Source organism: Dasypus novemcinctus, chromosome 4 (assembly GCF_030445035.2).
Source record: "Dasypus novemcinctus isolate mDasNov1 chromosome 4, mDasNov1.1.hap2, whole genome shotgun sequence".
Lineage (NCBI taxonomy): Eukaryota > Metazoa > Chordata > Mammalia > Cingulata > Dasypodidae > Dasypus > Dasypus novemcinctus.
The window spans coordinates 6,783,594-6,855,682 of NC_080676.1; the positions used below are offsets into that span (position 1 = coordinate 6,783,594).

At 42.5% G+C, this 72,089-nt stretch overlaps 1 long non-coding RNA gene and 1 pseudogene across 1 annotated transcript; both read right to left on the reverse strand.

The window, feature by feature from the left end:
- Positions 1-31,490: 31,490 nt before the first annotated feature.
- Positions 31,491-32,355, reverse strand: LOC101438532 (small ribosomal subunit protein eS4, X isoform-like; annotated as a pseudogene).
- Positions 32,356-52,051: 19,696 nt separating this feature from the next.
- LOC131278331 (uncharacterized) lies at positions 52,052-59,481 on the reverse strand. The gene is made up of 2 exons (XR_009185673.1): positions 59,287-59,481; positions 52,052-56,559 (listed from the first exon to the last, which is right to left on the reverse strand). It is a non-coding gene; the product is annotated as an uncharacterized lncRNA (long non-coding RNA).
- Between the last annotated feature and the right edge of the window lie 12,608 nt (positions 59,482-72,089).

The window sequence follows — 72,089 nt, forward strand, 5'->3', positions numbered from 1 at the left end:
TTACCTGGAGTATAATGTCAAATAGAAGAAGTGAGAGTGGGCATTTTCACCTTTTTCCTGATCTTAGTGTGGGATAATTCACTGTTCCACATAATGTTAAGCATGATATTAACTACACATTTTTTGCAGATACGCCTTATCAGGTTGAAGAAGTTCCCTTCTACTTCTAGTGCTGAGAGTTTTACTATAAATGGATGTTGAATTTTGTCATGCGATTTCTACCCTATTGTGAGGATCATATGATTTTTCTCATTTTTTCTGTTAATATTGTGAATTAAATCGATTGATTTTCTAATGTTAAACTTGTTGTTCTTGTAATAACTTTTACCTTAGTCATGTTGTATATATTTCTAAATATTACATACTTGATTTGATAATGTTTTCTTAATGATTTTTTAAAAATCTTTGTTCATGAAGGATATTAGCCTGCATTTTTTTTTCATAATATTTTTGTTTAATCCGGGTAACAAATTTATGCTGGCCTAAAAAAATGAGCTGGTAAGTGTTCCCTCATATTCTATTCTTTGAAAGAGCTTGCATGAATTCGTTTTTATTTATTTCTTAAACTTTGATAGAATCCCCCAGGCCTTCTGGGACCAGAATGTTGTTTGTTTGTTTGTTTGTTTTGGTAGGAAAGTTTTCCATTATAAAATCAATTTATTTAATAGCTAGAGATATTTAGAAATTTTATTTGTTCTTGAATCTGTTTCGATCATTTTTGTCTTTAAAGGCAATGTGTCCATTTCTAAGTTGCCAAATTTACTGGTTCAATGTTTTACATATTATTTCTTATGTTCCTTTAAATTTCTATAGGATTTGCAGTGATATCCTTTTTTTCATTCCTGATCTTAGAAATTTATTTCTTCTATTTCTTGTTCAAACTGACTAGACATTTATCAAAGTTATTGAACATTTCAAAAATCAGTTGATGCTTTCACAGACTTTCTTTAGTGTTTTTCTGTTATCTTTTTCATTGATTTCTCCTCTTATCTTCATTTTTCTTTTCTTCTACTTAATTGAGCTGAATTTGCTCTTCTTAGTCTTGCTTTGTAAAGTAGAAATTTGGATGCTTGATACTGGTCTTTTTTTCCTTTGTAATATAATTGACAAGGCCATAAATATAATTTTAAGCAATGTTATAGCAGCACTACCTAAACTTTTATAGGTTTCATTTTTGTTTGGTTGATTTTAGTTTTTTCATTTTAATATACTCTTAGAATTTTGATAGACAAGAGAGGTGACAATGGTCATTCAATTTACCAACTTCAACCTGGTAGTTTGACATAAATATATTTCAAAAACTAATCTAAGAGGCCTCCCAAAACAACTGTTCAATTAAAAGCAATTTATTTGATGTATTCAGACCTTTCCAGAAAATTCTTGCCTCTTGTTCCTTTTGAACTTAAGGCAGAAGATCAAATTGGATCTCATCTGATCAAAACAGTTAACAAATTCTTAAAAGAATACACTTAAAGAAGTTTATCTATATTTCCCACACTTTGGAGATCTTTAAGAACCTTCCAAAGGCAGAAAATTTGATTTAAACCTTCATTTTCATCACCTAAAACTCACCAAAATAGGAAGTCTCTTACTTTGTGTGAAGTTTCATGTTGCCCTTGATTTTTCACGCCACAAAAGATTACAGATAATACCATTAATTATGATATATAAAAGGAACCTCTCCTGAAAATAGTCTGTCACTGGTATTGTACTATATAAAGAGTTTGAGAAATAGCTTTGATAATTTATACTTATTAACAGGAGAATGCAGGAGATTAAAGGTAGCAGGGGTGAATAGCCTCTCATTTTTACAAAACTTGTGCAACCTTTTATTCACCTACTAAAGCCATTATTATGTAATAATAAAAAAAGGAGGTGTGCTGCGCCTATGAACTCAGAGAGGGAATAAAAACACAAGGAGCTATTTTCTCCCAAGAGAACCGTAGTGTCATAGATTAAAGGTGGAAAGGCAGTCGTCATTTAAAGACGCTCACATCTCCAAAGGATATTTATTCACAAATTGATTATGGAGTTGGAAATGAAAATGATTTAGTTGGTGGGAACATTACCGCCGCTCTTTAAAGTGTGATGGAAAAGATGAAAAAGAATCTCGCTTACCCTTTCCTCAGCCTGCAGACAGAGATCAAAAAGACCAATGTTCCATTGATAGCCCTGATGAGCCTGCTCTTCTGTTTAGCTCTTCAGTTATTTGCAGTGACTTGGGAGGCATGCTCTGTCTGAAAACCTTGACTACCGCATTGTTTGGAAGCAGCATCCTATTTGATGAATCTCTTTTTTGGGTGGTTTGATTGAGTTTTCCAAAACCGCAATGGAAATAAGTGACATCCACACAGGCAGAACCCTAGATCCCCTCCCAAAGGCTTGGTCCACCTCCATTGCTACCCATCCCAACCCTTAATGTCATCTGCTTCTTACCTTTTCTTCCACCTGCTGTCAAACCCTCCAGCAAATCCTATGGTCTCCGTTCTGAATGTGACCACTTCTCTCCCCTTCCACTTCTTCAACTCAAGTTAAACATATCCATTTTCCTTCCTATTACACTTTGCATCTCAATTAGGAGCTAAGAGCATCAAACCAGGTGGCAGTCCAATGAAAAGAATGAAGTCAGCTAACATGCAATTTGAGGGTCATTGAGCCTTTTAGTTTCTGAATGTAATTAAAAAGGGTAATAAATTCAGAAAACAGTCAATCCTAGGAAAAAATATCAAGACTCCTTTAATAATTTGAAAGTGCTGCTTCCAAAGCCTTTTTTTGTATTTTTTACATTTCATTGAGAAAATGGAAAGTATGATGACTCATTTTATTTATTTCAGATGCCAAGTTAATTTTTAGGGTACGATGGACAACAGCTTCTGCATATGAGGATGAATCATTAAAATTACCCTCTGGTGAGAAAGACAGAATTAGTTGGTCGACTCTCATGGAATTTTCCACACTCATATTTGCATTTCTGTGAGCTTTACGATTTCAACACATACAACATCATACATTATTTTATGTACCATTAAGAAAGAAAAAATGCCTATGATGGAGCATAACATTGGAACATGAAAGGGTTGTGTGCTCAATGCAGGAATAAACAAGAAATATACCCACTACACGAAAAGGAACAGTAGGGAAACTTGCCTTTGTCAATCTTGGCACTGGATGAAGAGAGGGGGAAAAAGATATGTGGGAATTTAAACCATAACCTTTATAAGCTTGGAATGGAGAAGATCTTTCTAACTATGACTCAAAATCCAGAAGCAATAAAATAGGTTTAATGATTAGAGTAGATAAAATATAACAATTATTCATACGTAAAGTGAAAAGACCCCTGACACACTGGAAGAAATATTTATAACTCATATGGCAGACAAAAAGCTAATCTAAATACATAAAGAAGTTCTAGAAAAATGAGAAGAAAAAGGTCAACAGTCCAATAAAAAAGCAGTCATGGAACTTGAACAGATGGTTTGCTGGAAAGGAAATATTAATGATCCTTAAGCATATGAAAGGAAGTTCAATCTCACTCAAGTTAAAGAAATGCAAATAAAGACCACATGGAGCTTCCAGCCTCAACCATCGCAGTGACACTGAGGGAAAAAGGAGTTTGAGAATGCACGTTGTTGTCCTCTCGTTCTTGACTGAGGGGGATCCATTGTCTGGGGTGGAGGTGGGGGAGGTGCAGGGCATCTGGCAAATCAGTCAAGATGCACAGATGCGTTTACATGAAACCATGCACCCCCACTTGTGGGATTCCATCCACGGATACACTTGCCCACATATGGAAGGACATAGGAACAAGATTATTTACTGAGATACTGCTGCTTGCTGCCAAATCCTGGAAACAATCCCAGGGCCCGCACGGCGCTCTGTCTACTCAGCAGCTGACCCTGGAGTTCGGAAGTGATGTGCACTCTCACTCATTGGTGAGAGCTGGCTCCAGCACACTACTGAGTATGAGTCTTGATAGGAATAAAACTAGGGAAGCGGTTGTGGCTCAACCGATAGAGTGTCCATCTACCATACGGAGGGTCCAGGGTTCAAATTCAGGGCCTCCTGACCCGTGTGGAGCTGGCCTATGTGCAGTGCTGCTGCTGTGCACAAGGAGTGCCGTACCACACAGGGGCATCCCCACATAGGGGTCCCCTACGGGTAAGGAGTGCGCCCCACAAGGAGAGCGGCCCTGCGTGAAAAAGGCACAACCCACCCATGAGTGGCACCTCCCACATGGAGAGCTGACACAGCAAGATCACACACACACACACAAAAAGAGACACAGGATAAGAATAAAACTACATAAATTTTGTTGGTGGACATAACCCAAGACTGAGCAAATGAAGATTCATACATGCTCCTGGATAGAAAGCCTTATATCATAAAAATATTAATTATTCCCAATTTATGTAAAAATTTCACCCCTATTTAATCTAATGCTTTTTTAGTAAACAAATGATTTTAAAGGTGATTTTAAAGAGTAAATGTAGAAAAAAGGGATGTGTGTAAAAATTGCCAAGAATATATATTTTTAGAGGATGAAAGGTGACATGTCCTATTAGATATTAAAAATGACTACAGGGAAGCAGATTTGATTCAATGGATAGAGCATCTGCCTACCACATGGAAGGTCCAGGGTTCAAACCCCGGGCCTCATTGACCCGTGTACAGCTGGCCCATGCGCAGTGCTGATGTGCGCAAGGAGTGCCATGCCACACAGGGGTGTCCCCATATAGGGGAGCCTCATGCACAAGTAGTGCACCCCATAAGGAGAGCCACCCAGTGTGAAAAAAGTGTAGCCTGCCCAGGAGTGGCGCCACACATACAGAGAGCTGACGCAGCAAGATGACACAACACAGATTCCCGGTGCTGCTGACAAGAATCCAAGCAGACACAGAAGAACACACAGCAATTGGACACAGAGAGCAGACAACTGGGAAGCATGGAGAGGAGAGAAATTTTTTTAAAAAATGACTACAGAGTTACTGAGGTTAAAATAGGATGGGATTGGGGAAGCGGACTTGGCCCAATGGATAGGGTGTCTGCCTACCACATGGGAGGACCACAGTTCAAACCCCGGGCCTCCTTGACCTGTGTGCAGCTGGCCCATGTGCAGTGTTGATGCGCACAAGGAGTGCCCTGCCATGCAGCGGTGTCCCCCTCATAGGGGAGCTCCACAGGGGTGTCCCCTGCGTAGGGGAACCCCATGCACAAGGAGTGTACTCAGTAAGGAGAGCCACCCAGAGCAAAAGAAAGTGCAGCGTGCCCAGGAATGGTGCCACACACACGGAGAGCTGACACACAAAATGACACAACAAAAAGAAACACAGATTCCCAATGCCGCTGATAAGGATAGAAGCGGTCACAGAAGAACACACAGTGAAAGGACATAGAGAGCAGACAATGGGGAGGAGGGTTGGGAGGGAAGGGGAGAGAAATAAAAATAAATCTTTAAAAAAAAACAGGATGGGATTATCACAGGATTAGATACCTAGGTCAGTGGACTGTAATAGAAATTTAGTGAAAAGATTTGATTATATACGAGCTCTTACTATTTTGTAAAGGTGGAGTTTCCGTGGGGGAAAGATGGTTTAACAAACGCTGTTGAGATCACCGGTTTTCCATTTACTGTTTCTTATTGTGAATTATATACACAGAACAGTGCATCAAACATGTGTGTGCAGATTAAGAAATAACTGAAGCGTGAGCAGATATTCAACTTCCACCTAGGGCAAGAAGCTGAACGTTGGTCTGCTTTCCACCCTCCCCTAAGTTTTTCTGGGACCACAGTCCTCTCCATCTCCCCCAGAGGTAACCTCTAGCCTGACTCATATGCTAATCAATATTTTTTGCTTTACTTTATCATTTTGCCACACGCATATGCATCACTACAGATTATGGAGCAGTTTTGAACTTTTAGTAAATGAAAGTATACTCCATATGCTTTTGCTTTTGTTTTTGTTTTGCTTCTTTCATTTAAAATTATGTTGTGACATTGGAGTTGTCCTGCATGACACTGCAGTGACAGAAACAGGCCAATGTATATTTTGTCATAACCTACAAAATTGTTCAGGACAAAGTATAAACCATAATGTGAACTGTAGTCCACGGTTGGTAGCAATGCTTCAATATGGGTTCATCAGTTGTAACAAATGCACCACACTGATGAGGGATGTTGTTGATGTGAGAAAACGTGGGAGGGGGAGAGGGTGGGGCATAAGGGAATCCCTTATATTTTTTCTGTAACATTTATGTAATCTAAAGCTTCTTTACAAATGAAAAAATAATTAATTTAAAAATGTTTTGTTCATAAGATAATCCATGATGTTATGTGGAGCTAAGTTTCATTCATATTTTTGTCAGGTTTATTGAGGTTTAATTTACATACAGTAAAACTCATCTCTTTTCTTGGTTGGGTCTTCTTTGTCTACTCAACCCTCTATACACATGCATCCAGTCACTCTCTAACATGGCCCTGTCTCCTTTTCTTATCACCACCAGGCGGAAAATTCACTTTTTAAAAGATATATAACTCTATGAGTTTTGACAAAAGTATGCCGTCATGTGGCTGGCACCACAGTCAAAATATGGAATATTTCCATCACTCCAACAAGTTCTCTCTTACCCATTTGTAGTAAAATCTCTCTCCCACCCTCAGTCCCTGGTAACCATTGACCTTTTCTCTGTCCTTATTGTTTTGCCCTATAAATAGAATTCATACAGTCCATCGGATTTTGTGTTCGATTTCTTTCATTTAGCATAATGCTTTTGAAATGCACCCAAGTTGTTGTTTCTATCACTGGTTTAACTTTTATTGCTTGTAGTGTTCCATTGCATGGGTATACCCAGTGTGTTTATCCATCCACCAGTTGATACATATTGGGGTTGTTTCCTGGTTTTAGTGGTTATGAATAAAGCTGCAATAAATGTCTGCATATAGGCTTTTGGTGTAGGCAGATGTTTTCATTTATCCTGAATAAATGCCCAGGAATGGGACAGCTGGGTCATATGAAAAGCATTTATTCAACTTTATAAGAAATTGCCAAACCCTTTCCCAAAGCAGCTGAGTGTTCCCACCATCAGAGTATGAGAATTCCAGCTGCTCAGACTCTTTCCCAACATTAGGTATTATCAGTTATTATTTTTTCATTTTAGTTTAGCCATTCTAATAAGTATCTGGAGGCATCTCATTGTGTGTTCTTAAAAGTATCCATTCTTTCATTTACATATAGTAAAAGTCACTCTTTGCTGTACAGTTCTTTGAGTTTGGAAGAATCTGTACATTCGTGTACCACCACAATAATCAAGATACAGAACAGTTCTGTCTCCCCCAAAATTCTCTGCATTTCCCCTTAGTAGTCAAACCCTCTTCCCTACCTCAGACCCTGATCTGTTTTCTGTTCCCATAATTTTGCCTTTTCCAGAATTTCATTGTGGATTTAAATAACACATAACTAATGAGTAATACTATTGAACTTCTTTTCAGGTACTATTTTCCATCTGCATTAGTCAGCCAACAGGGTGTTGATGCAAAGTACCAGAAATCTACTGGCTTTTACGAAGGGTATTTATTTGGGGTAAAAGGGCACCATGACAAGGTCCTGAAGAGTCCAACTCAAGGCTACTTTCCACCAAAGTCAGGTGCCACGAGTTGAAGCAAGATGGCCGGTGATCTCCGCCGGGCCCCTCCTCTCCCTCCAGGCTTCCAGTTGTCTCTCTCCTGGTTAGGACTGTCTCTCAGGGCTTCCTGTATCAGTCTGGGCTGTCTTCCCAAGGTCAGCTGTAAACTATCAGGCAAATGGTCCATCTCTCCCAGGGGCCGCATGATCAAGCATGACAGAGCTCTCTCCTCCGGTGTGTTTCCTTGAATGAGTGTCCATTTACATAGGCTCACCGAGGGGATGGGGATCCAGCCTGAGTCAGCCTTCCTGTCACGGTCGAATCAAAGCCCTAATTTTAAGGTAATTTAGTCAGGGGCCCCTCAGCTGGGTCCAATATAATCAAAGGCTCTCACACCCAGAATAGATAAGTTTACAAACATAATCTTTCTCTTTTGGGGATTCATAAATAATCACAAATATACTATGGGTGAGGTTTATGTTTTTGCATGTGAGTATCCAAGTTTTCCAGCACCATTTGTTGAAAAGCCTGTCCTTCCTCCATTGAATTACCTTGGCACTACTGTCAAAAAATCAATTGCAAATGTATGTGTGAGTGGTTTGCTCATTTTTCCTGCTCTATGGTTTTCCTATGTATTAAATTACAACAAAGTATTTATCCACTCAGTTATTTACAGTGTCAGGCTATTTTTATAAATTCTATAAACATTTGTCTACATGTCTCCTGTCACAAATGCCATCAGCTGAGTCATATATGATACATCTGTTCTTCCATCCAACTACATAGAAAATATCCCACACTGTCATTTTTCCAATAACTGTTTAGTCAAATATTTTCTGTCTCTAATAATATTTGATGACAAAGGAAGGTAATAGGTTTAGTTTGTTACCATATCATACTAAGTTGTTTTTTTCTTAACCATGGCAGGAGGATTAAGTGCTTTCCCAATAGGATTTGGCTTTTTGTTTTCATCTTAAATAAGAAATTTATACAGGCCTCTAACCACTTTTATTATTAAATTTAATCATCATTTTTAAGTGGTGAATCGAATATTGCAAAACTTTAAACATTGTTGAAAAATTCTTTAAACATCTTTTTTTTTTTAATTGTGGAGGTTTGTCCTTAGTCTAAATGTCTGGATTTTATGTCTTACTAATTTTAGTTCAGGTTAATATCTCAAGTTTAATGTATAACACGGCTAAAGGTTTTTTGTTAGTGAGAGTAGAAGTAATTTATATTTCTAATGGTCTTGATAATTTGGAACTTGTACTTGTCTCTCTTCCTTTCAGACTTGGTCAGATCTTTATTCTTTTTTCACCTCACATGCTGAGTGATGAAGCACTCATTCAAGGAAGCAGAAGTTTGGCTCGACCATTTCCTTCTTGTTCACGTATGCTTCTATTGTTAGCAAGATCTTCAACCAACATTTCTTATTTCATTAAAACCATATAATATTATCTTTGCATTTCCTTAACCAGGGATTCAAACGCTGCAGTGTTTTGCAATAGCCTGAAAGTGGTAAGGAGTGAGAGTTCGCTCTCTAATGCCCGCATTCCACCCTCTGGTCCCGTTGCAAATGACACATGACGGGACACTGGCCAAGTGAGGGCACCAGGGTCAACCCAACACAGTACACTTCTGTTATCGAAGACTTTTTAACAGAAGGCCACAAAATGGCCTTCCTAGGAGGATAAAAGCCCTAGGATATCATTTTCTAGTGCTTTATTTATTTTTTTGTTTGGTTATTTACTAGTGCTTTAAAGTGACGTTGTCCAGAGTGGGTGCTGCATGGAAACTTCCAGTCATTCATTTTGGATGAGCTTTTACTGTCATAGCATGGCTCTGTTTTCCCTTTTCAAATTCAAGCATGTAAAAGCCCAGACAATTTCTTTTAGGTAAAATAAAAAACAATGACCATAAACCCCTAAGATGATCAATAGACATGTTAGGCATAAATACATCAATGTCTATGCCCCTGCAGGGTCCCAGCTCCTCAGAGGCAGAAGGTGTCTTATTATCAGTGTCTTTAGATCCTGTGCCTCTAGAAATGGCATACAGTAATTCTTGAACAAAAATAATTAAACCACATAGCACTTGGTAAGAAATACGGACAAAGAGAGGGAGGGCTGACTCAGTCTACTTCCACCAGGGCACAAACAAAATATGAACAGTTCTACTGGGTGTTTTTAAATTTCTACTATAAAAATATCCAAATATCACAAAAGAAGAGTAGTGTATGCTTTACCCAGTTTCAAAAACAGCCAACATTTTGTCAATTTTGCTTCCTCTAACTCCACCCTACATAATTTCCTAGAATTTTAAAGCAAATCCTAGACATTCTAATGTTTCACCCATAAATACCATAGTGGGCATCTCTAAAAGATAAGGTTATTTTATTAAAGCCTGGCTTTTAGGGAAAAAATACAGAATTGAGAAAAAATTAGTCCAACACCTTAAGGTTGTTAATCTAAAAAGAACAATGAGGGAAATGGACTAGACTCAGTAGTTAGGGCGTCCGTCTACCACATGGGAGGTCCGCAGTTCAAACCCTGGGCCTCCTTGACCCGTGTGGAGCTGGCCCATGCGCAGTGCTGATGTGCGCAAGGAGTGCCCTGCCACCCAGGGGTGTCCCCCTTGTAGGGGAGCCCCACGCGCAAGGAGTGTGCCCCATAAGGAGAGCCGCCCAGCGCGAAAGTGCAGCCTGCCCAGGAATGGTGCCGCACACATGGAGAGCTGACACAACAAGATGACGCAACAAAAAGAAACACAGATTCCCGTGCCGCTGACAACAACAGAAGCGGACAAAGAACATGCAGCAAATAGACATAGAGAACAGACAACTGGGATGGGGGGGGGGGAAGGGGAGATAAATAAATAAATAAATCTTTTTTGAAAAATAAAAAGAACAATGAAGTTTTGTAGCAGTTCCAATCAAGTAGGCAACAAGGCTGAGTGTGTCTGATTAAAGAAAGCTAGAAAAACAGACTCAATGGGCTTCTTGGGGTGATTTGACCAAATTCTTAGGTCTTCTCCTGAATTCTTTATTCCCCAAAAGCTTGATTCTGTTTACATCTATAAGACACCCCAGTCTTTCAAGGGCAGATATCTCAACCAAGGATATGAAGCTAATCTACAAAGGTAGAGGACCAATTTATTGTCATAGCCAGAAATACCCACTGCCCAAAATGGAAGGCTTATTTTGTTATGAAGAGTATATCCTCTCTCTAGAGCAGGGGTTCTTAACCTTTTTTCTTCCACGGACCCCTTTGCCAGTCAGAAAACCACGGACCCCCTTTTCAGAATGTAGCAGCCGATAGTTTTATGACACGCCACTAGTGTCAAGTCTAAGTATGGTAATTTCCAAGTATGGGTGAGCGTAAGCGATTTTTCAAGATATGTGACAACTGTAATGTGATATGAAATGAATACTACTGTAATTTATTGCAAACATTCATAAGTGAAGGAAATGCTAGATTTCAGTTAGAGGTCAGAGAAAATAAAGATAATAAGTTGATTTTTTTCAATTTCAAACTCACATGCCCCCTGAAATCTTGGCCATGGACCCGTGGTTTAAACCCCTGCTCTAGAGGTAGGCCTTAATGGGAGACCACGTCATAATCAGAAGCTGCTTTGAGTAGTAAAGAATCAGAACAAGCTGATATATAGACAGATCAAATTATCTCTTGCTCATCAAGCACCAAAGACCCTTTGAGCTAGTTACACTAAAGAGAGGGATTAACCATAAAGAATTAAGGTACCCCTAAGGAAGAGAGCACAACTTGGCTTCATTAGAGACCAGAAAGCCTCAGCATCCCAAGCCATGCCTCGCCTTGTCTCTCTCTCCCCACTTCCTCTATCTTCTTCTCTATCCTCTTCTCATCTCTTTTCTCCTTCTCTCTACTCACTTGTTTTCACTGTTTAAGCATGCTGATGGCCAAAAATGATCATCTCAAGACTACTGAATTTTATGTTCTCAATTCAAGGGGTCAGTAGAGATCAAGAACCATAATCCAAATTTGCAAATCCAAACAGTTGAGCTCAAGCCAGAAGCCCTACCCTCGCCCATCAACTCTGGCCAAGCCAACCTTTGTGGCTGGATGACATAGTTCTCAGAAGATAATTTGGGACATGCAACTATTTTAAAAAGTGACTTTTACAAATGGCCCTCGCTAATGTATCCCCATGCAGTCACTTCACAGTAGGAATTGTCTCTTCCATCATTTACTGTAATTCTCTTTCCCATGGATGGCACTGGAATGAAAATACCAATATTTGTCTCTGTGGTTTTCCTTTCGTTCCACCTCTGAAGGTGACACATTTGTTCATCATTAATCGGTTGATGAACGCACTAATTCGGGATCTAGTTAGTTTTGCTGGCCTCAGAGCCTTCTCCTCTCCATGTTTCCTTTGCATATACTTGTTCTTATTCTACATGTGTTGACTTTACAATTCAGTTCTCAGAGAATAATATTATTTCCCTCACTTTCAAGTCTTGTGGAAAACCAGTAACAGCAGCCAAGTGCTGTCCCAAATTAGTTTGTTGGCATATGAATCTTCAGGTGGGGTCAAAGAAATCAAGGCAAGAAAATGCCATGAAAGGGTTAAGAAATAGGAATACTGCTCATCTGAAAATTTCAGAACAGTTGTTAGATACGTAAACCATGTCATCTCTCGAAGGCGAAATACTAAGCAGAAAAAGAATGGAAATGGAAAATGTACTTTTTTTTTTAAAGATCTATTTATTTATTTCCCTTCCCCCCCCACCCCCCCCCCCCTTGTCTGTTCTCTGTGTCTATTTGCTGTGTCTTCTTTGTCTGCTTCTGTTGTTGTCAGCAGCACGGGAATCTGTGTTTCTTTTTGTTATGTCATCTTGTTGTGTCAGCTCTCCATGTGTGCGGCACCATTCCTGGGCAGGCTGCACTTTCGCGCTGGGCGGCTCTCCTTATGGGGCACACTCCTTGCGCGTGGGGCTCCCCTACATGGGGGACACCCCTGGGTGGCAGGGCACTCCTTGCGCACATCAGCACTGCGCATGGGCCAGCTCCACACGGGTCAAGGAGGCCCGGGGTTTGAACCGTGGACCTCCCATGTGGTAGACGGACACCCTGACCACTGGGCCAAGTCCACTTCAGAAAATGCACTTTAAGTAATTATGATAACCTATATACTACCTATGCTCAGCATTAATGTATGTAAAATATAGAAATAGCTATGGAAATTATGAATTATGTTTAAGCTGGAGGTAGAGATGGATGTAGACAGAATAAAATTTCAGGGGGAGTAGGTGTACCTCAAGTGGTTGAGCACCTGCTTCCCACATACAAAGTCCTGGGTTCAATTTTTTTTTTTCAGAAAGAGTAGGAACAGCTGTGTATGGGTTCCTTACAGGGGTTAAGGGGTCTGTGAGCTTGAATTGAAATTTAAAAAAACATTATTCTTGTGGGAACATGTTGGTGTGGGTGTGATGTATTTATTAAATAATACACAGTAAAGTGCGGACTTAGTAAGGGGTCCATGGTTTTCACCTGACTGGCAAAGGGGCCTGTGGAACAGAAAAGGTTTAGAACCCCTGCTTCAGAATATCTGAACTTTCCATTCAGAATAACCTGATAACCACAACAGCTAGATTTTGTCCATGGCAGAATCTAGAAAAAAATCTAGAAAATCTAGAAAAAGCTGAAACCGCAACAACTCCTGCCTTGGTTTTCCACCGTAATATGTCAGAGCCAACAGACTCCTGTCCTTCAAGTGAAAGAGAAAAGTTGTTTTACCCCACTGTCAGATAGTTAAATGGTAAATAAAAGTGTTTAACTCTACTTCAGTCTAAAACATGGGGGGTTGGGGTTGGAAAACAACTATTTCGTCTATAGACAAATGGGAAAGATGGGGAGAGACTTCAAGATTTTGGAGCCTTAAAAGTGATGCAAAGCCCATTTAATGGACACCTCGAGCTTTTTTTTTTTCAAGCATCTCAATTGATTGCTGCAAGATTATGATGCCATTAAAATTCACTCTACCCATAAACTAATGCCACGGAAAATGCTGACGTTTATAGCAGTTCCTACAAGGGACATATTTCAGTGTGAAACTAAGTCCTAATGTGAGAACTTTATCTCGGTAAAGCAACACCTAGGAAGGGGGGAAGGAGGAGAGGAGCAGAGGCCGTCCGGGAGTGTTGTGAGTTTTATTTCTCTCAATAATGGGTGTATGGATTCTAAATTTCAAAGACTTTTTAAAATAAATCTATTGGCCTTTGACAAAATCAATCCAAACCCCATAAACCAAGAAGTCATCCACTTGATATTAATGAGCCCACATTTGCATTTATTTGTCTCTTACACTAGACAAACCATTAATTTCGTGTTTATGCATTCTTTGAAGTCTGAATGCTCATAGATAGATGGCCTCATCGAATTTCCTGCTGCTACATTAATATTTCGCTATAAATGATAAATTTTATCATTTTCCACAACACCCCTTTTTACTTTAAGAAAGCTATGAAAATACAAGCAATAAGTCTTAAGGCCTGAAAGCACTGCTTTTTTTTTTTTAATACTCTTCAGCAGGGATCATTAAAATAGTGATGTCTTTACCATCGAGATTCCTTGATGGCCTCTAGCACTTGGAAACCAAGTGATGTATATCTCATCAACAAATCAACCTTTCTCGGGTAAAAGATGGCTCATTTAGCTAGAGCTGACACACAAGTCCATTCTTAACCAACACTCAATGCCTAAAGTTTTTTCATAATTTATCTGATGGTATATTGGGTTCAAATGTGAGCTTAATTCATTGTTTCTTAAAGGAAGAGAATTTTGAAAGTTTTGAGGTAGAAATGTTTACTATTAATGGGGCATTCTGACTTGATCAGCCATAGGATTGGAAAAGAACCATGCAGCAGGGCCAAGGGGTTCTACACTTAACAGACTAAAGCTAAATGTTACGCAACGCAGTATGTGATGGAGATAGTCTCAATTAGTTCAGTTATTCTGTTTGATAATAAAATGGTGACGATGATGATGATGATGGTGGTGGTGGTGACTACTTATTGCACCCTTCCAATGGGCTATGGCTCTACAGCCATCCTCTCAATAATCTGGGGAGGTAGTTGCTACTACCCATTTTACAGATGAGGAAACTGAGGCTCAAAGGGGTAAATGATTTGTCAAAGGTACACTGCTACGTAGAGTGGCAGGTCCACCGTCTTTTGCCACTGTGATGTTACTGTCAGAGCCACCAGGATCTTTCAGGGATGGTCCTACAAATGACTGAAACCTTTTATTTAGACCTATGCTGACGCTTTTTTAATTCTGCTCCCATAGTAGAGCAGGAAAGATTGAAGCCTGGAATTACCAGGTGATTAACTTTGGTGACATCTTCTATGATCACAGCCTGAATCAGATGCTTGGAAGAACTGGAATACCTCTAAACCTGCAGTCAGGACTTTTACTGGGAACATTTTCTCCCTTCTCCTGTCCTTCCAGCAGCCTCTTCTCCAACACTAACAAAGCTTCACTAACCTAGTCTCACCCACTAACGCCCACCCACCTCTCACAGATTTGTTCTTTCACGCTCCTTTACTCCCCACTCCTCAAATGTCCTCACTCTTTGCTTATATATAAAATCTTTGCTTTGCTTTGATGTTTCATTAAAATTAACAGTTTTTCTATACATCTTACAAATATGCATTCATATCCAGTTACTTTAGATTAATATTACACATTCCTTTTGAGGGGAAGAGGGGCAGGAATCCAATCTTTAGCCAGGGTCTCCGGGTTTGTGCAGTAAATAAACAAGTTGCATTCGTTAAAAAATCATCACTATAAGAATGTTTATCAATCATTATGACTCCAGATATTTGATTTGACTTTTTTTTTTACCTCTGAGCCAAATCTGTGCTTGAGAGCTGCAGTGAAATGTTTTACATGCAAACATAAGCTTTGTTATTAAAGTAATGCATGTTGAGAAATGAGAAAGTCAGCTTGTTAGCAACGTGGCTGAGAAATCCTCCTCTGTTTGGAAAAGGAAGTCACGGGAACAAGCAGCTCAGGTAGAAACATGCCTGGTAGACTAGAATTGTCCCTACAGCACCAGCCACCTGGCATGCAAGCAAGAAAATAAAAAGTCGCAGCCTGGGATGAAAGCAAAGGCTCAAGCAGTTCAGTGCCTGCTTCCCACATGGGAGGTCCCGGGTTTAGTTCCCAGTGCCTCCTTTAAAAAAAAAAAAAAAAAGGAAAGAAAGAAAGAAAACAAATGGAAAAACCAACTCAGGGAAATCAATGTGGCTCTGCAGTTGAGCACCAGCTTCCCACACACAAGGACCCAGGTTCAATCCCTGAAACCCAATACTTAAAAAAAAAAAAAAGTCCCAGCCAACCTTCCTGGCCATAGGGAAAGCTACAAGAGCCAAAGAGGCTGGGACTCTATGTAGCCAACAGGTGAGGTGTGTGAAGGAAAGCCACCAACAGCAACAAGACGCCTGACAAGATGGTCTAAGCGCTTTAGCTGCCCCTCTCACCTGCACTAGGTGCTGCAGTAACACATATGAAGACCCAGTAAAAGTCAGGCGTTCTTTTAGGGTTTCACATTTGACCCCACAACCTCCCTGAAGTAGGCACTATCATTATCCCATTCTACAGACAGAAAAAGTAAGACCCCAAGATGACAAGCAACTGGCCTGAGGTTATACAGCTACTAAGAGACGGAGCTGGAATTCAAACCCAAACAGCCTGGAATTCAAACCCAAACAGCCTCTTATCCACAACACTGTATTGATTCTTTAATAGTCACAGAAAAACACAGAAGCAAAGCCTGTTTCAATGTACTATATAAAATAGCTGTGATGAGCTGTTTTAACGATAACGGAGGAGGAAACCATGATAATCTCTCAGTTTATCATGGTTACAGCTAAAGCCAGTCTTTCTGGGCCTGGAGACCCAATTGCAATCTATCACGTAACTTCCCTACTTTACAATAAAGGATGAAATAACAGGCTCTTGAGTTCTGGGCATGCTATCTTCAACTTTAGAATGGTACCCAAAATGACCCAGGACTTGGAATGGAATTGGAGCAACTTATAACCCACTGAATGGACTGGGAGAGAGTATAAACTACAATATAAACTATAACCCATGCTTAGTGGCAATGCTCCAAAATGTACTCATCAAATGCAATGAATGTACCACCCTAACGAAAGAAGTTGTCAATGTGGGAGGAGTGTAGGGGAGTGGGGTACATTAATATTTTTTAATGTAACATTTTGTGTAATCCATGTATCTTTAAAAAAAAAAAAGATAATACAAAAATGGAAAAAAAAATTGTTTAGCTATCTCCCTTCTGAGCAGCTACCCTAGGACAAGTTGGCCTCTTTGGGAACAGAATTAATCAGAATGGATCTAGATGAGTTTTGTCAATACAGGTCTAAGGTTGTTGGTAAAAATGTCTTTGGGAGCAATAAGGAGGATGGGGAACTCTGGTACTGACTAAACAATTTAGTTTAATTGCTGTTTTTATTACCCCTCAATGGTTCTTTACTTTGGGAAATAAAGATTGCCAAATTATTACCTATGAGTAGAATTCTCAGGAAAAGGACAGCACAGCATAGGCTGGAGAAGTTAAAGAAGTTTCTTTAGAGAAGGAAGGATATAAACCAGGACTTGAAAAAATAGGAAGAAGACTCAAGGGAGTTAATTTTCTATTGAAACAACCCACTGGCTGACTTTAATAATGGCAGATAAAGCCATGGCAGGTAAATCCAGAAGAACCACAACGTTAGACTAGTGCCTGAGGACTTGTTGCAACGCTTGGCTCCAGGAGGAGGGGGTTTCTTGATGTTGCTAAGTGGTCATACATCAGTTGTGCCCGGGAGAGTAAGAACTACCTGGGAAAGTCAACAGCCAGAAAACACCAGATCCAACATGAAACAGGAAAGCTCTGCACGACTGCCTGACTGAACACAAACTAAAAGAAAGCAGACTGCAAGGGAGTAAAAAAATGTAACACACAAACATTAAAATTTGAAATGATAAATTTAAATAAACCTGATGGCGCTAGGTTTCCACAAATCCTACGCAGAGTGACCGTCTCCACGGCCGTGGAAGGCTTCTGGGAGGAGAGCACCGTCTCCAGGGCTTAGGTGCTCAACTCCCAGCAGAGCAATTCCTTCACTGGGTCCGCAGCCGGAGCCACCAACCACTCATCAGTGTTGAGCCAGAAGCAAGAGTCCTTCCTGGACGTCCCTCTTCCTGGCTCCACGCCTGAGGTGGCCTCCTCTCCTACATTCCTCCTACCCCGCTAAGAATGTAACTGAAGAGAGAGAATGGCTGAGGGCGGCTCTAATTCCGTACCTCCACCCACTCTCTTCTTTCCCTGGCCACCATTTCAAGGTCTCTCTGGGATTTCCTGATTCTGGAACCCAGGCTGAAACTCACTTTAGACCCTTCACTTTGGAGAGAGGAAGAAAGATAAAAGAATGGGAAAACGGAAGGTATTTTTTAAAAGAAAGAACGAAAAAGAAACGTTAACACGCACGCGCAGGAGACGAAAGTTCTCTCTCTGCTGAGACAATGGGGCGGCGCGCGGGGGCCGCGGCAGCGGGCAGGGGCGCGGCGCAGGGGTCAAGGGCGCGGCGCAGGGGTCAAGGGCGCGGCGCAGGGCCGCGCGGGGGACACCGGCGAGCGGCCTCGGCGCCCGGGCCTGTCCTGTGCCGGGAGCGCTGCCTCCCCCGCCTCGGCCCTGCCTTCCCAGCCGCGCGTCCTGGCTATCATGCCGACCTCGCCGGCTGCAGCCTCGTGCCCTGTCCTTCTGAAACAAAACCTATTGTGCTGTACCCGGAAAGCACGCACGGAGAGAGAAGGCGGCCTGGCCGACCAGCCTGAGAGCGGGGCCGGAGGCTGCATTTAAAGTTAAAAACCCCAGGAAAACAAAACACTTGTGATTAAAAGTGAGCTTTCATGCCTTTGTGTGCACACATGTGTGTGCCTGTCAGAACGGTTCTTCCGCGTGACAAAAGCAAGCGACCCGTCCTTGCTTTCAGGAGCCAAGAGGGGTGTCGCGGGACAAAAGGGACAGAAAGGAATGAATTCCCAGCTCGCCAGATAAAGCGAGTTCTAATTACTGGGCTTGAATGCGGAGCGCGGGCGCGAAGGGCGTCTGCTGAGGAGCGACCGGCAGGCGGGGAGCAGCGCCTTCCCGAGCGCGGGGCGCCCCGAGCGCTGGGGCGCAGCCTCCCGCCCCCCGCCGCGCCCCGCGGAGGAGAGGAGCGGCCACAGCGGGGGGGTTGCTTTCGCTGAGGGCATTTCAGCGCTCCCTTACGGCCCGGAGGGCGCGCCCAGTCCTCAGATGCCTTTAGAGCAGTCGTCTAACTTCCGAGAAGCCCGAGGTGCTTTGGAAACGGAACAAAATGTCGGCAAAGACCTGCTCGGCCTTCTCCTCAGGTCCAGAGCAACCCTGAGAGATTCCACAGGCTTCCCCTGGCCGCCGGCATCGCACATTCCACTCACACATCCCAGGCAGTCCAGACGGGTCCTCTTAGCAGAGCTGTCCCCGTCGCCCGCTCTGGTGCCACACTCCCCCCACTGCTGTGCCCCCGCCGCCCTCTCTGCCCGGACTCGCGTCCTGTCTTCACTGATCCAGCTCTTACTCTTCACAACTCAGTGTCGACTGCCACGCCCTCCAACTCCAGGGCTGGGTGAGGGGCCCCTTTCCACCCGGGGCCCTGCCTTAGAGCCTCCAAAGGATTCGCCAGGCGCTCTTGAAAGCCGTCTCCATTCCATTGGGAGTTCTTTGGCCTCATTTCTCCTCTAAAATCCTAACAATGTATCTAACCGCTTACACAAAGTCCATGTTTGGTCAACTCTGGAGGAGCGAATGACTGGACATGCTTGCGTACCCCTGTTCTAAATCTCTGTGCTCTCACTGACAGTTAAGTTAACCATTTCAAAGGGGTGTCCCTTTCCCAGAAGGCTGCAAATGGAGCAGATTCTGAAGATCACCTTTGGGTGGCCACGACCCAGGCTGGCCCATCAGAAGCAAGACCCGAGTGGAGTGTACATGAAGAGCCCCCCGGACCAGGGAAAGGCCACTTTCTAATCACACGAGCAAAGCCAGGAGTTGCTCATCCTTTAGGCAGAGAGCGCACAATTCCAGAAAGAATCACTGTGACTAGATCCAGAGATCTGAGTGCTCTAAGCCGACGTCATAGCAGAGCCAAGAACTTGGGGGCCCGTCTAACGGTGTGGAGGCTCTATTTTCATCAGGCAGGGGTGGACAGCAACATGGCAAACTCTGTTGTCTGAGCACAAGAAGACCAGTATCTTGGCTCGAGGATACCATAAGGCTGGATAGAGAGCTGGGGGATTAGGCAGGAATACCCACAAAAGTTAGAGAAGTGTGAGCCAGGATGGACCATGATAACATAATCCCACTTCATCATGTTCTTTCCAAGACAGTCACACACATGCAAGCTCTTAGGGATTCACGATGCCCAATTACATGTCTTTCCTAACCATAGAGCACATACAGAAGGGACACTGGCTGGACTCACAATCCCCCAATGCAGGACTTTCTGGTCAAAAATGGAATGGAGAATATAGCTTGGGCATGAGGCCAAAGGCATTTCCTACTTTCAATCTAAGACCCAGGTCTTGAGATCCACAATCCCAGATATCCCTGCAGAGATATCTCTGAGTCCTAGAACAGGATGCAATTTCATTTTCCCATGCAGCTGCATGCATGCAGACCAGTGGCCAGCCACCAGCATGATGCCGCTCAAGTAGGAGCAGAAGTGAGCCAGCTGTACTTGGGCCAAGAAGTGAAAGCAAAAGTGGAGGGCCTGGACCTGCTTTTGAAAGACATTCCCCCTGCCTGCCAGTGAAATGTGGCCCACTGAATGTCAGGTCCTTATCAGGCAGGTTAAACAAGTCAGGGAGTGGAGTCCTCCTTTGGCTAAGGCAGGAATGGAGGAGTTATGGCTTCCTGTTCCAGCACTGGGTACAGGGATTTGCATGGCCCTATATTTTCCCTCTGGTTTCATGAGATAAGTAGAGTACAGTCAAACCAGTAAGCCAGCTCCAGGGTCAGCAATGAGGCTTCTACACCAGATAAGTTGTATTTTAAACATGGAAGGTGATAGCACACATGTGTGAGACATAAGCAAAAGTTGAGTTACTTCCTAATCAATGCAGAAAGGTTTCAGAGTGGAGGTAGTATGTGTTTAGATGTTTTTAAAATAAGGATGCCAAGGTATAGCAGTTTGATATTGTTTATGAATTCTAAAAATAGATACTGGATTATGTTTGTAAACTGGTGTGTTCCTTCAGGTATATTAGATTATATTGGATTCAAAATTTTCACCCTTACTTGATTAAATGGTGATTAAAGCTTTGATTGGGCCATGTCAGTAAGATGTTGCATCCCTGCCCCCTTGGCAGGCAGGGACCCACAGAGAAAACAACATGGCAGAAGAGTTAGTTGGAGTTTTGAGCTGGAGCCCAGGTGGTAAGCACACAGAGGAACAGGGACATAATCAAGCCCCAGGGAGAGAGACAGAGCCAGTTGCCTGAGAGTCTACAGCTGGCCTTGTGGAGAGAGCAGAGCAGCTAAACCCAGAGAGAAACAAGCCCCAGGAAGAGAGGAACCCAGGAAGCCAGAACCCATGCAGACATCAGCAGCCATCTTGCTCCAACACATGGCAATAGACTTTGGTGAGGAAAGTAACTTATGCTTTATGGCTTGGTGACTGTAAGCTTCTACCTCAAATAAATATCCTTTATAAAAAACAACCAATTTCTGGTATTTTGCATCAGCACCCCCTTGACTGACTAATATACAAGGTATGCCCACTTCGGAGAAGAATTGAGATGGAGCACTTCCATCTCTCTTCACAAGAAGTTCCCAAGCAGTGACAACTCAACAAAACAAGCAACTCTCATATTATAAACAACTTTGGCAGTTGCACCCATGTTGTCTTCAACATTAAGAAACTTTTACAAAATTATATAAGTAGAAACTGAAGAAAATTCTACCCTCCCACACATATAGGAAATAATACATCATCTTTTTCCAAAACTGTTTTCTTCAAGTGAGAACCTGGGAGATTATTCCTGCTCCCTCAACTCATCCAAACTGCAGTCAAGTCCTGTGGATTTCATCTTATAAACACCTTATGCATTTAATTTCTCCTTCATCTCTATTGGCAATGTGTGACTCCAGGCATCTACTTTCTTTTGGACCATTGCTAAACCTTTTTACTGGTCTCCTTGCCTCCAATATTTCTCTTCACCCTTACTCCACAATTCCCTCTTCATGCTACATCTTAAAGGAATTTTCTCAAATGCAACTTATTGCTTGTTAATAGAAATGTCCAAAGGTCTTAAGGAGATAGTTTGTAATACAGAAATGAATAGTTTTTCTATGGAGCACAGATGAGGGCAGACTGATGGCACATAGAAGAGCTCCTAAGCAGGCATGATTCCACAGCTGGGATGAAAAATAGTGCATTTTTAGCACTATCCATCTGCTGAGCTACAGGGCCTCCTCCAATGGGGCTCGTCATGCTGTTGTTGGAGTTGTTATGGTTAACGGGTTAAATGGATTACTGCACCACCATCAGGCTAACATCTCTAAATCATACACCTTTTGTATAATCCAGTGGGTCACCCACTGCTCACCCAATTCAGAACTCTGCGTAATATGACCTCAACCTATCTTTCCAGATTTATCTCACACATTAGAGGCATCTGTATGAGACAACTGGACTCTTTCCTGTAAAAGCTGAGTTTTTTTCACATCTTTGCTCATGCTTTTCCTGCCATCTGAACCCCCAACCCCAATTCAAATCCCTCTGCAGCTCATTTCTAGAGCTCCCACATGCATATCATCTTCCCCAAGAACCAAGAACCATGGCCAGCTCTACGTTCTCCCTTCTCTGACTTCTCATGGAAATGTGTTTTCATTTCTTTCAGAGTTCTTTAGATTCAGGTTCATATTCATTCTTATACCTCTTCACATGAGAGTATAATCTTCCAACTCAGAGTCTATGTCATTTTCCTTGTGTCCTCTGGTTAATCTGGTCCCAGTATCCTCCTGGGATCTTGTAATCCTCATTTGGACACTCATCCTACTCAACTCTGGGTCTAGCTTTTGTACTGTGGGGCTTCAAGACAACTTGGCCTCAAATGCCCTTGCAGGAAGTTTCCTCCCCCTGTTCACTATCGTGTGGCTTATCAGAGAGGACACATTAGTTTGCCCTCTCGACACTCCCAGTTGGTTACCAGAATATTTCTTTCCAACAGCCTCCTTTTTCTTCATCTCATTTTTCTGGTCCCTTAAACTTGGCATAAGCCAGAAGACTGGAGATCATGGTGACCTTACAGACCTCACACCCAAAGTCCCCAGGACTGTTCAACTCAAAAATAAATCTTCCCTCTGATTTCCTTCTTGTCAAGGTATACAGGGAATTAAAAGAAAAAAAAAACTGAAAAAAACCTGTTGTCGGTGATTATCATTATACCTCAGAGGAGAAAGAGAACAAGGGATCATTTTGTTTATGGGGACCAAGTATTTAAACAGAAAGCAAATGCAGCAACCTTATATGGGTCTTTAAGTACTTACACATCAATATTTTAGTTTCTAGTGTTTTACTAAACCTACTAAGGAAGAAACAGCATTAGGGCCAGTAGGATTTAGACCTCTGCTTCTATTGGGTGGGTCTTGGGAATAAATCAGCCAATGGAACATAAGCATTGGCTTCTGGAATAACTACCCTGTGGGAAAAAAGATGTAAGAGAAATGAGTCCTGGTCCCAAAGTGCCTTCAAGTCCACCACCATCACGTCTACCAGTGGCCACATCCATCCTGAGCAAGATCCAGGGAGGTCAGGGAGGGCAGGTCAGGGCCTCTGCTTCTTTCTTTATTTGCTGCCCCAACCACGAGGCCCTATTTTGGTATTGTTTAAAGGTTCTGAGGTTGAGGGGGTTTGGTTAGATTGGGCCATGTGGGTAGATGGGGGGGATTGGGGTACCAGGTTTCCCCATCTCTTAAACTCCTCTAGAAAACCCCAGGAATGCCAAGCAAAGAGCCTCATTGATCTAACCCCTCCTCCTTCCACAGAACTTAGCCAACATCCTGAATCCAGGCCCTTTGAATCTGTCCCTTCACAGTCTGGCCTTTTTGCAGGTCGTGATGTATTTGAAAACATACTGGAAAAATAATATTTTCTAGTAAGGCTACGGGATGATCCCTGCACATCCCACTGGTTGCCCAGCCTACGTAGTGGAGGCACGGTCTGTCCACAGGCAGTCTCATCCCACAGGCTCATGCTGGGCACTGTACTCTCCTGGGTCGTTGATTACAGAGTTAAAGGCTCAAGCCCAGCCTCCAAGGGGTGACCTGGAAGGAGAAGGGAGCAGGGACAGGACCACTGTGGGCAGATGAGAAGAGCAGGGTGTGATATGAGCAGTGACAGAGGAAAGCACCCAAACGGAGATGCTTCAGCTGAGCCCTAAAGGAGAGCCCATGTCTTCTGCCTGATATGGGGAGGAAATGGCTGCGTGGGTCTTTTCGAAGCACTTTCAAGTCTTTCAGAGTTAATTATGGATGTCAACAATCAATTCCTTAGTGAATTGGGGCATATGCAAATTCTGCGACCTAGAACTGGGACAGATACATGGCTCCGTACCTTGGGAAAGAAATAATAGGTCATGTCCAGTTAGCACCACTCACTGCTGGAATGTCCTTCTCAATACAATTCTTCTCACATATATTTTCTCTTCAAGAATTTACTAGACTCACTACTGTCCTTTGGGACTAAATCAACCCAATCTTAAATACCATCTCCACATGTACATGCACAAATACTTTTTTCTCCCCAGCCTCATCCCTTGCTTTATTAATTTGTCACCTAACCAAGCCCTGCTCCAAAAATGTTTCTTTCCTCCTCTTTACCTTTGATCGGGCTGCCTTCACTGTTCCAATGGGAAAGAAGGGAGGAAGGAAAGAAGAATGGAGAGTAAGTGGAGGAGAGACAGAAGACAAGGTCGTGGAGAGGGAGGGAAGATGGAAGAAAGAAAGAGAAAAGGCAATAAAATTCATGCCCAGCTACCTAATTCTACCCTACCTCCAGCAAGCATTCTCTACTTTCCTTCCCCATCCACTTCACAGAAGACAGATAATTATTTTGAGCAAGTACTAAGTATTTTTCCCCAGGGCATTTTATCCGACCTGATCAGCTCTGCTTGTGGTTTCTAAAGTTAAGTGCTACCCTGCAGGAAGTGATGTAGGAAGAAGACAGATTCATTTTTGGCCAAAGATGCCAGAAGCAGGACAGGCCCTCTTGTGTCCCTTGTACATCAGTGTTTCATTTTGTTCAGCCCCAATTCTCAAAACAACCATATATCTGAATCATATATAAATGCAGCACACTAGGTTTTAGCGGAGTTATACTGTAAGCAGTGATTTTTCAAACGAGTTTAAGAAACAGAGCCTAAATCTGTAGCCATTCTCCTTTCCTCCTTGGATTTGAACTCTCACTAACATCCCACCCTGAAGCCTCCTCACCGGGGTATATGTGATTGCAAAGTGCCAAAAGAAAGCGCAAACAATTCAATCTAAAGCCAAAGCCAGCTCTGAATGATTTGTCTCGACAGAGTTAACTGAATTTGCCAAATACTCTGATGTTCTATAATCATAATTAGACTTCATAATTTGCTGCAACATAGTCACTTGGAGACAGAAGTACTGAATTAATTGTACTATTTTTGTAACCTCTAGACTTTCTCCATTAAGACCCAGTTAATTTCTCAACATGGGAAGATTAATTTTTTTTTTTTTGGTACAGAATAATATCAGTAATAAACACAGAGCCTAAGTGAGCAGAATGCCCACATGGCTGCTCTCGAACAGCTAGGCGATCGCACCTAGTGCAGCTTAAATGCAATTTGTGTCAAATACATTAACGGAGGATGGGATGAGTATTTGATTTGTTCTGGCTTTGTGAGCAAATGGCATCATTCCTCAAGGATCTGGAACCGTATTTGTGACTTGTAAGACTACGAAGCAGGTGTGTCTGCCTGGAAACTCAATGCTGGGGTGTTCGTGCATTTCAGGAAGAGAAGCCTTCTCTGTGGGAACACGGAGGGTGTCTCTTGTCTGGGGCACTCCGTAGCATGAGGAAGCCACGGGTCTGTGTTATTCTTGAGGACATGTCTTCATCCTCCAGGCTTACTCTGACTCTGTGGAACAATCCTTGAGATGGTCCAAGCCAACCCTTTGGGCTGATGGGTTGGCTGCAATGTTTCCCTGAGGCAGGCAGGACTGGGCCCAGTGGTCTTGCTGTAGAGTGCCTTAAGGGAAGCAGATGTGGCTCAAGCAGTTGGTTTTTCACCTACCATGTGGGAGGTGCTGGGTTCATTTCCTGGTGCCTCCTGGAGAAGGTGAGCTGATGCTACAGGCAGGCGTGGTGAGCTGACACAACAAGATGACACAACAAAGAGACATGAAGAGGAAAGACAATGAGAGACACAACAAACCAGGGAGCACAGGTGACTCAAGCGACTGAGTGCCTCCCCCTCCCACAGGGAGGCTTGGTTCCTGGTGCCTCCTAAAAAGAAGATGAGCAGACACAGAGAGCACACAGTAAATGGACATGGAGAGCAGACAGCGACCTCAAACAACGAGGGGGGTGGGGAGAATAAATAATAGAATAAATCTTAAAAGAAAAGAGTGCCTTAGCTGACCATTTGAGCAAAAAGCAACAGCTAGGTTGCTTCAGATTGAAAAGTGACCCAGGTACCATCCAGGTGCATCTGGCCTTCCATTTCTCTGCATAGGACTCAGGATGGCAAAGCCTCTCATTTGTAGCTAATTCCAACTAGAAGAATGGACTTGGAACTAGGCAAGATAAATATCCAGTGTTCCATGATTTCTGGGGAGACTGACTGCTTTTTTTCAAATAATGGGTTATTTTGAGAAAGGTAATGCTAACCTAATTGGGTTTTTTGGTAAGTGGGGGGATATAAAACTTTGAACAAATCCAAATTATTCATGGCCCCTTCGTAGTTAGCTAACAAACTAGTTTTTCAAATGCTGTCTACCATTCAGATTTTTTTCCTCCATTTATGATCTAGAGTATGAATGCTAATTAATTCTAGGACATTACACTATGATAGAATTTATGTTATTTCTGCTTATAAATTTTACTTGGCTCTAAGCAGTAAAGAGTTAGTTTGGGTCAACAAAATTATCGATGAAAATGATACATAAGTAATAAGATAGCTTTACCAATTAAAATATACACTATCAAGGAATCTATCAGGTGTGACTGCATCAGATATTTGTAAAAAAAAAAAAACTTAAGGACAGATTAACAATCATGTAGTGTTCTTTCTTATTTCCAATGAAAAATGAGAAAATTAAGCCAAATACTTGATACATGGCAAAGATCCAACATTGCCATGACACAGAAGTTTCTGGGAATGACAGGGCAGCCCCCAGGAAACACAGCCTGCAGGGCCAAGAAAACACAAATGTTTAGAGGGAGGAAAGGATACTGGCACTAGGGATCCTAGAATAAATCTTAAGCCATTCAATCTCAGGTCTGAAAAATGGCACCATTTGACTGAGAAATATCATTACTCTTTTAAAATGTAGAATTTTGTGTGTATGTACTTAAAAGCCAGAAGGAAAGAGGAAAACATTCCACATCCTGCTAAACCCCTTTGATGACTGCAGCTCTTCTTGGGAAATTGAGATAAAGTAGTTCATCCCAGGATGAAGTTGGCTTCTCTGCCATCAGGAATGAAATTTTTTATAAGGCAAATTAACAGCGCCACAATAAGATTTCAGATGGAAATTAAAGTGACTCTTCAAGTCTCCTTCAAACACTTCAGAAAGTCAGTTATAGAATTAGAAGCTAATTACATTAACCTGTCAGCTCTCTGAAGGTAAAACTTCCTGAAACTTCAAAAACACAAGTAGTCAAGAACCCAGAAGTGAAAACAAGCTTCTCCTGAGCACTCCGACCAAGACTCACCTTCTCCAAGGAGCTGAACGGCGTGCCCCAGTGCCTGTGCTCTCACCAACGTGGCGGGCTGTGAGCTCCCTGACAGCAGACGTTGTGTCTTTATCTGTGTCTCAGCCAGTCTCCTGACATGGGGAAGACAGTTAATAATTGTGGGAAAAGAAGAGAGAGGAAGAGGAGAAGACAGAGGATAAGTAAGGAAAGAAGGAAAAGTCCATGCAAAGAAAAAGTAGAACCACTTTCAGGTTATCATTTTTCATATAAAAACAAAGTACCATTTCATGGAAAATTGTGTGTTAATGCAATGAAAGCTAGAAAGAGCAGAGACAGCAAACAAAAGACCTGTGTGAATCAGATGCTTTCTTCTCGGTGCTGCAGTAATTTAAGACAGCAGCTGTAGCAGTTTGATATTATTTATGAATTCCAAAAAAAGATATTTGAACTATTACATTTGTAACCTTATCTGTTCCTCTGGGTGTGATACCCTTTGATTGTATTAGATGCAGCTGTGATGCCTTTGATTATATTAAGATTAGGGCTTTGATTCCACCACATCATTAGGGGGACTCAGTTTGAGTCCCTGTCCACTTTGTGGGCAATGTGAACAGACAATCAAGGAGACAAACAGAAGTAGATGCACAGAGAAGAACACAGGGCAAGAGAGACAGCTCCATAGACACAGCAAAGGCCCCGGGAAGAAAGATGAGCCGTTCGCCAGATAGTTTGCAGCTGAAAAGACCAGAGCCCTGTGCAGCTGAGCAGGCCAGAAAAGAAACGAGCCCTCCAGCCTACAGCTGAGATCAGAAGAAGCTGGGCCCAAGGAGCCTTAAGAGGAAAGAGGAAGGCTGAACCCTCACAGATGTTGCCTACCATCTTGTCAACATGTGGCAACAGACTTTGGTGAGGAACTAAACTTGAGTTGGACTCTTTAGGGCCTTGTAACTGTACGCTTTTACCCCAGATAAATGCCCTTTATAAAAGCCAACAGATTTCTGGTACTCGGCATCAGCAGCCTAGGACCACTTGGCGGGAACAACCCAAAAAGGAGACACACTGTGCCGTTACTGAAATAAAATGCAAGGTGGGGGCTTGGTCATAAGTGAATAATATGAGAACATAGTTTCTTAGCTCTCAGGTTCCAGGACTTCCTTGAGGGAGGATTGACTCAGCATCCCAATTGGAGACAGGCTTAAAGAAAGGGCAGGGGCAACAAGCTAATTTTTACTCTCAGTAAATCTTCAATTATTTCAATATGTGTTCAACTAATTTTTCTTGAAATGGTGGTAAGGTCTAGAGCTGTAATAGAGCTATAATGCTTAAAGTTGGGAAGCAAAGAGTCACTAGTTGGTTTCTCCAGAAACAGTCCCTGAAATGGAGTTTAGTGTGCAAAACCGGGACTCAAAGGGAGGCTTTAGGACTGGGCAGAGGGAAAAGTTAACTGCAATGCAGCCCTGAGAAGACCTTAGCCAACTGGGCAGGGAGCTCTGGATCAAATATTCCTGGTCATAACTGTACCGTGCCAGGGCAAAATGGCCACGGCTTTCTGTCCCTGCCTTGCTCAGTCACCAGATGCAGAGTGTGCCGAAGGAGCATGACCTCAGACCACACGCTCTCCCCAGCGGAGGCTAACTTGGAAGGCACTGACTGTACTCAGCTGAAAAGCAGTGTAAGTGGGACATCTCTGTGAACATCCTTTGTGCTGCTCAGATCCACTTCTCATCTATTAATTCTTTCAGGGAGCTTTCCTCGAGGGTTCTGGTAGGTCTCTCTTCCAGAGGAGACACTTCTAAGAAGTATATTAGTGGATGAGCTATACCCCCATGACTGCAGTTGGTCTAAAGGCCACACTTGATCCTTATTGTCTCTCTCCTCCACTTTCCATTCTAGAGCTCCTCACCCTCCGTGGCTTACCTGGTTGCATGAACCAGACCCTTACCCAAGTCTCCTGAGACTGTGGCTACCATGTACTAGTCAGGCTGGACGATCACGATACCTATTTGCTTACAGTTGCAATGGTCAAGGGATTATCAAGGGAAACCCAAGTGAATCACCTGCATTCCACATGTTTTCCTTTCTTTCCCCTTGTGTAAAAACAGTCTTACCTCTATGATCAGGATTGCCTCTACCAAGATTCTCTTATTTGATTGCTGATTGCAAGGATCCCAAAGGGCCCTATCAGCAGCAATAGCTTATAATTAAATAGGGCTCTTGCTGTGGCCTTGGGTGTAAGTGTCCCCTTTATGAACTAGGACTTCTTACCCTGCAGGGCTCAGAGTTGCCAGGATAAGAATCACAAAGTCCCCTTGTGGGTCCTTGGGATGACAGTAAGTGAGGAAATTGCTGCTTCTACCTCTTTGTTCCCAGTCCCATGTGTCCTTCCTATTGGGGACAGGGACTATATTTGACTCAATGCATATACTGCATTCTGGAGGATGGCACTCCATCCTCTAAGAGTACTGTCAGGAGTTTCAGCTGCACTCAGCAGGCTGTGCCAATGTTCTCTCAAGCTGACAGAATCTGAATGGTGCAATGTGATTTGACCAGTGTATGTCATGGTCATGGGCCAACTCCTGTATCTTCTTTACTGTAAAATAGGTTCCCTGATATGATGTAATATTATGTGAGGGCCCGAGTCAATGGATCAACAATCCATAATCCCTCCAGGAGTGGTACAGGCAAGAAAGGCAGGCACATACACAGAAGAGGTGTCTATTCCTGTGAGAACCAACCTCTGGCCTTTGAAGAAGGAAAGAATCCAACTTATTTAACTTGCCTTCAAGTGGCCAGTTGACCTCATTGAGGAATGGTACCATATCAGGCACTCAGCATTTGTCTTTGGGGGCAGGTTGACATCTAGTTGTGGCAGTAACTAGATCAGTCCTAGTAAATGGGAATCCATGCTGTTGGGCCAGTGCATAGTCTCCACCTTGGCCACTGTGGCCACTTCATTTATGTGCCCATCATTTCAAAACTGGGGTTGGGCAGTGGCAGAAGACGGGTGATGGCCTACCTGGTTTATTTAGTGTTTCACGGTAAACACTGGTGGGTGCTGACATGATACAAAGATCTTCACACTTTGTACCCACTCCCATATGTCCTTTCACGTACCTTTACTCTGGATGTCCTTGTCCCCAGTCTTCTAATATTTTTCTTCCAGACCCTTCCAGGCCATTCACCACAGCCCATGAGTGTTATTTTAAATATAGATATGTATCTTTCCTCTAAAAGTGACTTCTCAGGTCTGCCACCTAAATCTTAGCCCATTGGAAAAAATTTCCCCACTACAGTCTTTCAAGACCACCCCTAAGTGAGGCTGAAGCACAGCTACCATCCATCTTGGTTTCGTACTCACCTACCATGCTGACTCATCTATAAACCAAGCTCAGGCTTTTTGTCTTCTTTCAGCTGGTCAGATGGGATTCCCCATCTAGGATGTAGTGCTGGTACAACAGTGGTAGGCGCTCTGGGTATCTGTGTTAGCTGCTCAGGTAGCTTGCTTGTACCCTCTGGTCCTGCTCATTGTCAATCCCAGAAGTACACAGTCCATATAACAGTAAATTGTTGTCAGGAACACCCAACGTTATGTTTGGTAGGTTTGACAAGACCCACCAAGGAGCCATTCCAAGCACATGGTCACATGATAGCCCATGGTCAGGCTGTGTCTTCACTAGAGTCCAGGAGCACACAGAAGTTACTTTTGAAAGGCATATAATTTTCTGCTAAAGATGGCATGGCCTCACTCCAGAAATCTAGGATCTGTGTTGTGATTCTCCCACTGGGGTTTGCCACAAACACTAGTCAGCATCTTTTTTCATGCTTTATTATCTTTCATTAACCACAAAGAGCTCTCCATTTATGTCACCCAATGATCACTTCCACTACTGCTCTGTTTGGCTGTCAGTCTCTTGTCTTCTTTCTTCAGCAGCTGGGAGGTGAATATCTTTTCCTCAGGGAAGAGAAATCCATGGTTCGTTGCCTTTGCCAATAACAAAAATGTCGGAAAGCCAGATGGCAAAACTGTTGCCCTTGGCATCTTTCACATGAACCACATCGAATGAGCCAGCCTGTCTCTCCCTGTTGGTGATCATTCCTATTCTTCCAAGGTCAGCACCTCCAGTTACCATACACAGGTTACCAGTATCAAACTTTATGAAATAGGTAGTCTTGCCTGTCTCCAAATCAATTTGAATGGTGTCATTCACCTTGATGAGGGGATCAGGGTAGTAGATGGTGCCAGCATCAGGGGTCCCAGATGAGGGATTCCTTTTGTGCCTACAAAGATCTCCCTCACTTTGCACAACTTGATCTTGGCCTCCTCAGGCATGATACAATGAACAGCAAAGCAACCCTTGGCATCCTAGATCAGATGGAAATTCTCCCCAGTTTTGTCAATGCTGATGACATCCATAAAACCAGCAGGATAAGTTCTATCAGTCCAGGCCTTGCCATCAATCTTTATGAACCACTGCATACAGAGCTTTACTTCATCTCCTGTCAGGGCATATTTAAGTCTGTTCCTTAAGAAAATGGTGAGGGCGAGACATTCTCTCAGTATGTGGGACCAGTGGAAGGATGAGGAGTGGATACACCAGTCAGTTTGTCCAGTGCTTTGGAGCTACTGCTCACTTCAAATGCATCTTGGGACCATGAGCCACGGCTGCACTAGGCATGGAAAGCACTACAGCATCTTTTCCTACCACCACTATCTCCTGCAACATGGTGTCTGCTGGATTGTAGGACCTGAGATACAGAGCCCTTTCCTGCTCTGGGATCCACTCAAAGCTGGCAGCCTTTTGTGTATATACTCCAGATAAATATCTCTAATGTAGAAAATCCTGCCCCTAAAAACCCAGAGAGGTATTGTGCGTCTTTCTTTGTGATAGGAGATGCAGGATGCAATAATCTGTTTTTTTGCTATGAATGGAATGTCACTGCACCCCCATGATTACTAGACGCCCAGATAGTTTATGGATGCAGCAAAGCCTCTGAATATTTACAGGGTTAAGATCAGTAAGGTGTTCAGCAAACCGTCCAGCATGCTATCGGGCCTGATCAGTACAATGTCATTGATAAAATGGGCTAATGTGATATGCTACAGAATGCCCAAATGGCCCAGATCTCTTCAGTCCATATTACAACAGAGGGTAGGAGAGTTTCGTAGAGCCCTGGGGAGAAACTATAAAGGAGGCTGTTGTTTGTTCGATGGTTATACAAACTGTTTCTGATCTTCATGGCACAGAGAGGACACATTTGCCAAAATGATATGCCCCCAAATCATGTATCTGGGGCCATCTTAGTCAGTTCAAACAAACACCTGGCAAAGTGGCTGCAATCAGGGTCACCACTTGGTTGAGCTTGTATAGTCCACAGACATCATCCAGGATTCATCCAGTTTCTTCAGGGGACAGACTGGTGAATTAATTTGTGATATTATGGAGACAACCACTTCTGAATCCTTTAGCTCTGTTTTCACAACTGAAGGTTTATTGGAATGCAGTCATGTCCATTCATCTACATACTTTCTGTGGCTGCTTTCACACTACAACAGTAATTGTGACAGAGACCTTATATCACACAAAGCCTAAAATACTTCCATTTCGCCCTTTTCAGGAAAAAAAAAAACAAAACAACCAACTCTTCTTTCCATCTTTAAGAATGGCCCTGATCTCCACAACTGCCTCCTGGGATACAATATTGATTTTGATTGCCATCTTGGCCGGGTTGGGGTGCATGGTTTTGGAGGCTTCAACAAGACCTTCCCAACCATGAAAGCTCTTAGCCCATGGGTCAAGAAACAATACTGGGGTTTTGTCAATTGTCCAGTATGTAGACCCAAATTATACATTCAGGGACTGAGTAAATGAGCTCAGTAAGTCGGACGTTAGTCAGAAATCTATTCATTATCTGGACTCCTTTTGATGCTCTTCTAATAAAAGATCCACAATAACATTGGGTATCTCAATATCAACTCATACCTGGTATCCAACAGACCTCAAAATGTCTGGATATTTCCCTTTCCCCATGTAAGGCTACCTGAGTAAGTGGTCAAAGTCCCTTCAGGAAGGACTAAGGAAATCCTTAAATGTTAAAAAGTGTATAAATGTATAAAATTTCCATGTATGAAATTGTATAAAATTGCCATAGTGGTGATCCAGCCACCTCTTCAATCAAAAGACTCTGAGTTTAAAAACTAGTTGAGGTCTGGAAACTGGGCAAGAGAGCATGACTTTTTACTGGGCAATCTCCTTCAGCCCACACAATCAGTCCTTGATTTATTCCGCTGGTACCAGTCGAGTAACACCCGCGCCAGCTGCCCATCTGTTTTGCCTCTCAGGACACCGTGTTCTTTTAACCATCTCCATAACTCTCGGTGGGTCAGGTCCTCTTGGCTTCCACTCCAACCTTGCTGGTTGCTTCAATAATTATAATTTCCCCATTTTTAGCAGTTAAGCATCGCAACCTGGCTTCTATTAATTCAGGACCCTTTCATCACCATTGCTATTAGTGAGTTTTGTAATCCCAGCCCCCACCTACAGATGACAGCCACCACTGAACATGTAGTGATGATGATGGCCTTCTCAGCATCACATTCCCTTTGGTCTTCTTAAATGAGAGTCATTTAAGAAAACCGAAAAACCATATACTGGAACATAATCATTTGATTGGTCTTCTGGCTGTACAAAGTATATCCATTCCAGCATTCTCATTTCCCTGAGCCCGTTAATTTCTTTATCCACCATCTGTCAAGGCAACTGGCATTTCAACTTCACATGGACAATTGCTTTTGCCATGATTTCAGGAACCATCCTAGTCCCCTGGGAGTCTTTCTAACATGTTAAATCCTGAATTTCAGGAGAGTGCTTCCAAGGCAATAAAGTCTTCCCTACTCAGTTTCATGTTCTGGGCCCCTTGACTAAGCACTCTCGGAATCTAGTCTCAGTATACGTTGACTATGTCTGGGAGGCTTTTTAAAGTCTTTTCTTCCTTACCTGGCCCAGCATATCCTTAGCTGGGTTGCACTGGGAATTAATTGTAGTTTTAGGCCTGGTATCCAGGAGGAGAGGTAGGAGCAGATCCTGGGTGAAGCACCTGTTGCTTTTTGGGAAAGAGGCTTCTGCACTGTCTTCCAGCACTGAGAAGGTGCTAGTTTTTACCAGGGAGAAGTGGGCCACTCTGGCAGCCTCAGGACAGTCTGAAGAGTCAAAATCTTCTGGAGCATCTGGCCAGATGTCTCCATCTCATGTGTCAGAGTCCCAGAATTTCCCAACCAGAGTCCTGATCATTGCATACCAGATCTACCTTGGATGGACATTTAACTTTCCTTGATGTTCAGTCACTGGACCTATTAGGTGTTGGGCTTGTTGTTGGCTTTCTCATGTCCTCCCCTGTGGAACATGGGAGCTTCTTTACATGCAACCAAAGAGAGTCTGACTTCACACCTGGCTTTTCTTCCCTGGGACTCATTCTCAGCTGTTCATTATCTTTCTGTGGGGCATCCATGGCATTTAATAGGCACCCAATTCTGTTATCCTTAGAGTTCCTGTTTCCTCCATACCTCTCAAAATGACTAGGATATTGAGTCTGCTAGTACATTCCCTTCCACCAGTACAACATCCCAAATCACAACTTGTGAATGCTTAATAAGTGACAGCTACCTTCTGCCAGAAGCTCTCTGTGATCATCCACCACCACTGTGACAGGGTCCCCACGCAGTAAATGATCCAGCTCCAAAACTGCATCTCATTGCCTGCATCTTTTAACCACTCATGGTACCAACCACCACAGCTTGGGTTCTCTGGAAGCAGAGGGGGAGACAGTTTCAAGCACAAGATGGTCATTAGAAATCAATACCTATAAAACAAAGAGGAGAAAGTAGGATTGGCCTGCAGTGCAGGCCTGATAAAGCCTCAGCCAACCTTGTTCTGAGCACTGGAGTAAGTAATGTCCATCAGAGTTGTCCTGCAATGGGCTGAAATGGTTGAACTTCTTACTCCCACCTTAAGTCATCAGATACAGGCTGTTCAGGAAGGTATGACCTCAGCTCTCTGCAGCTGAGGCCAACGCTGAAGAAGTAGACAGCCAGAAGTCACCTGCTGGCCACACTGCCAGCACAGCTGGGCAGGAAATCCTTCCTTGAAGGGGAGTCTGTTTGTGCATCTCAATGGCTACCACACAAAGATTGACACTTACCACACCACCAAATCTGTTCTCCATTTTGTCCATAGTACTAAAACTCTAATTTTTATTTGAGCAGAATAGTTGTCTAGAATGAACACTCCACTTTCCAGCCTCCATCACAGGTGGCCAAGTTTCCCCCAGCCATTTCCAGGAAGGTGAACCTTCCTTAACAGAGAGCTGGCACCTGTCCTTTACCCTTTTCCTTCATCCCTCTCTCTTTTCTGCTGGCCACAATGTAGACATACCAGAATCTTCTGCAGCCTTCTCGGAACATGAAGTGATTGTGGGAACCCCAAGGCCAGGCCTGTGAGCAAAGACTAGAAGAGCCCAGGTCGCAAGGACTTTGTGAAGCAGAGCAGCGTACCACCCCTGGTCTACCTCCTCTGGAGACATGAATTCTATCTTGTTGGTATCCTTGTTATTTGGGATCTCTGTTTTTCACAGCCAAGCTGAATTGCTACAGATAGAGCCTGGTTAAGAATTTACCAGGTGTGGGCTGTACATAGACAACGGTTGTTCATTTGGGAGAAGACTCAGCCATGTCATACACAGGCTAATTGGATCTGGGGTCAAGATGCTCTTGCTAGAGCACTCGGATTGCCAAGGCCTTGAATCGGGCCTTAATGCAAAGCGTGCTTGGCTGCCCCGTGATGCCTGCCTAGGTAAGGCCTCAGTGAGTGTCTCTGCTCATCCTAGGCCTCTGACAAGTTGAGCACATGCAGGTACTTAGCTTCCTACCTACCCTACTTCTGGAATCCACCTTTCTGCTATGATACCCGAGCTTTTAGACGCTGCTCCCATAATAACCACTTCTCCCAAATCTCTAAGACTAACTCCACCAGTGGTGGAAATCACAGGATGTACTTCTCAGATACACATGAGAATAAGCAAAACATTGTCTTGTTCCTCTTATTCCTTTTTTGGTCCACGACCTGCTTCTTTTTTCACCTAGTGCAAATTCTTTCAGAGCTGAAACCTAATACAGTGTTGTTTGAAATTAGTGAACTTCAACTGGGAGTCAAATTTCAGGCCCAGCTTTACCACTCATACCTTGTGTGGGCTTGAGAAAACAACTTTCCCTCCCTGAGACTCAGTTTCCTCATCTGTTAAATGAGTACTTGTTCTAAAAGGTCGTCTTTACCGCTCCCTGGCTAATGCAAAGCAGCAGCGAGTTAGCCTATTACATCATTGAGTTGCTACTGCCCTCCAGTGGTTATAAAGTGATTCTCTTTCCTCCAACAGGAAAGTTGTAGAATACATCAATTCATAAAGATAGGAAAATACAGTCTTAGGGTTCTACTATGTAATAGGTGAGTTGTAAATGTCACATGCCGTTGGGCAGTCACAGGGAAGGGTGAGCAAAGAAAAGTGCAGACGTTAGGTAAAATATGAGACAAATACTGGCTAATTTCATACAGAGAGAAAGCAAATCTCACAACTATGACCACAAACTTGACAATAGCTTAAGTATGGTCATAACACAAAATAAGCCTAACTGGCGGGTAGATTCTGTTCTTTAGAATATTTCAGAATCCTCTCTGGTATCTCACATGAGTCAAGACTGATTTGGAATCAGAATTAAAAATAGTTTCCAACTTATCCTTATTATACAGGGGCACTTCTATCATAATCCTCGCCACTAAGCACACGGTTTAGCATTAGAAGCCACACCATTGAATTTTATGGAATGGGTAAATGAATCCACACAGTTGAATGTGTCAAATGGTTCATCCCGAAGAGAAAGTATTAACTGCCAACATTTAATAAGCATTAACTATGAGCTGCTCTAAACACTTAACATACAGTCACTCATTCTATTTTTACAACAATCTTATTATGGCAGTTTGAAGCCTTTGTGGACCCCAGAAAATCCTGTTCTTAAGGTTAATCCAGTCCTGTGCATGTAGACCTATTGTAGATGGGATCTTTTGATTAGATTCAGTTAAGGGACCTTCCTTTTGATTAGATCACTCCAGTAGGGCATGACCCAGGGTGCTTCTTAATCCTCTTACTGTAGCCTTTATAAAAGGAGGAATAAAAAGCAGCAGACACAGGAAAACGTTGCAGAGAGAGAAGCTTCCAGAAGCTGAAATCACAAACCCAGGAGGGAGAAAAGCCACAGATGGAGCAGCCCGAAGCTGAAAGCAACAAGCCTGGAGGAGAAGGCAGAGACCGAGCCCGGCACACACTGCTCTTGTGCCCTGCCACGTGAGAGGAATCAAGGAGTACCAGCAGCCAGTCCTCGAGGAGAAAAGCGTCACCTGATGAAGCCTTGATTTTGGATATTTTCACAGCCCCAGACCTGTAAGCTTTTAACTTAACAAACTGCCATTGTAAAAGTCAACACATTTCTGGTATATTGCTCCGAGCAGCTTTTGGCAAATTAAAACACTTATGGAATAGATACGATTGTTATCATCTTCTTTACAGATAAGGAGACCTGTCCAGGCTCATGGTAGGATTGCCCTCACTCCTCCTCTGAAGTTGGGCATGGCCATGTGACATGGGACAGCAGTGGAGACCTGTCCCTGGTGCACGGCCAGCAGAAGGCAGTTTGGAGGACCTGACATAAGCATGGCAGGTCACATTTCTAGAGCAGAAGAACTGTACCCTTTGATTACTTTTCTATCGCTGCAGTAAAAATTATCACAAACTTAATGGCTTGAAACAGCTCTCATTTATTATCTCTGTTTCTGTGGGTCAAAAGTCCAGCACAGTAGGACCAAATCCTCAGCTCAGAGTCCACCAGCCCAAAATCACGGCAATAACTGGGACTGCAGTTTGCATCTCCGGCTCAGGGTCCTCCTCCAAGCTCACTGATGGTTGGTAGAATTCAGTCCCTTAGGACTGAAGTGTCATTTCTTTGACACATGCCCCCTTCATCTTCAAATCAGCAGTGGCCCATCGAATCCTTTTTGCCCTCCAAATCTCTCTGACCTCTTCTGCCCTTCCTCTCTCATTTTCTTCTCTGTCTTCTCCTTCTGCCACCAGCCAAAGAAAATTCTCTGCTTTTAAGAATTCATGTGACTAGATTTGGTATACCTGGATAATCCAGAATAATCTCTCTTATTTTAAGGTTCACTGAATAGTAACTTCCATTACATTTGTATAACACCAGGGGCAAAGGTTACAGGGGACAAAATTCTGCTTATCACACCTTTCTTCCCGAGGGTATATGCCTATGACTCTAAACAGCTTAGCAAACCCAGTTTTAGCCTTATTTGCTAATAACTATCTCCCTCCACTATACTCTCCATGAGGGGCAGGAATAGTTTAGCTTGTGCTTTACTCTATCCCTGCACAAGCACCATGCCCAGCACCCAGTAGGTACTCAATAAACATTTGCTGGCTGGCTGAATGACTGACTGTAACAATCATCAGTACTCTACTAACAGACATTTATTTTTGGTGACTGAGGAATACAAAATTCACCACACACATGCATACCCATCCCACAGCATTTATATCTTCTTCCCTTTCCCTTAGTCGAATGAATGAATCTGTTCCTTTTGAGGAAATTTCAAGCATCGGCAAGCAGGTATGATTACAAAAGTGGCTGGAATACAGTAAAGCACACCTTGTGAGTCTTACTCTGTGAGTTAATTCTCCTGGTCTTCCTTGAAGTGGGCTGCTAGCCTATATCTCCTGCAGATGGTAAACAACAAACACAAAATAAGATGGTGGAATTAACTCCAATATATCAGTACTCACAAAACATGTGAACAACCTTTACCAACTAAAGGATGGAAATTATAAAATATATTAAAATCCAAGTATTTTTATGATTATGAAAGAGCCATCTAAAATAAAGCCTCAAGAAAGACAGAAAATAAAGGAATCAAAAAGATACATCATGCAGGGGATGTCATCAACATGGCAGCATAAGACTTCCCCTGGAAAAGCCACCCCTTAGTATCAGCAAATAAAAGGACAAATGCCACTTGCTTAGAACTCTGCATGACAACAGAGACTGGAGAAGGACTCCACAAATGATGAATCAAAGAAAACAAAAGAATCTCCAAGATCAATCCATACCCCTCCTCTAACTTGGTCCCTGGCAGCTTGGAGACATGCAGGGGCAGCACAGCCCAGGTCCCTCCAGCCATGGATGCATACTATAGAGGCACGCAGAGCAGCAAGTTAGAACCCCACACATACCTAGGCACAGGGACCCAATTTGCCATAGACCCAGGGTGGAACACAAGCCACTGAGTTATAATGCATACAAAGGATCCCTGAGGAGGGGGGAGAAAGATCAACCCCAGCAGAATGTAGGCAAGAGGGGCACTCGATCCATTTTCTGTTGGCTGGATCACCTAAGTGCAAAATAGACATTTCTGGATTGACCCCATCAGGCTCCCCAGGGTGGGAAGAAACCAGAGGCAGAAAAGACCCAGACAAAAAAAGGGAGGGACTAAACTGCTATAAGATAGGATGGGTCCCAGAACTAAAGTGTAAAGAAAGGGGAGCACTGAGGGAGAGAATTTAGACAAATCACAGGAGTGAGGGAGAAAATTCTGCACAAAAGCAAACAGAACAGATCAAGATTCCTGGAGAAGAAACAGAGAAAAGAAAGCTTTCTCGGGAAGTGGACTTGGCCCAGTGGTTAGGGCGTCCGTCTACCACATGGGAGGTCCGCAGTTCAAACCCCGGGCCTCCTTGATCCGTGTGGAGCTGGCCCACGTGCAGTGCTCATGCGCGCAAGGAGTGCCATGCCACTCAGGGGTGTCCCCCACGTAGGGGAGCCCCACACACAAGGAGTGTGCCCCGTAAGGAGAGCCACCCAGTGCGAAAGAAAGTGCAACCTGCCCAGGAATGGCACCACCCACACAGAGAGCTGACACAACCAGATGACACAAGAAAAAGAAACACAGATTCCCATGCCGCTGACAACAACAGAAGTGGACAAAGAAGAAGACGCAGCAAATGGACACAGAGAACAGACAACCGGGGTGGGGTGGGGGAAAGGGGAGAGAAATAAATAAATCTTTAAAAAAAAAAAAGAAAGAAAGAAAGAAAGCTTTCTCCTGGAGGTGAAACAATTGCATAAAAGTGCAACCGTAAAAACTGTACTGCATGTCTATGACAAGAATCAGATGAAAAAGAACTGGAAAAATCTGATCAGTTAAACACAGGCTACTTTAAATATCTAAAATAAGTTGGACCAAGTGTCAAAGAAGAGCCTTAACACAAAGACGATCAATAATAAAACCCTAGAAAAGGAGAAACTGAGCTTCAGAATTAACATCAAGATAATCAGATGCCCAGACATCAGCAAAAATTACAAGCCATACTAAGAAACAAGAAGATATGGCTCAGTAAAGGGAAGAAATTAAAACTTCAGAGGAGACACGGTATTTGGAAGAAGATACAGTATTTGGAAGAAGATATTCAAACAAATCTCCTATATCAACTCAAGGAGAAAAAAGAAAATAAGGATATAGAGCTGAAGCATATTGTATTAGTCAGCCAAAGGGATGCTGAAGCAAAGTACCAGAAATCTGTTGGCATTTATAAGGGGTATTTATTTGGGGTAGATGCTTACAGTCACAAGACCATAAAGTATAAGTTACTTCCCTCACCAAAATCTGTTGCCCCATCTTGGAGAAAGATGACTGCCAGTCTCTGCAAGGGTTCAGCCTTCCTCTTCCTCCTAAAGCTCTGTGGTCCCAGCTCCTTCTGTTCTTAGCCATAGGCTAGCATAAGGCTTGTCTCTCTTCTGGGTCTTGTCTCTTTCCAGGCTCAGCAGCTCTGTTCTTTTCACAAGGTCAACTGTAGACCATCAGGCTCATCTCTCTTCCTAGGGCCACAGGATCCTGTCTAATGAGCTGTCTCTCTTCCTCTGTGTTCTCCTTCTTCATGTATTTACCTCCATGTGAGCATCTGTTTTATCCCCAAGGGGGCTGGGACTTAATGCTGAGTAGCACTCTAATAATGCAGATGGATCAAAGCCCTAATCTTAACAAAATTTAATGAGATGTCTCAGCTGAATCTAAGACAATCAAAGGGTTATCTTGCCAGAGGAACCAACCAGTTTACAAATATAATCTATATTTCTTTTTGTAATTCATAAATAATATCAAACTGCTACAGATAGTATGAAGACAATGTGTGAGCATTAAGAAGAATCTGAAAGTATAAAAAGAAACATAACAAAAACTATGGGAATGAACAGCACCATAATAGATATTAAAATACACTACATGCATACAACAGCAGATTTGAATAGGCAGAAGAAAGAATCAGTGAACTAGAAGACAGGGCAATCTGAATCATACAGAAGAACAGCGAGAGAAAAGAATTTTTAAGAATTGAGCAGTGTCTTGGAGATTTGAGTGACAGCATGAAGTGCGCACGCGCGCGCACACACACACACACACATAATTTGTCATGGTGTCCCAGGAGAAGAGAAGGGAAGGAGGGCAGAAAGAATATTTGAGGAAATAATGGTCAAAAATTTCCCAACTCTTGTGAAAGAAATAAAGACACATGTCCAAGAAGCACAACATATTCCAAACAGAATAAATCCTAATACATCTACTCTGATACACCCACCAATCAGAATGTCAAATGCCAAAGTTAAAGAAAATTCTGAAAGCAGCAAGAAAAGATAATTCATCATCTACAAAGGATCTTTAATAAGACTAAGTGTCAATTTGTCATCAGAAACCAGAAACCATCATGGAGGCAAGAAGGCAGGAGTATTATGCTCAAAGTACTGAAAGAGAAAAACTGCCAGCCAAAAATGCTTTATTCAGCAAAACTGTCCTTCAAAAATGAGGGGGAGTTTAAAATATTCACAGATAAACAGAAACTGAGAGAGTTCCTCAACAAAAGACCTGCCCTGCAAGAATTTCTAAAGGGAGTTCTGCAGGTTGAAAGGAAAAGACAGGAGAGGGTGGCTTGGAGAAGCATAAAGAAATAAATACTATCAGTAAGGATAGCTAAAAGGGTAAATGCAAAACCCAATATTACTGTATCCTCAATGTACAACTCTACCCGTAAGTTCCAATAAGATAATATAATTGAACAAGAAAAAGGTGTATTTCCTGAGAATGATCATGAAATGTAAAGTGGTAAAGTGGGACAAAAACAACATAAAGAGGGGAAACAGAGGGATATAGGAGCAGAGAATGTGTATGCTATCAAAGTTAAGTTGATATCATTTCAAATTAGTAGTCTACAAATGGATGTTGTGTAATATAAGTTCCAGGGTAACCACAAACAAAGTATTTTTAAAATAAACAAAAACAGAAATTAGAAAGGAATCAGTCAGATACATCACAAAAGACCAACTATACAGAAAAGGAGGCTGCAATTAAGGAAAAGAGAGACCAAAAAAAAATAGATGATATATAAAAACCAAAGGACAAAATGGCTGAAGTAAGTACTGCCTTTACAGTAATAACACGGAATGTTAATTGATTAAATCTTCAATCAAAAGACATAGATTGGCAGAATGGAGTTTAAAAATCATGATCATACTCTATGTTGTTTATAAGAGACTAAACTTAGACCCAAAGAAACAAATAGGTTGAAAGTGAAAGGATGGAAAAAGATATTCCATGGAAATAGTAACCAAAAAAGAACTAGGGTAGCTGTATTAATATCAGACAAAATAGATTTTAAGTCAAAACTATTATAAGAGACAAAGAAGGGCACTATATATTAATAAAAGGGGCAATCCACCAAGAAGAAATAACTTCATAGATATGCCTGCAAATAACCGTGGTGCCCAAAATACAAGGCAAACACTGGCAAAACTGAAGGAAAGCTGAAGCTCTACAGTAATAGTTGGAGACTCCAATACAGCACTTTCATCAATACATAGAAAATCTAGACAAGAGATGAGTAAGGAAACAGGGCTTGAATAATATAAATGAACTAGACCTAATATCCATATACAGAACATAGCATCACAAAACAGCAGGATACACATTCTGCTCTAGTGCACATGGATCATTCTCCAGTATAGAACACATTAGGTCACAAAACAAATCTCCATACATTTTAAAAGATTGAAATTATACAAAGCATCTTCTTCTGTAACCATAATGAAATGAAGCTGGAAATCAATAACAGGCAGAAAACAAGAAAATCCACAAATATATGGAAGCTAAATAACACTATCTTAAACAATCAGTGCGTCTTAGAAGAAATTACAAGGGAAATCAGCAAATATCTTCAGACAAATTAAAATGAGAACACAACATATCAAAACTTTGGGAGGCAGTGGAGGAAGTGCTGAGAAGGAAAATTATAATCCTAAATGCTTACATTAAAGAAAGAGCTAAAATCAAAGGCCTAATTGCACACCTGGAGGTACAAGAAAAAAACAGCAAACTAAGCCCAAAGCAAGCAGAAGGAAAGAAATAACAAAAATTAGAACAGAAATAAATGAAATTGAGAATGAAAAACCAACAGAGCATTAACAAAACCAAAAATTGGTTCTTTGAAAATATCAGTAAAATTTACAAACCTTTAGCTAGACTGACAAAGAAAAAATAGATGATGCAAATAAATAAAATCAGAAATGAGAGGAGGAACATTACTACTGACCCCACAGAAATAGAAAGGATCATAAGAAGTTACTATGAACAATTGTATGCCAACAAATTAGATGAAATGGACAAATTCCTAGAAACACATGAACAACCTGAAGAGACTCTAGAAGGAATAGGAGATCTCAGCAGACCAATTAGAAGTAAAGAGATTGAATCATCAAATACTTCCCAAAAAAGAAAATTCCAAGACCAGATGGCTTCACAAGCGAATTTTTCCAATCATTGGAAGAAGAATTAATACCAATTCTTCTCAAACTCTTCCAAAAAATTGAAAAGGAAGGAACATTGTCTAACTCAAGACCAACATCAATTTTTGAAAACTGAATCTAACAGCACTTAATGAAATTCTAAAACATGATCAAGTGGGTTTTATCCCAGGCATGCAAGGGTGGTTCAACATAAGAAAATCAATTACTGTAATATACTACATTAACAAAATGAATCATTACAACAGACAGAGGAAGCATTTGACACAATCTAGCATCCTTTGTTGATAAAAACACTCCAAAAAATAGAAATACACAGAAACGTCTCAACATGATAAAGGGCATATATGAAATACATAGGATGAAGCTAAAGTAATACTTACAGATTAATTTAAAATTTTAGATGCATTCTTTAAAATAGTTTGCTCTATTTTAAATGTATTTCTTTATTATTGGAGGTACTGGGACCAGGGATTGAACCTGGGACCTTGTATGTGGAAAACCAGTGCTCAACCACTGAGCTACACCTGCTCCCAGAGGCATGATTTTTGACAGTAAAAAAAAATTCATGATACCAGAGTATGAGATTTGTTTAAAATTATAAAATGCAAACTAAAAAGAAAAATATTAAAGTTTTAACCTTAAATTTAGTAAATCTTAAATGACAATAGAAGCTACAGAATGGTAGATTATATTTACAATCCTATCAACTAGAAAGCAATAATATATCCAATCTCCAAACAAGGAAATCAATCAACAAATATACAGAAAATGAATATGACCAGGGAATTCATAGCTTAGTAATGTGATGTGATGTATAATATGTTATAAAAAGCATCATAAATAGCAAAATAAAAGCAAACAGGAATATCAATACGTCACATGTATACAATTCATAAAAATCAAGCACTGCTCAGCAGAGCAACAATATTGAAAAAACGGGGAAATCTCCTTAAGCGTTAGTGGGGTTGCTATGTGTTTAACAGTGCCCGAAAGTGATGATCCAGCAATTCCATTTGTCACTGTTTGTTCATATTAACAAGGACATATGTCCAAAAATATTCATGGCACAATGGAAGGGAAATGTCGGAAACAATACAAATATCAACCAACAGGAAAAGAGGCTAAAAGGAAAAACAGAACAAGGGAAGCGGACTTGGCCCAGTGGTTAGGGCATCCGCCTACCACATGGGAGGTCCTCGGTTCAAACCCCAGGCCTCCTTGACCCGTGTGGAGCTGGCCCACGCACAGTGCTGATGTGCACAAGGAGTGCCGTGCCACGCAGGGGACAGGGGAGCCCCACGCGCAAGGAGTGCGCCCTGTAAGGAGAGCTGCCCAGCACGACGGAAAGTGCAGCCTGCCCAAGAATTGCACCACACACAGGGAGAGCTGACACAACAAGACGACGCAACAAAAAGAAACACAGATTCTTGGTGCTGCTGCTAAGGATAGAAGCAGTCACAGAAGAACACACAGCGAATGGACACAGAGAGCAGACAACTGGGGGGGGAGGGGAGAGAAATAAATAAATAATTAATCTTAAAAAAAAAACAACCTCCAGTACATTTAAACAAATATAGTAAATATCAATGAAACTGAATGAACCAAAGCTATGAGAGTCTACATGGAGACTTTTCAGGAACAATTATTTGAAAATAGATGCATTATTTTTAGTTATAGAAAAAGTCAAACATAACCAATAGTAGACAGAGTGTAATGAACCTATTACCCAACTTCAACCATTATCAACATCTAACTTAACCCCACCTCGGGGCAAAATATATCATATCATCCATAAGTTCCTCAATGTGAGTCTTTAGAAGGCAGGCATCTCCCATTTTTAACCACACCACAATATAATCATCACACCTAATTTTTTTCTAAGAGTGTCTTTGTTTGGTTCCGGATTCCAAACATAGTCCATACATTGTATTTGGTTGGTATGTCTCTTACGTGTCTTTTAATCTGTAATTTTTTTTTCTCACGATTTATTCATTGAAGAAATCTGATTGCTTTCCTGTAGAGTTTCCCACAGTCTGGGTTGTGCTGATTCCATCCCCATGGGGTCATTTAACATGTTCCTTGGTCCCCTGTACTTTCGATAAACTGTTTTTAGATAAAGAGATTTGATCAGACCAAGGTTTGACTGTTTGGCCAGAGAACCTCGAGGGCGGCCTGGCGGGGGTCTTCAGAGCCCTTGGAGATCCCTGCCTGTGTTAGCCCACCAAGGGCTCTCGAGCGGCGGTGCTATCCTGAGTGTATCGTTCTTTCTTTATGGGCCAGGATTCTTTTAAAAAGAGCTTTCTTTCATCCAACTTGAGGTTTTAATTTATTCTGGTTTCCTATTTTTCAGGGTTTTTTTTTTTTTTAGCTTTTTTCTATACAACCAGAGGTACAGTTGCTATAAGAAAAGCAGCATCCATGCTGACACGCATCCTTTTTAAAGGGTTTTCAGAATAATGAGTGATATCCTAACATCAAAGATTGCGAGGAGGGATATTTTTAGTATCATTATGCGCTCATGGACTTTAATATACATGATGTATTTCAATCCACTGTGGGTATTATTCTTTTTGATGGTCATATTGTCCCATCTTTGGCCAGTGAGAATGAACCCCTTTAATTAGGCCTCAGGGTCCTATTGTTATGACCCTGGTAGTCTCTGATAGCTTCTTTGTTATCTATTGTGACAGATGTTCCAGGCTCATTTTGTACATTTTCTGCCCTACATCTGGACTCAGCCGTTCTCCAAGAAGCCCTAGTTCCTTTCAGAGGGAATGATATTTGGAGAGATGAATTTTTTAATGGACAGATTGATAGTAAATTAGTTATGTGGTCATTTCGAGGAGCTAGAAATAGAAAATTTAAAATAAAGAAGAGAGAGAAAGTGCTAAAGTGAAGGGCACAAATTAAGAACTAAATAGGGGTCCCTTTCAAAAAGTATCATATTAATTTAATCATAATAATACAAGAGGCAAACCTTTAATCAGATCTTTAACCAGACTGAACAGGAAAAAAGTGAAGAGCCAGAAATAAGCAATGTTATGAAGGGAAAAAAAGAGAACAAATGTGAATATACAGTAGAGATTGTCATAATTTAATGCAATAGTTTATCCCCAATACACTGGTAAACAGATCTATAAGAAAAGTTTCTAGGAAAATCTAGACAACAAATTGAAGAAAAGAAACCCTGAATAAACCAAAAACCATGACAGAAATTGAGTTGGAAATCAAGAGTCTTCCCCATCCCCAAAGACCCAGAACAAGGGGAGTTTTGTCAAAATGTTAAGGATGTGTCGGGCAGGACTTTGCTTATCCACTACTATCTCCCCAGTGACTACAAGAGGGTCTGCTGTACAGTGAATAATCAGCAACTACATGCTACAAAAACAATCTTGATCACACACAAATTGTTTTAAAGAATGGAAAAAATGGGAATTGGAAATTAGTTTATGGAAGGGGGTGAGTGCATTCTCAGTACCAAAAAGAGAGAGAAGAGGGAGGGAAGAAGGAAAGAAAAAAGGAAGGGAGGGAGGGAGGAGAAGGGAGGGAAAGGAAAGGAAGGAAGCAAGAAATGGAGGGAATTACAGATCAATCTCATTTATAAAAATAAAAAATCTTGGGTAATACATCATCAAATTGAATTCAACAGTATAACACAAAGGGTAGCAGAGTCTTAAAGCAGAAGCATACTAGGTCTGTACTAGTCAGCCAAAGGGGTGCTGATGCAAAGTACCAGAATTCTGTTGGCCTTTATAAAGGGTATTGATTTGGGGTAGAAGTTTACAATCACAAGGCCCTGCAGAGTCCAACTCAAGGTACCACAAGAGGTCGTTTCTCACCCGAAGTCAGTTACCATGCGTTTACACAAGATGGTGGGCAATGCCTGCAAGAGTTCAGCCTTCCTCCTTCCTCTTTAGGCTCCGTGGTCCCAGTGTCTTCTGATCTCAGCTGTAGGCTCATCTCTCTCCCCGGGGCTCATTTCTTTCCGGGCTCAGCTGCTCTGGTCTCTTCACAAGGTCAGCCGTACACTATCAGGTTCATCTCTCTTCCTGGGGCTGTGTCTATGGAGCTCGCTCTCTTCCTGTGTATCTGCTTCTGTGTGAGAGTCTGTTTTATCAGCCCAAGGGGTTGGACTCAAGGCTGAGTAATACTCCTTCAACCATGATGTGGATGAACCAAAGCCCTACTTTTAACATAATTTAATCAGACATCTCAACTGAATCTAATATAATCAAAGGGTATCACACCCAGAGAAACAGACCAGTTTATAAACATAATCAATATCTCTTTTGGAATTCATAAATAATATCAAACTGCCACAGGGTCCATAACAGTATATCATGACAAGGTAGGGCATATCCCAGGAATACAGGAAAATGTATTCATATAATATACCATATGTTTTAGTTTGCCAAAGGCTGGCAAGGCAACCCAGAAATAGGTTGGCTTTTACCATGGGGATTTATTAGATTACAAGCTTACAGTTCTGAGGCCATGAATATGTCAAAATCAAGGCTTCATCAGGCAATGCTTTTCTCCCCAGAGGTTGGCTGCTGGCCCTCCTGGACTCCTGTTGCACGGCAGGGCACAATGGTGGCCCCTGCTGTCTCTCCTTCCTCCTCCAGGTCTCGGTGCTTTCAGCTTCTGGCTTCCTCCAGCTTCCTCTCTGCTCCTGTGGCTTTCTCTCTCCTGGGTCCTGTTGATTTCCGCTTCTGGCTTCCAGGGCTTCCTGTCTCAACTTCTGGGGGTTTTTCTCTCTCTCTCCACATGTATCGTCCTTTTAAAGGACTCCAGTAAGGAGATTAAGACCACCCTGGGTCACGCCCTACTGAAGTCACCTAACCAGAAGAAGGTCCCTCCTACAGCAGGTTCACACCACAGGAATGGGATAGCTCAAAGGACATGCCCTTTTCTGGAGCCCATAAAGCCTCAAACTACCACATGACAATACCAGATTAAATGAGAAACGCTATATCATCATCTCTGTAAATGCAGAAGAAGATTCAATGAAATCCAACACATATTTAGGATTAAAAATAACTTCTACCAAACTAAAAACAGAAAATAATTTCTTTAACCTGGTACAGGGCATCTTTCAAAACCTAAAACAAATAATATACCTAATAGTGAAACATTAGAAGCTGTCCCTTTAAAATGAAGAACAAGGCAAAAATGCCTACATTGTGTCTTCTATTCATCATTGTATTGAATACAATTCTAATACGAGCATGGAGAGTGGATGGAGGGGACAACACTGTCTTTATTTGCAAATGTCAGAATCCCTATTGAAAATCCAAAATAATTCGGAGACAATTAGAACTAAGAACTGAGTAAGCTTGCTAAATACAAGATTTATATACAAAAATCATTTTGAATTTTATATAATAATCAATTAGAAAAGATCCCACACTAAATATCAAAGTATAAAAAATATGTAAGGAGCCTTGGAATAAATATGTGTGTGTTATGGAAAATGTAACTATGAAGTATTAATGAAGTACATGAAATGAGACCTGAATAAACAGAGATATACTCCATGTTCATAGATAGGATGATTTAATTTCATAAAGCTGTCAAGTCTTTCCCAAAGTAACCTATAAATTTAATATAATTCCAATCAATGTCCAATCAATATCCCAAAAGGGATCTTATTTATGGAATGTGCCAAGCTCATCCTTCAGTTCTCATAGAAGAGTAAAGGCCCAAGAAAATCAAAAACTCCTTTGAAGTACAAGGTGTGCATATGTTTGGGGAGGGAGAGGGGTCCAACCCTTGTCCTACCAGATGTCAGAACTTTCTATAAAGCTATTATATTTAAGAATGAGTAACAGGAAGCAAATGTGGCTCAAGCGATTGGGCTCCCGTCTACCATATGGGAGGTCTAGGGTTCAATTCCCAGGGCCTGCTGGTGAAGGCGAGCTGGTCCACACAAAGTGCTGGCCTATGCAGGAATACTGGCCTGTACGGAGTGCTGGCCCACACAGAGAACTGGCACAGCAAGATGGCACAACAGAAAGAGACACAGAGGAGAGACAATAAGAGACACAGCAGACCAGGGAGCTGAGGTGGCATAAGAGATTGAGCACCTCTCTCCCACTCCAGAAGGTCCCAGGATCAGTTCCCAGTGCCACCTAAAGAGAAGACAAGCAGACATAGAAGAATGCACAGCAAATGGATACAGAGAGCAAACAGCAAGCACAAATCAATGGGGGGGGGGGGGGAAGGATGGAGGAGAGAAATAAATACATCTTAAAAAAAAAAAAGAGTAACAAGTGGCACTGGTGCCAGGATGGATAAATAAATTCAACTCTGTGCTTATTAGCTATGTGACCAGGACCAAAAATCTTAGCCTCTCTGAATGACCTCTTTAACACCATCTGGAAATTTAGCTTTATAAATCTATATCTTAGATCTGTTAAATATAAACTATATAAACTGGTGTAAAGTGGTCAGTTCAGTACAAAATTGTAAGGACACAATAAGTGGTCTTTAGATATACAACTGCAAACAAAGGTAGTCACTAAACTATATCAAGGTTTATTAAAAATGTTAATTGGGACCATTGCGCTCCTAATGTTTCAGCTGCTCCCAGGTTTTGGGGTGTTCTTTGTGCTCCTGCTAGCCCTGCGTTGGCCTTTGTGAAAAATAATAATCGTGATGATAATAATAACAATAAAGCACTGAGCCCTTGCCTGGTGCCTTCCTTGCTTGCTGCCAGGTCTCGGCCACCCTTCTTGTTTTAGAGGCTGCTCTGTGCCAGGTGCAATCATTCCTCACTCTTCCCTCAACCTAGAGGTTCTTAAGGCTTCTTTGCCCTGGGCACCAACAGACACTGACAATGGACACAGCCCACACAGGGTGGAGAACCCACAGCCCAAACTCCCTGTGGCCGGGGGCCACTTAGATGCTCAGGGTGCAGGAATGTTGCTATCTAACTTTAACTGGAAATTCCTTTTTAATACTAGAAGTCAACACAGGAAATCCTTTCAGCGGTTATCTGTGCACAAGGGATTATGGGTGACTTGATTTTATTTGATTTTTTGCATAAGATCACTTTCCTAATTTTTTATTCTCCTACAATTAGCATATTATTCTATAAACATGAACATTAAGGTAATTTGGAGATAGAAACATTCTCAGATGATACGTGTTGCTCAATTTTTTAAAGAAGAAAATTATATTGGGGTTCATCTTGTCCTAAATGGAAGGGGCCATGAGTTTTTATTTGCATCTTCTCTCCTTTTTCCTTTGTTAGTCTTGCTAAGGGTTTATTGATTTTGTTTTCTCAAAGAACCAGCTTTTGGTTTTGTTGATCATCTCCATTGTTTTTTTTTAATTGTTCTCAATTTCATTTATTTCTGCCCTAATCTTTGTTATTTCTTTCTTTCTACTTGCTTTGGGATTGGTTTGCTATTCTTCTTCTAATTTCTCCAGTTGTTCAGTTAGATCTTTGATTTTTGCTCTTTCTTCTTTTTCAATATAGGCATTTAGGGCTCTACATTTCCCTCTCAGCAGTGCCTTTGCTGTATCCCATAAGCTTGAGGGTTTTTGTCTTTTGCTTTTTGTTTTTTGTTTTTTAAGGAGGTACTGGGGATTGAACCCAGGACCTCGTACGTGGGAGGCAGGCATTCAACCACTGAGCTGCATCCACTCCCTGGTATCCCATAAGTTTTGCTAAGTTGTGTCCTCGTTTTCACTCAGCTTGAGATATCTACTAGTTTCTCTTACAATTTCTTCTTTGACCCACTGCTTGTTTAGGAGTGTGTTGTTTAGCCCCCGTATATTTGCAAATTTTCCCCTTTCCCGCCTGTTATTGATTTCTAGCTTCATTCCATTATATCAGAGGAGGTGCTTTGTATAATTTCAATCTTAAATTCATTGAGAGCTGCATTGTGCCCTAACATGTGGTCCATCCTGGAGAAAGATCTACGAGCTCTTGAGAAGAATGTGTAACCTGCTGATCTGGGGTGCAATGTCCTGTATTTATCTGCTGGGTCCAGCTTGTTCCCATATTGTCCAAGTTCTCTGTTTCCCTGTTGATCTTCTGTCTAGTTGTTCTACCTATTGATGTAAGTGGCCTGTTGACGTCTACAACGATTATTGTAGAGACATCTACTTCTTTCAGTCTGGCCAGCGTTTCCTCGTGTATTTGGGGGCATGGGTCCATAAGTTGTGTCTGCGTTTCCAGGGCAGGGTCTGGTCCACGGTGCAGGTACAAGATTTCATTCCTGCATTGCCTTCCGCGTTGTGAGACGTGTTTTCCTCACCAGAGCCATACTTCAGCCAGAGAAACCAGGCCTTTGTGACTTCGGAGCAGGAATGACAAACGACTTCTTTTATCTGAATGATTTTTAGATTTGTAACATGTGGTAGGCACCTTCAATGGCACAGCATAAACCCGAGGTTATTAACTCAGCAGGACGAGTTAAATGGGAGCCCAAGGCGGGCCTGTGTGAGGAACACAGCTAGCACCCGAGGCTGCCCTGCTGCGGCCGCGACTTGCAGGGGTCCTCCCTGAAGTTGAGCAGGGTTCCGCACCAGTCCTGACGGGACCCTCGAGACCCCAGAGGTGCTCCACTCTTTTTCCCACCCAGACACGTGACCGGGAAGATAAACCAGGTCATGGTTCAAGGGTAACTCCCTACCAGTTCCTTTCTCTCCTCCTCTAGAAAGCACATCACAGGCAAATAACGGGAACAGGTGTAAGTTGGTGCTGTTGGGTGCCTGCTTTCCACGTACGAGGTCCCAAGTTCAATCCTTGGCACCGCCTAAAAGAAAAAAAAAGGCTAATAATGCAGATTTTGAGAGGAAAACCCTGAAGATGCTCTAATTTTTAAACAAATTAAATTGCTCAATAATTCACACCTTACTGCTAAAACAGCACAACTGAGAGTGGCTGCTGTAAATACTGAGCCTCGAGCAGCGGCGCGTCCACTGCCACGAGCTTCCCAAGGCAAGGACATTCGTCTCTTCTCAGTAGCCGTGAATTTTTCAGGCTTCTCCAGGAAACACCTGGAAGTCCCTGCTGCTCCCGTGGTGCAGAGGCACCTCACCACTGCAGATTTTTGTCTTGCTTGTTAACTCTTATCACAATATCCAAATTCAATAGGACTAATTCTGAAGGCTGGAAATCAAAATCCCTCTCTGGGCTGAGGTTCGGGCTTGCTGGTAAAAGAGGAAGCAGGAATCTTTTGGTTCAGTGGCACTTTTAAAAAGAAGTTTAATTGAAGTCTGAGATGTTGCCTAAATGGGAGATATAAGTTTTAATTGAAAAATAATTATAACCACTTAATCATTTTTAAATGAGGGCTGTAATTGCAGTCAGTGCACAATAGCCACATACAGACACTGAGATTTCCTCCATAAAGCAGGGATGGTACAGCTTGATTTGCTAATAGCACTTCCACTTCTCCTCCCTTTTGTCTCCAAGATTAATTCAGGCAAGGGCTATTAGTGCTGTTAATTGGTTCTGCAATTTAGACCTTGTGCCTGTGAATGAATGACTGATGCAGTCGCTCAGCCAATAAATGGGAGCACTTCGTCAATGCTCCCTGGTGTCGGGAAGGGCATCACCGGGCCGCCCAGCCCCGTGCCCACAGCCTCCCACCCGCCGGCCCCCGGGACAAAGGGCCCAGGGCCCCGGCCGGGTCCCGGCTTCAGCAGGACCTGCGAGAGGTCAGCACGACGCCTTTGAAAGGAGACCACGTCCTTGAGTCCAGGGGCTCTGCGCCCAGCAGCCCTCCTCCCTGCGCTGGGAGGGAAGGACGGGTTTTCCATGTCCTTGAACCACTCTGTTATGAGGCTGGAAGGAATCGGAGGCCTGGGTAGGAAGCTTGGCAAAAGGAAGCACCAAGCGTGGCATTAGCTTGAAGATAAACAGACCCCGGAGCTCGGGGAGAGAACCTCCTTCCACTGCTGCAGCGCCTTGGTGGCAGGAGCGCCACATCCCCGGGAGGCTTCAGAGAGTTGGCGGGCGCCGTGAGGGGCCATGCCGATTGTGCCTCCCCCTGAGGACCTCTGAGGTCATCGCAAGCCGAAACCCCCCCAAAGAGACCTCCCGATGGAAGACGCCTCCTCTCCAGCTGGCGGGTGCAAAGCCACACTGGATGTCACCGTTCAGAAGACTTTCCTTTGCGCCACGGGAGAAGCCCTCTTCCGCAAACACAGGCCTCCTGCTCTCCGTGGCAGATATTCAGATCCTTGCTTTCCAGAGCTAAGACACTTAGAATCAATGGCCCGCCTGCTAGTTTAGCTCCCTAGGGCAGCCTCGGGCCAGGAATTGCCAACGAGGAGGGTGTGGAATGCCCCTGAATGAAAGGCGGGGCCCAGGGGGGGCCATTAGACTTTGAACGTGGCACATCCCCTGCCTTCCGTAGAGCCTGGAGAACGTGGCTACACATCTGTGCTCAGTGGGGGATCCGTGTTCAGGTGGATCCCTTTCAGGAAGCGATTTTTTTCTCGAACATAAAATTTTTAAATTTCTCCTCCCATCTAGGCAACAGAAATGCACCACACAGGAAGAAGACCAGTGCCGAGATGCAAGGGGGAGGGAAAGCCACTCACATGTTAAGAAAGTGGAGAGAAAGAGAGAATGATCTGGCAAATGTGGCAAAATGTTAAAATTAATGAATCTGGGCATCTGGGGATGAATGGGTAGGAATATTTTAGAGTTCTCTATATGGGAGAACTCTAAATGTATTATTTTTATAACTTGCCTATAAATTTGAAAGTATCTCAAAATAAAAACTAATATATAAATGTGTGTGTGTGTGTAGAAAGAAAATGTTAAAGTGTTTCTTTTCTCCGTTTCTATATTGTAAGATTTATTTTACTTTTATTTATTTATTGTTTACTGGCATGATTATATATACAAAGTTTAAAGAAAAATTTTCACTGTCCACATTTCTTTTTTAGTCATTATTACTATTTGTTTCACTTTATGATTATACTCAAAAATAATTTTGTGGACTATGGATGTGGCTCAAGCAGTTGGGTACCTGCCGCTCACATGGGAGGTCCCAGTTTCAGTACCTGGTGTTGCCTAAAAAGATGAGCTGATACAACAAGCTGACAAATGAGCAGACACAATGAGCAGGAAGCTGGTGTGTCTCAAGCAGTTGGGCACCTGCCTCCCATATGGGAGGTACCCATTTCAGACCCTGGTGCCTCCTTAAGACAACGAGCAGATACAACAAGCAAACACAGTAAGCAGACAACAAACAGACATAAGAGGGAGCTGTCTCGGGTTGACGGAAATATTATTTACAGAAATGTGATTTTTTTGGTTACTATGACTTGTGGACTTTTTGCTAACTAGAATGACTGGAAAGCTATGGGGCCCACTTGGGGTGTCAAACCAGGGCGGAGAAAGAGCTATCCCAAGACAGAGATTGAGTGGACTCTGGGAAAGCAGAGTTGTCTTCAGCTTGCCCTTGACTGATTCAGCTCCTTCACTGCATTTTGCAAAACACTCCAGAAGGCAGCAAAAGCCCTGAACTTTACTCTCTCATAAGAGCTGGGCCCCTAACCTGAAGCCCGAGGGAAAGAGTAGGAAATGTCTGCCCAAAGCAAAAGGTGGGCTTAGTCTAAGGACGTCCCGGCCACCACAAAAACCGCTGAGACACACAAAAGAGGGTCCCTAGAAACCTGCTGCTGCGAATGGGCCGATCTATTAACCATGGCGGGCAGAGTTTCTACCTGCTCCTTGGTGAAGAGGACATTGAAATTGATCAGACTCCATCTGCACATATATAATCATATATATAGTTAAGCTACCTGCATAGTAAAAGAATGAGTTCTTCCTCTTTTTTTTTTTTTAATCCCTTTGTGTTCTTTATAAAAATCTCCAAAGATTGTTTCAGAGCCATCTGGCCTGCCTGGCTTTTCGAATACTTGAGTGGGTAGGCGTAGCTTGATGGTCGCAGCCCAAAGGCCATGTTGATAAATTTACTTCTGCTTCTCTCACACCCTTCTGAAAAAAAACAGAAACACCATAAAACCTTGAGTTACACAGAAGATAAATATGTGAATAGCGCTCTAATGTAAAACTGTAATTGGAGGCATTAATCTTATACATAATTGGGGGTTATAGACCTCTGGCCACCAATTTGGCGTTAATTTTGCTAAAAGAAGATATTACAAGATACCTCGTAATAGAATTATTAATATGACTAAAACTTGCCCACCAACATGAACATGAAATCAAAAAAGAAGAAATCAAAGTGTTTACAAATAACAGACAAATAAAAAGATGTTACTGGTGGATAATAACCAAAGTTACTGCAAGTTAAAATGGAACATCTCTTCTCCTTATTCTTTTTCAAAAATAATAAAATTATTGATAATCCTGTTTTCAAGGGTATGGAAAATTGTCATTTAAAACTTGCACACAGTTTATTAGCAAGAGTACAAGTTGATCTAACTTTTTGAGAGGATAATAAGATCAAAATTTTAAACACGCATCTTTTTTGTTTATATCAGATATTGCACTTCTGGGAATTTATCCTAAAGAAATAATGAAATAAGTAGGAAAGGTTAATGCTCTAAGACAAAAATATCATTATTCTTTATCATTAAAAATTGGGGCCACTTAAGCTTATATTAATACAATAGTGATTAAATAAATTATGACATAACCACATAGTGGAATAGTATGGAGCCTTTCAAAAGATTGCAGTAAATTTTAATGTAATGGCAAAAAAATTATTCCATGATCTATTAAGTAAAAAAATAAAGAGGTTATGGAATGTGGGGTGTGACCAGAACATTGAATAGGCACTGCTGCTGACATTTTAAAATGCAATTTTTGTAGGGTCTTTTTTTTTTTTATGGTACCAGGGATTGAACCCGGGATCTTGTACATGAGGCGCTCAACCATTGAGCTACACCCACTCCCCTTTAAGGCTCTTTACTCTCTTCAAAATGTGATCAGTGGGTACAAGCTTCCTCTGCTCCTAGATGAAAACTTCAGGAAGCCCATGAATTTTTAGCTCATTCTTGAGAGAATCTAGACAATCCTACAGTCATTTTAAGTTACAATTACAGTCTCATTTCAAAGTCAGAATGGTTGGTCCATATATTAATCAAAACTCCAAACCTGACTTAATAATTATATGTGAGATGCATTGAGATATTTACCCTTAGCCTGTTTTCCCCCAGTTTGTCATTTGTCTTTCAGCTTTGAATTTTTTTTAAGATTTATTTTATTTCTCCCCACCCCATGTCCATCCCTTCCCCACCCCCTGCTGTTGTTTTACGCTCCCTGTCTGCTCTTTTTGTCTGTTCATTGTGTGTTCTCTCTGTCTGCTCATCTTCTTTTTAGGAGGCACTGGGAACCAAACCCAGGGCCTCCCATGTGGGAGGGAGGCGCCCAATTGCTTAAGCCATATCCTTCCCTGCTTGTTGTTCTCTCATTGCGTTTCCTTGTTGTGTCTCCTTGCTGTGTCATCTTGTTGCGTCATCTTGCTGCATCAGCTCACCATGCCAGCCTGCCACATCATTTCCCTGTCTTGCTCGTCTTCTTTAAGAGGCACCAGGAACCTAACCCCGACCTCCCATTTGGTAGGGAGTGCCCACCTGCTTGAGCCACATCCGCGTCCCTTAGCTTTGTTTTTGAGATGTTTTACTGTACAATTGAGATGCTTTACTGTACAACTCAGTCCAATTCAAAGGAGGGCGGGCTGTCTTCTTGGCTCTCACAGAACTTTCCCCCTCTTGCCTACGGTACCACTCCCCCCACCACCACCCTCACCGCTTCCACACTGCGCCCCCACTAAAGCCTGCCAGTCAGGTGGGCTTCCTAGGGATTGGGAGAGGGGTAGGGTCGGAGGAGGGGTGAGGGGACAGTAAAGGGAACCCATTCAGTGCAAACTGTTTGCTCAGTCAAAGAGACTGAATGAGAAACCAGGAGTGGAGCAGGACACCAAAGACAGAAGCCAACCTGAAGCCGTGTGAGGCAGGTGCAGCTGCTCAATCAGCAGCCCAGCTCTGGGCAGCGGTGGAAACGGGATGCACAGCTCGGAAGGTGGAAAGGACGTCCTGTGCAAGGCACGGCAAGGGGACCAGAGGGGGGGGCGCGCCACAGGAGGGGCCACGGCTGCGCGGCCCTCACCTGCCAGCTGCTTCCTATACGTCACCCCCTCCTGGGCAGCCTGGGCCGTGGGTCTCCTTTAACGAAGCGCATAACCCGGGCTCAGATGGCTGAGTAAACCGCAAAGCAAGAAGCTGAACCCAGGCGGCTGGTTCCAAAGCTCTCCCCGCCTGTCAACGGTTCCCACACAAGAGCCCGCAGAGCGGCATCAAGCAGGTGTTCACAATTACCTGGAATTTTAAAAAATCATGCCTCATCCCTGGCCTCCCCCAGTGCTCTGATCTCTGCAGAACCAGAATCTCTGGGGAGAGGATGAGGAAAGGGGATCTACCCACAAGTTCCTTGGGGGCCCGCGCTGCGCCCAAGCTTGGCAGCTGCTGTGCGCGGCAGCGCGCCGCCTCCAGCCCGTCCCGCGGGGGGCCACGAGCACCCTCTTCCTCGCTGGCCTCGCTCTGCGCGTTACCACGTGCGCGCTTCCTCCGCGGTCGTGAGATGGGCCTTTTCTCCACCGCGCGAGGACGCTGGCCGCAGTTCTGGGGTGCACCGAAGCCCCCCGGCTGGGAAGCGCCCTAGCTGAGAGTCCAGCCTAGGCCCCCAGTCTCCACCTACCACGCGACGGCAGGGGGTGGACGGCGCTGGGTGAGGGGTCCAAGGTGCTGCAGGAAAAAGGCATAATCACGGAGCACCGCGACAGAGAAATCAGCAGGAGTGGCCGGGATGCGGGGGAAGCGGTGGCGGGGCACGCGAGCGGGGAGAGCAGGTGCTCCGCGCCGCGCCTGTGCGTTCGCCCGGCGGGGCCGGAGCTGCGCAACGAGCAGACCCGACGCGCCCCGAGGCGCCCGCGTTCCGAGGGGCTGGCGCCCTCGGGTGGCAGCTGCCGCCCACTGCCGGGAGATCGTGACCGGGCGCCCGCCCAGGGCCGTGGGGGGCAACCGGGGGCCCCAGAAGCACTTGGGAACTTTTAAAAAATACCCACGTCACAAGTCAATAAAATCAGAGTGTCTGGGGACAAGCTAGAACTGAGTTGTCCGGTGCAGGAGCTACTAGTGTAGATACATATAGGAATTCCAAGACTGAGCACCCAAAAAAAGTAAAGCATCACATTAAAAATTCTATATTAATTATATATGGCAATAGTGTTTTGGATATATTGGGCTAAATGAAGCACGTTAAGTAAATTGATTTGGATGTTTCCTTTTACTTTTTAAAATGCAGCTACCAGAAAATTTTAAATTATATTTGTGGCTCAGATCATAGGCAGGATTGCCAGATTTAGTAAATAAAAATAAAGAATGCCCAGTTAAATCTGACTTTCAGATAAACACAAATAATTATTTAAAATTAAGTTTGTGGCTCAGATCATATGTAGGTTTGCCAAATTTAGCAAATAAAAATACAGGATGCCTGGTTAAATCTAACTTTCAGATAAACACAAATAATTATTTTCGTATATTTAGTAAATACGTCTCATGCAATATTTGGGACTTTTTTTTTAATCGGGTTGCTTCATCATCTTTTTTACCAGGAGGCTCCGGGGATGGAACCCAGGTCCTCCGCATGGTAAACGGGCACTCTTAAACTAAAACAATTCGTTGTTTATCTGAAATTCAAATTAACTGTGCCTGTCTTTCATCTGGCCCTAACGTACCTGCTGGACAGCACCCACCTAGACTCTGGCCACTCAAGAGCATGGCCCGAGCACCAGGAGCTTGGTCTCACCTGGCAGCTTTCAGAAACGCCGTCTCAGGGCTTCTAAAACCAGAATTGCAGCTTCGTAAGACAGCTTGACAGCCACAAAGAGCGTGGAGGCTGCCGGAGAAGGAAAACGGGGCCGGCCAGACAGCACGGGACTCCAGACCCCGCCCGTCCAGCCCACAGCGCCCGACACGTGAAGGCTGGCTGGGCAGGTGGACCTTGCGTGAATGTGCGTGAATGAGCGAGTAGTGGAATTGGTGTGTGCTTGTGTAAGAGAGAGAGTGGCTAAATTCGGGAGCAAATAGTAGGACCGAATGAAGAAATTCAGAGGGACCTCTGAACTCTGCAAGGTCCAGCCAAAAGAGGCAGTGGGCTCAGAAAGAAAAGTGACCCGAGGAGCCGGCCCTTCCCTGGCCCAGGACCAGCCGGTGAAAGCCGGCACGAGGCCACTCCTCCTGGCCCAAGAGCCACCGTCCGCAGCCTGGGTGGGGGACCAGGAAGGACCCACCCACGCCAGCTGATTGGCTCTTCTGTGGGACCTGAACTCCTGCCGGCTTGGGCCCCCAGCCCAGGCTCTCCCGTCCCCTGCTGTGACCCATCACCAACTGGATGCCCCTCAGGTGACAACTGAAATCGCAGGGAATGTCTTGCATATCCCTTCATTCTGTAAAATGGATCGGGTTTCGATCAATGCTTTCTTTTCCCAAAATAGTCCTTTTTTCCCCTCATTATTCTTTCAGATTGTAAATGCGATACATATGCACGTGGAGAGCAGAAACTTACAGACCCACTATGGTCCCTCCCTCCACAGATGAGCACTGTTAGAGTTGTGAGGTGTATCCTTCCTGACGCTTCATTCATTTATTTATGTATACACTTTCATTTAGATGAAATCATGCCTAACATATTTTATGACCTCCTTCCTATCAACCCAACTCGGCACGCTTATCTAATTCTTATAAATGACTTCACATTATTCTAATAAATGGAAACACCATAATTTATTTAACAAATCTTTTCTGGACATTTAGGTTGTTTCTAAAGTTTTTTCCTATGATAGACAATGTTATGTTTCCTCCCCCCCCCCCGCCCCCCCCAACCACCCACCCCTCTTTGCCTAGTGAGTTTCTACTCATCTTTCACATTTCAGTTCAATTTCCACTTTCTCAGGGAAAGTTTCCTGAATCCCCTGGACGTGGCCAAACTCCCTTATATGAAATAACAGCACCATGAGTCTTTCCTTTGTGCAGCTGATCGAGGTTAGCGCTTTAGGTTTATACTGGTGATGCGGTGAATGCCTTTCTCCCAGCTATTCTAACTCAAGGAAGGCAAGTTCTGAGGGTTTCCTCCCCATTAAGTCCCCTGCAGCTAAGTGTCCACCTCAAAGCATGCTCTCTGTAAATACATGAAGGGGGGAGGGAGGGAGGGAAAGGTGGAGGAAGAGGGAGAGGGGGAGGAAGAGGGAGGGAGGAAGGATCAAATGATTGAATGAATGAATAAAAATGAATTGAATGCATGAATGTCTCTCTGTTGCCTGAACTCTGGCTTTAGCTCTTCATGTCCTCAGGGACCTCACTCTCGCCATTATTCCTGTTCTCCTCGGAATCTTTATTACCTCTTCCTTTCTCCTGGCTTCCCCTTGGCATTTGCACACTCAAGCCGTGCCTCCCCACCCCTGCCCCAGGTTTCCTTCAATCTCACGACACTTTCCACCTATTATCCTGTTTCTCATCTCTTCTTTCACTGAATTTATGGAAAGCGCCATCTCCTGTGGTTCTCTTCCCTTCCCTGTGTCCTGTTCCCTCCTCACTCTCTACAGCCTGCTTTCTTTCCCGTCAGTCCACTGGCACTGCCCTCCGAAGGGGCACCTGTGATCTCTTTGCCATTAAGTCTTAGTGGACCTCCCCCCCTGAGTCCTCCACCTGCCTGACGCTGTCACATTCTCTTCTCCTCCCAGCACTCTCCTCACTTGCCGTCCAAAACTCCATACTCAAGATCTCCTGTCCACCGTAACCCACTGGGCGGACTGGGGGAGAGTGTAAACTATAATGTCAACTATTATCCCTGCGGTGCAGCAGTGCTCCAAAATGTATTCCCCAAATGCAATGAATGTGCCACCGTGATGAAAGAGGTTGTTGATGTGGGAGGAGTGGGGTGAGGGGGGGTATGTGGGAACCTCTTACGTATTTTTTTTTAATTTTTAAATTTCTCTCCCCTTCCCCCCAGTTCTTTGTTCTCTTGTGTCCATTTGCTGCGTGTTCTTCTTTGTCCGCTTCTGTTGTTGTCAGTAGCTCAAGAATCTGTCTCTTTTGGTTGCGTCATCTTGCTGTGTCAGCTCTCCGTGTGGGCGGCACCACTCCTGGGCTGGCTGGAGTTTCTTTTGCGCTGGGCGGCTCTCCTTACGGGGCGCACTCCTTGCACGTGGGGCTCCCCTACGCGGGGACACCCCTGCGTGGCAGGGCACTCCTTGCGGGCATCAGCACTGCACATGGGCCAGCTGCACACGGGTCAAGGGGGCCCGGGGTTTGAACCGCAGACCTCCCATGTGGTAGGCGGATGCCCTAACCGCTGGGCCAAGTCCGCTTCCCCCTTATATTTTTTATGTAACATTTTTTGTGATCTGTGTATCTTCAAAAAATAGAATTTTAAAAAATGTTCATTAAAAAAAAAGACTACATAAAAAAAAAATCTCCCGTCTGCCTCTCTCGCCCACGCCTCCCAGTCTCTGTGCTGATGCCTCCTCCTCCATCGATGCCTACGTGTTGGGAGTAGCCCCGATGGTGCCCTCCTTGTCCCTCAAGCTGCAAGTTCTAGACTCTTCCTATGTTGTCTCGGTTCTCCTGGCCATCTCAGCTCTCTCATTAGGTGTCATCTATATCATGATCACTGTGACAGTTTGAAGTTCTTTAGGAATCCCGAAAAGGGAAAGATTAGGCTTTTGAACTAATTCATTCCTGTGGGTGTAAGACTCTCTTTTATTATTATTATTAAGAAATAAAATGTATTTGCTAATATTCTTTTATTTCTTTTTAAATAAATTTTATTGATACATATTCATAAAGCATATAATCCATCCAATGTGTACAATCAGTTGTATTTGGTATGATCAAACAGTTGTGCTTTCATCACTTCGATCATTATTAGAGCATTTATATTACTCCACTAATAATAATAATAAACAAAAAACAGACCAGAAAAACCTCTGCCTCTTAATAATGACCTCTCAATCTCCCTAACTTCCCCCGTCGTACACAGCTGCTATCCTGTGCCCATCTTTCTAATTTATTTGTATATATATTTTTGTATAGATGGAGTCAAACAATATGGTAGTACATTTTAGCCAGTTTCTTTCACTTATTTTATTTCCTTTTTTTACCCTTAATGGAAGATCATTAATTATTATTATACCCTACTGTCCGTAGTTTGCTTTGTTTGTATTTTTGCCTGATAATTAACATCTTGTTACATTAACATACATTTGTTCAGTTTCAAAGAAAAAGAGTCTTATATGCTGAGAACAGCTCAGCAATAGGTTTGCACGAAGGGAAGGCAACACAGAACTGAAGAAATAAAAGGACAGAAAGAAAGACACAAGAGAGAAATTAAAGATGGGATCAGGGGACTCGACAGCTTCTGGAACTGAGAGCCCCGACCTAGTATCCACATCGTATTTATTAGAAATTACAAAGCAGTAGTTATCTATGTTTGCTTTCCAGGCTGCTTGTTGTTAAAGCTGCAGCCCTGACCAAGTGCAAACGTCTCCACACGCAAACAATTTTCATGCTGACCAGACAGTGTTCTGTCTAGTCAAGGCTGGTGTTCCTAAGCCCACGCTTCTTATCTGCATTATGGAAGTGTTTCAACTTCAAGTCAGGGTCCCATGATCAAATTCAAGCTATTTTCCCACATTTCCCCCTTTTTGTTTCTGCAAAGCAGTGAAGGCAGATTTGGAGATTTCTTGCTGCTTCATATCCTGGAGGGTTTGTAGCATGCATCTGAGGACTAAATACATACAAAACAGATAGGAACAGATAACTAATACACCTCCTAGAAAACCACCTCCCCAACTCTTAGTCCATATCATAGGGTTCAGGGATCTTAATCCATCCACAATTCCTGTCATAGTTTGTGAGGTGGGAAGCAGTTGCAAATGAGCATGTTGAGTGCTTGTTTCTTGGGCTTGTAATTGAGAAATCCAAGCTAAAATTGTTTTTATGACCACACAAATGACGTTTCCCTGATTCCTAAGGAATATCACTGCTATTATATACATAGGGGATCACACAAAAACTAGATATATTCCAATCACATTGTAGGCATAAGCACATATTTACAGTTTGCAATTCCTTTCCCAAGCTCAAAACTGCATTTTATACATAAACTATATCTGCAGTAGATTATACAACAACAAACAATAAGACTTCCACCTAGCAGACATTTAATTAATAGACTTTCATTTCTCATGGGCTTAAGATTCCCAACCAGCAAGGCTATACAGGCCAGGACGCAATCAAAAATGACCTCGTTTTCCCCAGTTTATATAGTTTGAGGCATAGGCAGTGACAAATTATTGTTACTCCCCCATTTTGGGCTGTGGGGCAGCTGGAAGTTTATCTCATAATTTCAATGCTTTGCGTTGGTCTCACCGTTAGCATCTTCACTGGACCTGGGGCCACAACTCAGTGTTGAATTTAAACTGAGCTCATTGTTGTGCGGATTCATTTTCTAGTCAGAAAATAGTAACTGTCTTGTTGTAAGAGTCCCGATGCAGTGTCTGCAGCAGTGAAAGCAAACCTCGTCCCTCCCGAGAGCAGCAGGGGCTCCATGTCACAGTCATTGGAGAGAGCGCCATGGACACTCACGGGTGAAGTCCATGAGCTGCTGGCGAGTAGCAGGCAGCCGGAACTGCCGGGCTAGGCACCACAAGGTCTGGTACTCACGATGTTCGTCTTTCTGGGGGAGCCACTGTGCTTCTTCTCAGGTCTCAATTGTATGGCTCTGGATCTTCACGTGGGCATCTGCCTCTACAGTCCTGAAAGGGATGTTAGAGGAGTGGGCAGGGACATGACAGACAGTTACCTTTCACTGCTGGCAGGGTCCCAGATGTTCTTCCACAGATCTCTCCCCCAGAGGGTGAGTCACAACAGTCCACTGTTTCTGTCTTGTTTTCAGTGTTTACAGTCCACCCTCAGGTAGGGATGGCAGGCTTCAGAGTGACCAGACACTGTTGGGTTAAGCCTTTCACTTTCAGCAGGGCTTCCTATGCTGCACACAATTGCTTTTTTATATTGTACTTTTGGCCCCTTCCCAGAGTTGTGACTACAGCCCAAGGGGTACTTGTTTAGAATGCTGCCTTTGCCACAAACCCCACCCAAAGCCAAAATTGGGGCTGGCTACATCCAATTCACAGGTTAAGTCAACGTCCACCTTCTCCCTCTTTTTTTATTTTTTAAAGCAGCCTGCTGGAGGTCCTCCTACTCGCATGAAGGACCTATCCTAGTTAACACATGCGATGGTTTTAATATTGAGCTAAGTGAGGGGTGAAAGATTTTTAGTATTCCAACAATATTACAAACTACACTAACATGAGAAAACATTGTACTTTATCAGTTACAGCAGAGGGTATAGTTTTCTCTTACCCAACCAAACAACATTTAGGAATTTGATAGTCAGCAGAGACCTTGTAGCCTGTCCCAATTGTTTGCCTATTTTAGGCTCTTAAGATAAGATACTATTGTCTCTCGTGTTTCTTTTAATTCTGAAAAAAGGATTAGTGGTTCAAGTAATGTCATCAGTAGGGTTTCAGCCACAGACGTCTTCTATGCAGCCAGATTCTTTGCCATCAGGCGGGGGAAGATGGTTGGCTTATGCACACAGCCTTGGGGAAGACTGCAAAAGTCCATTGTTGGGTTTTCTACAGGTAGGGGAATGCAGGCTGGCTTGACTTGCCTAAGGCAATACTAAAGAAAGTCTTAGCAAGTTTCTACACAAAGTGATAGTGACATGGTTGGATATTAATTTTTTGCAAAAAAAACTAGCAGTATTTGGGACTGCTGCATACTACAGTGGTGTTACTTTAATTTATAGTAAGAGATTCTTTCTGTGACACATGCCATTAAATAATTACAACCATGATTAACAACATTGTACTTTTGCCTAATATTATGCTGAAACATTGGTAAACTTCCAGGAATTTTATACACTCTTTAAGTATTCATATGAACTTTTCGTTCATACAACTTTAATTAACAGAGGGTTAAAGAATCCTTTTAATTTTTTTTAAAGATTTATTTATTTATTTCTCTCCCCTCCCTCCCCCCCACCCCGGTTGTCTGTTCTCTGTGTCTATTTGCTCCATCTTCTTTGTCCGCTTCTGTTGTTGTCAGTAGCATGGGAATCTGTGTTTCTTTTTGTTGCGTCATCTTGTGTGTTAGCTCTCCGTGTGTGTGGTGCCATTCTTAGGCAGGCTGCACTTTCTTTCGTGCTGGGGGGTCTCTCCTTGCGTGGCGCACTCCTTGTGTATGGGACTCCCCTACACAGGGGACACCCCTGTGTGTCAGGGCACTCCTTGCACGCATCAGCACTGCGCGTGGGCCAGCTCCACATGGGTCAAAGAGACCCGGGGTTTGAACCGCGGACCTCTCATGTGGTAGACGGATGTCCTAACCACTGGGCCAAGTCCGCCCCCCCTTTTAATTTTATAACACTTTTAAACACTTTCCATTCATGTTACAGGAACTTAACTATTTTATTACTTTACTTTCTTCAAGGTAAAAAAACAAATTATTTTCAATAGTTTGAAATAAAAAGATACTTTTCAAGATCTGACTTTGAGAAAGCAGATTTGAATATTATGTTCCTTTAAAAGTGATGAGACTTTCTTAAAAAACCAAGGAAACGATAAAGTTAAAGTACAAGAAGCTATTTTGATAAAACAGACTTTTTTTGTACACTGATTATTCAGGAGAAAAGCTCTTTATAAACTTTTACTAAAACAGACCAAAGACTTGAGACATTTTGTAACCCTAACAGAGAAAGAATAAAATTTTAGCTTTGCATCAGTATATGATTTGATACTAAAGCTTTTAAAACTTAATAGATAGACCCATCAAATCTTACTCAACTTTAACGATAAAAATTCCTTTTCCACTAACCTTCTGCACTTTCAGTATTCATTCAGGTTTTATTCCACATTTTACTCTTTTTAAATAATCAATCATTTTATCTTAGGACAAAATTATTTTCTGTTTCTTTAATAATAAAAACACATTCTATACATCTTATATATATAATTAACCAAAATTATTTTGGAAACTGTTTCCAATCAAACCCTTTACAACATACAATTACCACCAACACTAAACAAACTTGTCAAAATAATTATTCAGTTTGGTTATATGCAAATATAACTTTTCTTTATTTCAAATACCTAGTAGCATGCAATACTAGAAACAATCTTTTAGAAAACAAGTTGGCAGGGGAGGCTGGCTACCAACAAGTTTTCCTGTTATACAATTACTTTTTGTTATTATTATCAATTTAGTTTTCGTTTAATAATGACATCTTGGAATAAGCCATTCAAACACTTTAATTCAAACAATGCTTCCACAAACTTCTTATAATTATTTATAACCATAAAGACTATAATTATATTATTTTAAGACAAATTTCACCTTCACAGAACACATTCCCTTACTTAAAGTTATCACAATACCTTCTACAACTTGCCACATGCATTCAAGTGCCGTCCTGCATATTTCCATTTTGATTTTATGAAAACTAGCTATCTTATTTTAGAACAGAACACACTCTTTTGAACAAACTTATTAAATTTCAGTCAGCACTCCCACAAACTTTTTACCTTCTTTAATATTTGTTTAACTTTCACATGCTTCATTTTATCCTGTGAGGAAAAATTAACTATTCACTTCAATTTTAGGCAAGAACTATTTTTTATGAAGAGACTTATAGTAATTTCATTAATCGTTTTATAATTTTTTTCATTGTAGAGATCTTATTAACTTTCAAACTTATGTATTAATATAAGTGCTTATTTAATTTTGGGCCATTTGAATAGAGCTCTTTTAGAAATTTTTATTTATTAATTTATATTACCATCCAGAGATATCAAAATATACACTGACATTGAACAAATAGACAAACACAAAACAATTACCACACACCGACAGAAACATAAAGTTTACAATTTGACTCATAATTCTTTTCTGGTATAGCTGTTTTTAAGCTCTCCATCATTTCACATCTTAGATTTTACTGCTTTTAAGATTTCTTTCAGAATCCGTGTTGCCTGCAATGTGCAAGCTTGTTCTTGGAAACACTTTTGTTAGTAATCAGCAACCAGTTAGGGTGCCTTGAGCAGCATAAATGCAGTTAAGCTCTTATTCAGCAGTTTAGACAGACAGTTAACACGCATTTTTTGGATTACTACTTTTGAAGACTACACTGAGACTTGAAGTTCAGGAGTAAGCTATTGATTCAAAACTAAAGTTCCTTTCACACCTTGATAAAAACTTTGTACTAATTTTATTAATTTTGCTAAAGAGGCCCATCAGAATTAGCATGGAAGCAAAACAGAACACCAATGTTGCCATATTTTCCTTCTCTTCCGGAGGTTTAATTCTGTTAGCCCCCACTAGCCCACAGCCACGTTATCATGTAGGCAGCATAAGGGGGGTTTGCACAGTTGCTGCCAGAATATTTTTCTTATCTTAGTTAACACTTTAACAGAGAATTTTCTTACAAGCATGATTTCACTAACATGCTTATTTAGCACTTTTGCCTGCACAGGACATTGTATTTGTGACTTAACCTCTCCTTGCACAAGCGGCCCCACATGATTTCCTCTGTCCTAGCCTGCAAGATGCCCTGTTGTACAGCTGACAACTTTGGCTGAACATCTCCAGGCAGAGGAGGGGGAGGGGTCAGCAGAGGGGAAAGTGACTTTCTAAAGTGAATTTAGGAAGGAGCTGAAGACAAAACAACTTTAGATTTAGAATCAAAACAGATTTAATAGTAGTCCAAGTTCTATGAGGTGCAGAGGTACCCAAAGATGTACTTACCAAATCCAATGGATGTGTCATGATGATGGGAACGAGTGTTGTTGGGGGGGGGAGAGGGGGGGGTGGGGGGTGGGGCTGAATGGGACCTCACATATATATTTTTAATGTAATATTATTACAAAGTCAATAAAAAAAAATAGTATTCAAAAAAAAATAAAATAAAATAAAATAATAGTCCAAGTGGACCAAATAGCAACCGAGAGCAGAACACCTTGTATATGTAATATTTTTAACTCTTTTTCCTGCTCTTTCCTAATCTCCTAATTCTAAACTTCCTATTGCTGGGAACTATGAGCAATCTCTTTCTATAATCTCTAAGGGTTCTAAAATACGAGACTCACTGGTCTCGGCTCCTCCTGCCTTGAGTTTTTTTAGGAGACAGACATACGGGTGAACTGTCTCCGTTTCCCATGGTACCTCTGCTAGAATGCCCGAGCGTCCTTACTCCCCGAGGACTGGGAAGGCCTGCTACACCACTCGGGGCCCTGCGCCGTGACACCTTAGTTTCACTCGAAGCAATTCTTCCCCTCGAGTCCCTGTTCGGGCACCAGTTGCTGAGCAGCTCAGCAATAGGTTTGCACGAAGGGAAGGCGACGCAGAACTGAAGAAATAAAAGGACGGAAAGAAAGACACGAGAGAAAATAAAGATGGGACCAGGGGGCTCGACAGCTTCTGGAACTGAGAGCCTCGACCCTGGTTTCCACATCATGTTTATTAGAAATTACAAAGCAGTAGTTATCTATGTTTACTTTCCAGGCTGCTTGTTGTTAAAGCTGCAGCACCTGCCATGCTGGGGAGCAGGCCATGACCAAGTTCAAACGTCTCCACACGCAAACAGTTTTCGTGTTGACCAGACAGCGTTCCGTCTAGTCGAGGCCGGTGTTGCTAGGCCCACACCTTTTATCTGCATTATGGAAACGTTTCAACTTCAAGCCAGGTTCCCACATTGAAATTCAAGCTATTTTCCCACACTTATATGTACAATAGCATCCATATTCATGTTTTACATGAGTTTTACTGTCATATATAGTCCCATGTTACAGTTGTTAGCTTTCCTTCTAGTCATATACATAACCTTAAACTTTCTCTTTCAACCATGGTCATACCCGTAAATTAGCACAGCTAGTAACAAACACTACCATGTTCTTTCATCATTCTATTCCTTTCCAAAGATTTACAAACAACTTTTTACCAATTCTGCACAGATTGAACCTCAGCTTTCCATACTTTAACCTCATTCTATTTTCTGGTGACCTATATTCTAGTTATTAACTGCATGAGTTTACAAAAAATGTTTAGTTCACAATAGCGCTATCGTACAGTATTTGTCCTTGTTACCTTTATATGGTAACAGAATAAAAATGTTTTTAAAAGTCCATGGAACTACATTACACAAACAGTGAACCCTAAGTTAAACCATGGACTTTAATGAATAGTACAATTATGAAAATGTGCTAGCATCAATTGTAACAAATGTTCCATACCAGTGAAAGGTGTTAGTGGTGGGGTGGTGTATAGAAATCCTGTACTTATGCATGACTGTTCTATAAACCCACAACTTCTCTGATAAAGAAAAAAACATATTTTTTAAAAATATATATTCAAGGAAAGATGATTAGAAGGAAATAAAGCCAAGATGTAAACCATGGAGGTAGAATGGCAGTTTATTATTTCAGTCTTTGCGCTTTTCTTATTCTTTTTCAAAATTTTTGTTTCACATTTTCTACCATTTTATATTAATTTTATGATAAGAAAAAAATTAACGCTGTTATTTAAAGAGACACTTTGTAAAGGAAAATGCGGGTCAGGGCCTTAATTTTCCCCATGACTCAAAAAAACCTTGAGTAAATTTTCAGCTCCTGTGAATAAAAGCACCCAAAGGTGATCGTGCAGTTTCTGTGCTGAGTATGAGGAGGTGGCAGGAAACCTCGCGGGCCTACAGTGAGTCAAACCGAAACCAGCCTTCCCCGCCTTGTTTGCTCTCTGGTCTCACTATGCTCCTGACTCCTGAGAGCCGAAAGGCAGAGGACCGCTGCTTCCCCATACGGAGAGTCTGCTCAGATAAGGCGAGTGCTGGTGGGTGAATGTACACCTTTCCAGCCATCACCTCAGCCACTGGCATGTAGGGGGTTTCCTCTCTTCTTACTGCCATCCTTAAGTTATTACGTATGTTAACCGAAGGTGGTTTAATTTTATATTAACTTTTTTTCATTTAAACTAATCAAAAGTCAGAGAGAGGGGAAAAAAACCTTCATCAGTTCACATGTGTAAAATCTTCAGTCTGAAATTTCTAATTCAAATTCTTAAGACAAATGATTTCTCACAGCACTAAATTCTGTAGATTGTCTTTTCACGTTCTTGATGGTGTCCACCGAAGCACGAAAGCTCTAATTTTTGTGAAGTCCAGTTCCTCCATATTTTCTTTTGATGCTTGGGTTTTTGGTGTCATTGTTAGGAAAACATTGCCTATACTCCAAGATCTCGAAGATCTTACGCTTGCTTTCTTCTAAGAATTTTACCATTTCAGCCCTCATGTTTAGGTCCTTGGACTATCTTGAGCTAATTTTTGCATATGTTGTGAAGCAGGGGTTCAACTTCATTCTCATGCACATGGCTATCCAGTTGTCCCAGCACCCT